The sequence below is a fragment of the Notothenia rossii genome (assembly GCF_949606895.1).
Source record: "Notothenia rossii genome assembly, chromosome: 2".
Lineage (NCBI taxonomy): Eukaryota > Metazoa > Chordata > Actinopteri > Perciformes > Nototheniidae > Notothenia > Notothenia rossii.
The window spans coordinates 49,024,435-49,096,523 of NC_136904.1; the positions used below are offsets into that span (position 1 = coordinate 49,024,435).

The following is a 72,089-nucleotide window of genomic DNA, read 5'->3' on the forward strand; positions in this document are numbered from 1 at the left end:
ACCAGTAGCATGTTTTACTCATCATGTCAGTTTAACTTTGGTAACATCTAAAGATAAGTAGCTAAGCTATGTAAAAAAGTACTTATATTGGTTTCTGGTTAAAAAATAAACAAAGAAAGAGCATGACAGAGATACACTTTTTAAACTCTCAACACCACACCTTATATAGCGTTCTCCCACCCCCAACACTCACACAATACATACGGATGCTGTTGTGTAAATTCTATATATATTTCCATCCTTATTGAGAGTATGTATGTGTCCCTGTGCCCTGATGTGTCCCTTGTATGTGAATAGTTGTGTGTGTGTGTGTGTGTGTGTGTGTGTGTGTGTGTGTGTGTGTGTGTGTGTGTGTGTGTGTGTGTGTGTGTGTGTGTGTGTGTGTGTGTGTGTGTGTGTGTGTGTGTCACAGCCATTGATGGCCTCTAGAGTTTCATGCTTCCACAATCATTTGCCTGTTGGAAGGTGCAGCCACTCTGCAGGCATCTGAAACCTGCAGGTAACAATCAAAGAGCTGTAGGAGTATAGGACAGACCTATCTGGTTACAGAGGGAGAGCGAGTGAATGAGAGACAAAGAGTGACAGTGCGAGAATGAGAGAGAGAGAGTGGAGAAAGAGAAAGCGTGTAATAAAGATAAAAAGAGAAAAACATTATGGGCTTGTTATTTTCATCCATCTTTCCATCCTCCAGCTCTTTCAGCATTTGTCTGCTCACTCGGATGTCCTCTGTTCTGCATGAGAATCGATTGATAGCACAATGAATCCATGAGACACAGACCAGCCCGCTGTTTGTCTGTCCTCATAAAGGGACTCCTTTCACTTTGATGTTCCAAGTGCATGTGACAGAAAGTCAATGTCTGCTGCTCATTCTAACGCTACTGTTAACTCCGATATCAATGACACATGGTCGGGATTTGATTAAATCATTTATTTGCATGCTTACATACTATTACCCCAACGCTGACCCATGAGGGCTATTAAGTAGCCGCCCAGTGCTCCTCACACAAGGATGGGTTAAATCCAGACACTACATCTCTAAATGTGTATGACGATTAAAAGCAGATTCGATTTGAATGCTCCATTTCCATTTCCTCTATTTTCCACACACAACTCAAATTAAATATGAAACAAATGCATAAACTGATGACTCCAACACTGAGCGCTATTTCTCTTATATACCATACTACTCTGAGACTGTAGTTCCGAGAGACGGGAGTCGGAGGCGGGGTATCGAAGGTACAAGCTAGACTTTTATTTAGCATCTGAAAACACATGTAAACAACTTCATGCCCGGGAAGCGAAGACCGACGGAAACAGGAAGTCCGGTTCACTAAAATGTCCGTGCAGAACAATACCCCAACCCATAGATCCGTGGGTGAATAATGTTAATCACCACACAAGCCCCTCCAGTATTCACCCATAGTCAAAATCCACGTGCCTGGGAGGAAGTACCACCCGACCCCGGCGCGTACGGACCACAGGAGCCAAGGAAGGAGGGTCCGCAGGCGAGGGCAGGGGCACCAACGAGGGCGAGGGCATCCCCACAGGGGGCGGGGGGCAGGCCATGGGAGGGTGGCCCCGACGTGGGGGCAGAGCCAACTCCAACGGACTGGAAACGTCCACGTGAGCAGGCTTAATCCGATCAACGGACACAGTCTCAGGCCTGCCACCAACGTCCACCACCAGGCTCTTTTCCCCGTGACGTATGACCCTGAACGGACCGTCGTAAGGGGGCCGCGGTGGGCGTAGTGGCGAATAAAAACGAAATCCGCCGACCGTAATCCGGGGGACACCCGGAAAGCTGGGTTGCTGTGATGCGACGTGGGGACGGGCGTGAATGTCCCGGCGGTCTCCAGCAGGGAGGAGCGCTGCCCGGCCGCAGACCAGGGCACAGTGGCAGTGGGAATGAATTCCCCGGGGACCCGTAGCGCCTCAAAAACAGGTCGGCGCCAGTCCGCAGGGACCAGCGGTCGAGGCTGGCCCGTGGAGACGTCACAACATAGCTTTGCGCCAGAGTCACCGACCGTGACCTCCTCCACGCGTAATCCCGTGACCGAGGCCTTGAGGGTCTGGACCCCGTGGTCAGAGGCCTGGTCAGCGCCCATGCGGAGGTAATCGAGGCCCAGCTGCACAGCTCCCATGACCGCTCTCGAGAGGCAGTCCGCGACCACGTTAGCCTTACCAGCGATGTGTCGTATGTCCGTGGTGTATTCGGAGATGTACGAAAGCTGGCATTGCTGTTGGGCGGACCACGGCTCGGCCACCTTGGACATGCAGAAGCTCAGTGGCTTGTGATCCACAAACGCTGCAAACTCCCGGCCTTCCAGCAGGAAACGGAAGTGGCGAACCGCCAAATAGAGACCAAGGAGTTTTCTGTCGAAAGCACTGTACTTGCGCTCCCTGGGAGTCAACTGGCGGCTGAAAAAGGCGAGCGGTTGCCAGGCGCCGTCGACCCATTGTTCATGCACCGCGCACACTGCGTAGTCTGACGCGTCGGTGATGATAGCGATGGGGGCCCTGTGTGACGGGTGAGCCAACATGGCGGCTTTGCTCAGGGCAGCTTTGGTGGCATTGAAAGCGACCTCCCTTTCAGCCGTCCAGTCTATGGCCTGGCCAGGGGACTTGTCCTTGAGGGCCTCGTACAGCGGGCGCATGGTGTGGGCCGCCCGGCGGATGAATCGGTGATAAAACGTCACCATCCCGAGGAACTCTCGGAGCGCCCAAGCTGTAGGCGGTCGTGGAAAGGCAGACACGGCCTCCACTTTCGACGGGAGGGGGGCGGCCCCATCCTTGCTGATGAGGTGCCCGAGGAGATGGATGAAGGACAACCCGAACTGACACTTCGCCGGGTTGATAATCAGGCCGTGTTGGTTGAGCCTCGCCAAAAAGGACCTGAAGATGTGCCTGGTGCTCTTCGGTGGAGGAGCTGGCGACCAGGATGTTGTCTAAATAGACGAAGATGAATGGCATGTCTCTGAGCGCTGAATACATCAGCCGCTGAAAGGACTGAGCTGCGTTCTTAAGTCCAAACGGCATATGCAGGAACTCGAAAAGCCCAAACGGCATAATTACCGCAGTTTTGGGGACGTCCGAGGGGTGCACCGGCACCTGGTGGTAGCCCCGCACCAGATCCACCCTGGAGAAAACCAGCTTGCCCGCAAGGTGTGCAGAGAAGTCCTGGATGTGAGGGACCGGATAGCGGTCTGGCGTAGTGGCGTCGTTAAGGCGGCGGTAGTCACCACACGGTCGCCAGCCACCGGCTGATTTAGGGACCATGTTAAGCGGCGAAGCCCAAGGTCTGTCTGAGTGGCGGATGATGCCCAGACGCTCCATGTTGACGAACTCCGACTTGGCGACTGCCAGCATGTCAGGGTTGAGCCGCCGGGCCCTAGCGTAGACAGGGGGGCCTTCAGTGTCAATGTGTCGGGAAACTCACTGAGAAGGTGCTGGAACTTGTCGCCCTGTGAGAGTGAGCTGGAGAGCCCGCTGAATGAGGCCTCGCCGCGGGTAGACGTGAACGAGGCAAGCGTCAGCGTGTCCAGCAGGCGGCTGTTCTTGACGTCCACCAGCAGTCCGTGAGCGCACAGGAAGTCTGCGCCGAGGAGGGCGAAGGAGATGTCAGCCTTAACGAAATCCCACTTAAACCGCTGACCCTCGAAGCACAGGTCCACTGTCTTTGTGCCATAGGTGCGAATAGGGGTGTCGTTAGCTGACGTTAAAGGTGGGCCGTGGCCTCCACCAGCGGCGTCCTCCACGGTAGCCGGCAGGACGCTCCGCTGGGCTCCTGTGTCACAAAGGAATCTGCGACCAGAGAGGGTGTCCCTGATGAACAGGAGCCGGTTGGATGTGCCCATGCTCGCGGCCAATACCGAGCGCAGGCCTTGGCGTTTCCCGTTACCTTGTAGGTGCAGGGGGGACGGCACATCTTCGCTTTCGCCCCGTAGCGTGCATGGTAATAACACAGGCAAGGGCTGGAGTTGCTGACGTCGGCCCGGGAGCTTCTGCCAGGTGGCATGCCTGTACCAGGGAAGGTGCCGCTGCGTGTCGGGGCCAGCACCTCCGGGGCAAAACGCTGTGTTGCCAGGAAGAACTGGTCAGCTTCTTCGGCAAAAGCGCGGGGCTCAGTAATAGCCGTATTAGCGAGCGCTGTCTGTGCGGCGGCATGTGCCGAAGAAACAGTTCTATGAACAAAAGATGTGTTTCTTCCGTACCCAGCAGGCTGAGCATCATCTCCATGTGGTCAGATGGCTTGTTGTCCCCCAGGCTATGAATAGCGAGCAGGCGTTGGGCCCATTCCGACCGTGACAGCACGAAAGTCTTTAGCAGGAAAGCCTTGAACGCTGCATATTTATCCTGGGCAGGAAGAGATGTAATAAAGCCCACCGTCCGGGTCTAAGTGGAGCTCCCCAGCGCCGAAACGACGCGAAAATTGCGTGCTGTGTCGTCAGTCACTCCGCGGAGGGCAAACTGAGCCTCCGCCTGAGCGAACGATGCAGCCGCAGATGTCTCCCAAAACTCTGGCAGTTTGAAAAAAACGGCGTTACTTGCCATGCTCGGTTCAGTCTCGGATCCTTCAACGAGACTTATGTCGGGGTCACCAATGTAGTGCCGAGAGACGGGAGTCGGAGGCGGGGTATCGAAGGTACAAGCTAGACTTTTATTTAGCATCTGAAAACACATGTAAACAACTTCATGCCCGGGAAGCGAAGACCGGCGGAAACAGGAAGTCCGGTTCACTAAAATGTCCGTGCAGAACAATACACCAACCCATAGATCCGTGGGTGAATAATGTCAATCACCACAAGACTCTATTTTACTCAACACGTTTTTTCTGTTAGCAAAAGCTAGAGATGGTACATGGTACTTTTTTTGGGACCACACCGGTCCAATACTAAGTAATGCTTGGAGTTAAAACACTGCAGACCACATTACAATTCATTTAGCTGAAGCTTTTTTCTCCGAAGCGACTGATTGGTCAGAGATAATCATCCCAAACAGGACATTCTGCACAAACCCAGTTTTTATAAAAAGATTTCTGCTAAAGTACGGAGTATACCAGTATACTTCATGATCTAAGGACATTACGAAGAACACTATAACACTATAGACACGAGCGACAGAGCCTCACCTGCCATACTCCAGTGTAACGGAAAGAAAACTAAAGAAAAACTAAAGGATAATGATGATAAAATGTCTCCACTGATCTGTGTTGTAAATGTGATTTCTGTATGATTCCAATCGCTTTTTATAGTCAAAATCGGCTAATTGCAGAGCTCCGCTACAACTACATGGGAGCAATGAGAAGTAACTGGCTGGAGCGCGGGCACTGAGCACATGCCTGTTACCATCTCACTGTAGGTCACCAATGTAATGTTTGTAGATCCCTTTATTACATGTGTCCTCGCCATCCATAGTCTCTAAATAACTTATTTCACGTATATATGATATTTAGGCTCGCTGGTCTCATCATACAACGGCACTGAAAAAAGCACCAGGGGAGGCAGCCATAACCTCTGCCGCACTGAAGGGGGTGCACGTGAGCCCACGGGTTCTTGTTGCTACTGTTATTCTACGCAGAGACGGTAGACGCAAACAACAAGCTAGACTTTTGAAACTAGAGGAAGATAAGGAGGACTTTTACAAAAAAGTAATAGAGATTGTTGTCCAGAAGGATAGCATGGACTTCATCTTCAAGTCAAGGTAAGACCACAATTGTAATGAAAATGGGATCTTTCTAAGAAAGAACAATCCAATATTTAGATTTTGGGTATCCTTTTGTTGAACGGTCTGTTTAAAATGAATCGAAACATCAAACTAAAAAAGCTTTTGAAAATAACAGAATATTTTGATTACGGTCAAAATGGTGTAGCGACCCTGATAGGATGCTGAGGGTGTCACTCAGGCATCCCCCGTCTCTCTGCCAATCACAGAGCTGCACAGTGATGCTGGTCTAGGTGCGGGCCTGTGGTTGGGGGAGCAGACGGGGGAGGGCGGGGAAGTTGTGATGTAGTCACTGTTATAAATAGGTGTGTGTGTGTGAGTTGGGTGTGTGTGAGGTTGAAACCACAAGCTGTACATGAACCTGTGATCATCTGAGAATAAGGAGAGTTATTAAAGCCTAATAACTTGAAGCCTGTTTCCGACTCCCTTTGTGAACGTTACAATATAATATTTGTAAATCTGACTCTGAAAGAATCAGTGCCTCAACAGCCATGAACCTCAACGCACGTCACTGATAGACACACTGCAGACCCATTGATGTATAATAAGAACTGGATACAGCGTGGGAGGCGGGGCCTCGTTCATTCCTATGAGAGTTGCTCATTGGCGCATGGATGACAAAATGGCCCAACTATTGAGAAAGCGAAACGTCACGAAAGTATTCATATAATCATATAATACGTTCTTATTGTGCATCCATGGGTAAAGGTAAATCTCATGTAGTACTGAACACGTCACATGAACGTGCCGGGCGGCACGGTCCCGTGGGTTAGATCCGCATTCATAATGCCGAGGGAAATAACTCTCAGTATAACGTTATTAGCACATTTTACAACTTGAGGACCGAATTTTTTTAATAAGGGCTATACAAATGTTCATACAGGGTAGTTTATTTAGTTAAAAAAAAAAAATCCAACGATTTACAGACGTCTCTTTCCCGATGTTAGTCAATGGGAAAAAGTGTTTCCAGGCCCAGCAACCTAACGGAAGTGTAGTACCGCCGTTTGGCCACAACGAATATTTTCCTCAGAGTCCGGTGCACTTCCTGGGGGCTTGTGCAGACCCCACAGACAGATTCCCCCCCGGACCCTCTACTTCATTACTGAGCTGCCCCTGTTGTCTAGTCAGTCATCCAGTTGACTTGCCTCAAATTCAGCAAAATAAAAACAATTATTGTTTCAAACTCAAAATTAATATAATTTTACCTCTTTTACATTTTTGGAAATTTAAGGGAAAATATCTTTAAAAAGGGAAGGGAAAAAATGGTGTATAATTGTCTCCATAAAGGAATACAAACAATGTAAAGGCCTGAGATTTTGGAGGAGTAGTGTGTCATAACGTAGGTTCTTTTGTAAACGAAATGGGATTCATTTTCACATTTTGCAGCCATGCTGTGTTTTTTTTAGTTGTGACTGAAGTGTATTGCTGAACAACCTTAATGTGAGCAGATTATATTTGAATACAAAATATTAAATGAATTATGTTGTTAAATTGTTTGATTAAATTCCACTGTTGTTGTATTATTCCATCAACATTTATAACTTTGAACAGCCAAAAGCGTACTTCGGATCTCACCCATTGACTTGTAACAGTCCACAGACCTGATTCTGACATCTGCAGACTTTGGTCCTAAACCAAAGTATTGGAGTGATTGAAATGCCCACCTGATGATGGCGCTAGATCAAAAGTCACCATGATACACTTTGAGGAAGGGGTATCAAACATACGGCCCACGGTCCAAAACCAGCACGCAAAGGGTCCAATCCGGATGAGACATTAACTGCAATTTTCACAACTTTAATATATTTTGTATGTATACATTTATACATTTACAAAGACAGGGGATTACTGAACCTACTTCCTTAATAGTTCCCACTTTAATGTGTATGGAGGTGTGGAGATCAATGTCAAATAATTAGATCTGTAAAAAGAGAGTTCATCAAATGTGAACATTGTCAGTGTTCTTTTTTTGCACAAAAACCAAGGGAACAATTAGGAGTTAGCGTTATTTATAGGTTATTATGCTATGATTTTGTATTGGTCCCGCCCACTTGTGATGAAATTTGGCTGCATGTGGCCCCTGAATGGAAATTATTTAAGACACCCCTGCTCTAGGCGAACATGATGAAGGTGATCCGGGGTGACATTTTAAATGTTATTTAAAAAAAGCACTTTAGGACATGTATAGAGTTCAATGACCTGTGTGGTTGCTAAAGTTGCACAAGAGAGGGAGGAAGAGGGAGGCTGAATAAAATAGTTGCCAATTTGTTTGCTGTGTGCTGGAACTGTACTAGACTTCTTTCTGAAGCGCCTGACAAGCAGGTGAGATCAAAGTCATGAGGACAAAAGAGGCTCAGCAGCGATTTGTCAGGAAACGAGAGGCAGCGGCTGGTTCAGCCCTCTGATCACCGCCTCACCAAAGAAATCTGTCCCTGAGAAAAAGTACAGCAGAAAGGGTTCAAAGGTCATTTTGATTTACTCTGGATTACTGGTACCTCCTTTTCCCTCCGCTAAAGGGGAGCCAAGAAAAGGAACTGGCTAATAACCTTTGTATTATTGCAGAAAAGAAACCCTTTTGTGCCAAGAGGGTATTTGGGGTGGAGGTGGGGGGAGAATTTTGGGGAGGTCAATTAAAAAAGGAGCACTGAAATTCTTACTTTTATTCATGTCTGGGGGAGAGAAAATGGGAAAGTTAAAATGTATGCTTTTGGATTTTGTCTGAAAGCCCTTCATGTGGCTGGGCTTGGATTCATTTGTCAAGTGGATGATGGCAAGAGGAATGGTTTAAAATATTTTAGTTGGGTAAATAAACCAGAATTGACCGTGCTTTTTGCTTGAAGGAGAGGCATTTGTCATTATCTTGTTTCTTATAAACACAGGTGTGAATATATTTCCAAAATGCATTGAGTGGGACCCGATCACTCCAGCCACAGTGGGAGGCGGTCAGGAATGCAAGTGTGCAGTGTAATGTGAACTCAAATGGCTCCCTGGCCACATTGAAGCACCAATTAGTCAACTTTGTATTGTGTAGATAGCAGAACAAAGCTCCCAAACAGTTGATTTGCCTCTGCCAAATATCTGGGACGGGTTCTGAAGTCTGTACCCGGGCCGGGCATCAAACAGCTGCTCACAGCCCTCTCTTCACTCCATGGCTGAGCATAAACGTGTTTTTTTCCTGTTAAACTGAGGTTGAAGTTTCTTTACATGCAAAAGGGAGCAGGGAAGTCCAATCCAAGTGATCTGTCAAGATGCATTTGAGATGCCCTCTGGTGCTCTAACCCCAACCCGGCCCCATTAGAGGTCTTAGAGGGTCCACTTGGTTGTCAGTAATCTAGACCCAATGTGACTCTGGTTGGTCCAATTGGCTTTTGAAGGTTCTAGGTTCTCTGCCAGGTTTCAGGCCTGAGTCAACATGTTTAATCCTCAGGTGGATCCCAACAGAACATGCTCAGCTTTGACAACATGTACATCAATGCAAATATGTTTTAAATCAGTTTTATTCAAAGGTATTATATCGTTGAAAGACAAAATATCTAATTGCTTCCATTTGTATCTATTGTAATTTTTCGGGCACCCAATAGGATAGTGCGACTTTTAGCTGTTACTATAAATGTCTTTAAGGTAGACATTATTTAGTTTACAGCTGGTACCACCCAGGCCCGCATTTTGTGTCTCCAGCGAAAAGTAGACATCTAAAAGCATAAAAACACATGCTGGAGATGCCACTCACTGCTGAAACAATACAGATTGGACTTTTCCACTCATATTTGCTCAAATGCATCTGCTTATAAGATCTTGCAAAGGCGTAAATCTCAGATGTATCTCTGTCTCATAACTGACATCTTAACCTTGAAAATTACAATCAACAACTATCTTATCCTAGTGTGTGTGTGTGTGTGTGTGTGTGTGTGTGTGTGTGTGTGTGTGTGTGTGTGTGTGTGTGTGTGCGTGTGCGTGTGCGTGTGCGTGTGCGTGCGTGCGTGCGTGCGTGCGTGTTTGTTTGTGTGTGTGTGCATGTGTATCACACATTGAGAGCGTTGGCCCTGCTTATTGCTGGGATGCTTTGTGGGCGGCGTGGAGGGAGCGTAATTAAAATAGTTTCTGAGAGAAACAGCAAGCCACATCTGAGGTTCCTCCCTCTTCCAGCCTTTAACCACATCAAGAGCGTCTCACTTAGAAACGGCCACCAGAAGAACCGCTGATACACACGGCCTGGACTCATGTTCTGGTGTGTTGTCTGACGAGGGTCTTGCATGCATAATGTGCACACATTTGTAATTAAAAGAGAGCTGCTTTTTCTGATCATCGGGGTAAATAAAGTGACAGAGGCAGCTCGCTGGGTGATGTATGGGAGGGGAAGACAAATGAACAGTGGACTCTCTGGGGGATTCTCAGCCTTGCCTTCACAGCAGCAGTGGAGCAGCGCCAAAGGGCAGAGAGATTTGTAGATGATGGTGCTAATTACCAGAATGCAAACCATAATGTGACCAAGATGGAAGCAATTTAGGCAGTAGTCATTTAGCCTGCTGCTCTTCCGCCCACCGGCTGCTGCCTAGCCAGAGCCGGGGCATTAGGATGGGAAGAGTCTGGGACAAGCTATTGCTCGGCTGGAGGGTAACCAATGAACTCACAGAGAGGCGCTCTGTGGAGCTAGGAGGAACTCTGTGACAGGCCATTCATTTGTCTTTCCTTCTTAATCGAACTTCAACAGAAATGACTCTAACCATTAGAGGGAAATGCTTACAGGTCAGGAGGAGGAAGGAGCATCGTAACACTTAGGACAAAGAAGGCTGTGAACTGTTAACTGCTGAGAGAAGAGCTTGGGTTCGATTCTTAAGTCAACCAGCATTGGAAGTGTGTGTCACCTTTGAAGAACATTCTGAACCAGGGAGCTCTTATTCAAGGCAGAAATATTATAGACATTGGCTTTTCCTGAAGGGCTTGCTGCTATAAGACAAGCCCTTTGTGATAGCTGTGTACTAGTTAGAAAGTGGACAGATGAATGTGTGTCAGGAGAGGCCTCAGATTCTCGAGTCTGAATTAAAAAAGAAACAGTTCAGTTGAAAAAGTTGTAATGTGTAGGGTTATTTTTAAATGTTTGAGTTAATTAATAACTGATCAGGACACCCAGGAACACGCATTGCTCACCTGTCGCAGGGCCTGCAGCTCGTGTAAGTGCTCTTTCAGGAGTTTTCAGAAGAGGAGTTCAGAGAGAGCTGTTCCGCACTCAGTCACTGTGTAATTTTATCCACGCCGCAGTCTCTCACTTCACACAGGGCTGATACCTTTTGCCTCCCCCTTTCCTTTGTATCAATTGGTCGGAGTTCAGCCTATTGTCGCCACAAGCTTCTTTTATATCTGCGCTCAGTCTGCGCTCCGGCTCTCAGTCAGACCCGCAGGAGGTTCCAGCAGCAGAGGAGGGCGGTGCTGTCAACGGTGTGTCTCGGGCTTGGATGTGCGCAAGGCTGGAGCTCTGAAGCGTTGGGGCCCCGACACTTTAATGGGACCCCGAGAGCCGGATTGGAGTTCTACATGTTCCCCCCACAATCGTCGCTCCCCGGCCATGCCACAATGCTGATGATTTATCTGCTGGTGTTGCTGAGCCTGTTGGATCCCGTTACTCCCCGGGCCCGCTGCGCCCCGGGCCAGGCGTGCGACCCCCGGCCGCGGAGGGACGCCGGGGGACGCGGAGGAGTGTACGAACACCTCGGAGGAGCCCCGAGGCGCAGAAAGCTCTACTGCGCGACCAAATATCATTTACAGATCAATTCCAACGGGAAGATAGACGGGTCACTGGAGGAAAACAACCCGTTGAGTGAGTATGCTCTGCTTTACGCACAGGGATCTGCACTACCACACTTAATATACACTTATAAGAAATATATTGTATCAGTGCTTTAATGAACATTATTCTTACAAATGTGAGGTCAAGTTGTTAAATGACAGTTGTTTTTTAAATGTAAAACTTGTGAAATGACACTTAGCCTTTATTATTAAGGTATGGCTACAATAAATATTTACGCAAAAAGCCTATTATTCATTTGATTTCTATACATTTGTTTGTCAGTCTTTTTTTCGTAGTTTATTAAATGATTGATTTATCTAGGATATATCAGTCCTCAGTGTAGCGCCTAAGTTTTTTTGTGTGTGTGTGTGTGTGTGTGTGTGTGTGTGTGTGTGTGTGTGTGTGTGTGTGTGTGTGTGTGTGTGTGTGTGTGTGTGCCTGCGTGTGTGTGTGTGTGTGTGTGTGTGTGTGTGTGTGTGTGTGTGTGTGTGTGTGTGTGTGTGTGTGTGTGTGTGTGTGTGTGTGTGTGTGTGTGTGTGTGTGTGCGTGTGTGTGTGTGTGTGTGTGTGAGAAATGTTATTGTAAAGCTGCCGACATGAAGGTTAATTACAAGTATCAGGCAAAGTATTAACATCCCGGCGGGACAAAGGCGCTGTCCTAACGGATGTATTTATCTCATCAGCGCCCATTAGAGCTTTCCACAGGCTGAATAGGTCATTGACTAATCAAGCACTGATTAAAAAAGACAATAAACAAACTGAATGGGTCGGCACAAGGTGGCAAACACAACGGAAATTAATTCCTTTATTGGAAATGACAACAGTTTTGTGTTGGTTTGTTTTGGCTTCATTTACTCTTTATAATTGATTTCCACCTTTCAAGACTTATCAGTGGGTAATCATTAAAGCTACAGAGATGAATTTACATACAGCATCCTGACTGTTTTCTGTGTGTTACAGGCATCATGGAAATCACAGCAGTGGATGTGGGAGTCGTGGCCATAAAGGGCCTGTTCTCTGGCAGATATCTGGCCATGAATGATAACGGGCGGCTGTATGCCTCGGTGAGTATAGAAGTCATCCCATCATCTAACCGGTCACCTTCTGTTCAAACAGCAACCCAGGTTAGGGTCTCAGATATGAAAGAGAGAGTTGGTTACCTGTTGCACTGAAGAAAAGTACCATTGACTTTCATTACAAGTAGCCTATCAGTTCAACAGATTTCACATAACTGTATTAGGTTAGTTGGAAGCAATAATATTAAGTTTAACCTAATATTTGTATTATAACGCAACAGTATTGCTTTCAACTAAAACAGTTATTAAAGTCAACTGTCAGGTTTTTTAAGTGTGATGTTGACCTGCTGCAGCGCTGCATCTTGATCTGGCTTAGGATGATATCATACTGCTGCTTTCAGAACCAGCAGAAGTTCTTCAACCTAACAACTTCACATTGTTACAGCAAAACTGGCATGGAAGGTCAAAAAAGGCAAGCAAGGATAAAGACTAAGCTAACTTATGAAATATGGGGAAGAAAAGCACATATAAGTCAAACAAAAAAGAGACATTATAAAACAAATTATACAAATGTTTGGACATTTAGAAAGAATGTATGTTTTTCACATAAGTGATAATTGCAATGATTATTATTATTATTTGTGTCCGACAGTAGCTGCAGATCATTGTGAGGGTAACACGTTGAGCTGAAAACACTCGCTGTGTGAACTATGTTTCAGATTTCACATAACTGTAGGTTATATAGTTGAAAGCAATAATATGACGTTTAATTAAAAAATATTAGGTTGACTTAATATAATTGCTTTCAACCAACCTAATAAGTTATGTGAGATCTGTTGACATCATATTTGTAATAAAGTCAAGGTTTAAGTGTTTTCAGTTTGTTGGAGAGGTCGACCTGAAACACACAGCAGGTCACATGACGCATGTTGCTCACTGCTTCCTTTCTTTCTCCTCTACCCAGGAAGTGTTCAACCAAGAGTGTGAGTTTGTGGAGCGGATCCATGAGTTGGGGTACAACACCTACGCCTCCCGCCACCACTCCACGGAGCAGCCTCTGGCCCCAGGGGGGGGCAGTCGGCGGCGGGCCAGTGCCAAGCGGCAGTGGTATGTCTCCATCAACGGCAAGGGCCGGCCCCGGAGAGGCTTCAAGACCCGGAGCACGGACAAGGCCTCGCTCTTCCTGCCTCGGGTGCTAGGCAACAAGGACCATGAGATGGTGAGGCGTTTGAGGGAAAGTCAGAGCGCACAGCATCACATGCATCACAATGGGCGCCGAGGGGAACGCCGGAGACGCAGACACCGGGCCAGGAAGGGCCGGGGCCGAGGGCCAGGGGACTGAGGGGCCCTCAGAGGGGCTGACTCATCAACATGGACCCTGATGAGCACAGACTTTCGCAGAGGAGGGAACGCGTTGGGATCCTGCCTGGATTAAAAGATCTGTTGATGCACAGAGACAATGAAATAAGAGAAGAAGGATAGATAGTGTTGGGGCACACACTGAAAAAACTGAAACCGTGACTTTAATTAAATCATGTCAACAGAATACACATAACTGAATTAGGTTAGTTGAAAGTATTATATTAAGTTGAACCTAATGTTTTTTATTTAAACTTACTATTAATGCTTTCATCTAATCTAATGCAATAATGGGACATTTGTTGACATTATACATTTAATGAATTCGTTTTTTCACTGCACATATATCAAATCTTCCACTTCCAGGAGCCTGTGGCTCACACAGCGGTATAATCTCCTGTTCCCTGACAGCGCTACTGTCAGCCTGTAAACACGTGTTTATGTAAAATAATCGTATTACACCATCACACGGAGAGAAATCCTTATAGAAGGGGTTCTATTGTAAATACAGTATGCACTATGCATGTACAGTGACTTATAGCTTTTCATTTGTCAAAAGCTGTGATGACAAACACGGTATATAAAACAATATTTTGCTCATTTGAAGTGCTAACAGATATGACGGATATTTAAGAGAGGACTTTAATCAGCAAAGCACTTTTGATCAGATTCACATTAAGAAGCGGAGTAAACTCAGTCTGCTGTATTTTTTGTAATAATGTGATAGTCTACTGTCTGTAAAAGGAGAGATGTACTCTGTATATTTTTACTAATGATATGAGTATTTATTTGGTGCCTGTGTTGTAAGTTATTGATAATACTATTTCTGCATTTCACCAATGTTGCTGTTTGTTCATAGTTTTCATCCCCCACCTGTTCCAACATAAAACACAATGGTACTGACCCGAGGAAACTACTGGTGCATTTGTTCTGACGTTTCTTTGATTTGTTCAGAAAGGTTTCCCAGCCAGAGTTAGTCTTCACAGACCTCAAACAGAATGACGTTTTGTGATTGTGTTTAAGTATGGAGATAAACGCAGCTCATAAATCAGCTGTTGCATGTACCGGCTCTAGACAATTTGCAGCCCTAGGCGAGATTTTAGCTGGCGCCCCCCCCCCATAGAATATATAAAGAATAAATTAAAAATCTCTACAAAAGACGGATACACTACAAAAACAGAAACTTATTGACATAGGCAAAAAGGCTTCAAATGTATTCAGTATTGTATGAACATGTTTGAATTGGGGGATGGACGTCACATCATCTAGGGGGATCCGGGGGCACCCCCAGGAAGAAATCTTTGAACATTTTAAAGTAAAATGCTTCAATCTGGTGCACTTTGAGCACACAATTACTACTAGATCTAGGGGGTACAACTCTAAAACACCCATATGAAAAAGATCAGTTAACATTTTAATAATCAAATGAGTATGTGAACATAACCAATAACCTACCATAGCCAATAAATGTAACTTATTTTATTTTTGTTGTTCATTCATATCTTATTTGACCTAGTTAACATTCATTTATGTATTCATATTTTTATCTCTCCAGTTTTTAAACGATGTTTTTGGTTTACTGTCCTATAGTATAAATTGAAAACACCAACCCCCCCACCCTACACATAAATACAAAAACCACACTTGCTTTAGTTATAATTCAACAAAAATCTTTCAATAAACAAGTAGCTTCCACAGAAGGAGTTAGAACTATTTTTAAAGAACACTTAAGAACACACGTATTGTAATAATAAATAAATAAAATAAAATAAATGAAAAAATATTAACAAATACATAAAAACGATTTATACAAAAAAAGAACAATTACATTTCTGTTTTTGAACACACATATTGTAATAATAAATAAATACCTTACTGACTTGTTTGACTTAAACACTCAGAATTGCACTCGTCTTGACTTCTTTGCTGCAAAGTCATCGATAACATCCTCATATGACAGCTGACGAGAAACATCACTGTTAATGCTGATGATGGCAAGTCCACTGAGGCATTCTTGGACCATTGTAGACCTCAGGTAGGTTTTAATTAACTTCAGCTTTGAGAAGCTTCTTTCTGCTGAAGCCACTGTCACTGGCATAGTGACTGCGATCCTGAGGGCCACCCACATATTGGGATAAACCTCCCTCAGGTTCTTCCTTTCCAAGAACAGTTCCAGGGTGGTCATTGTGGGTGAGGGGAGAGTTGGAAAGTTCATCAGCTCCAGTGCCAACTCTTTTCCATCTATGTCTGACTGTCCGCCAGAGCTCAGGGTGTTGCTCAGTGTTTGACACTGCTTTCTCAGCTCGTTTCTGGGCAGTTCGGGGAAGTTGACAAGCACCCCAAACTTTGCCTGAACTTCTTCCAGGTGTTCAAAACGCTCATTGAGGGAAGTGATGCAAACATCAACCACCCTGTTGAAAAATGTAACTTCCATCTTTTTTAGGGCATTGGCCATTGGCTCATCAGGTGCTTCATAAGAGAACTGCCTCTTGGTTGACCTCAGCCTCTTCTCCTTGAGGACAGCATCCACATCCATGTCCTCACACATGTCTTTAGCTCTGATCTGAGCAGAGGCAAATCCAGTGGCTCTGTAGTCTTCCAGGGTGGCCTTTGTCTTTCTCAGGAGGTCAACTGTGATGTCAAGTTGCATTGACACAGACTGCATGACCTTACTGACCTGTTTGACTTTACTGAGGATGTCGTACCACACCACAGTGCAAATGGAGAAGCGGTAGGAGCCCACTTCCTCAGCCAAAGGCTGTGCCTCTATTTTGATCATCATGTCAGTGGCCTTGTCCCTCACCTCCAAAAGTGCATCTCGAACATGTTGAGCCTGATATCGCACAGCTTCCACACTGTTGACCCGGCTCTCCCACCTGGTTTCAGACCATGATTTCAAGGTAGTGGTGACATGGCTCTTCAAAATGTCCCAGCGCTTTGTGGATGCTGAAAACAATGTAAAAAGCTTTTGGAGGTAGCCAAAGTATCCAGTGGCATCTAGGGAGCTTTTCGCTGCATCAGCTAACACCAGATTGAGAGTGTGTGCGTCACATGGCACGAATAGTGCCCTCGGGTTTAGTTCAAGTAACCTGGCCTGAACTCCTTTGTTTTTCCCTCGCATATTGGCACCATTGTCAAGACTGTCCCCGACAGTCCTCAAAGGGGATGTTCAGTTCTTGGAGCCTGTCCAGGATGAGGGATGACAAACTCTCGCCAGTTGATTCCTCAGCGACAAGGAACCCCATGAAGTGTTCCTTAACTTGTGGCATCTCCTCCATTGTAACAATCCTTAAGATGACTGATAACTGCTCTGTGTGGCTAATGTCAGGTGTGCAGTCCAGAAGGATGGAATAATATTTAGCCTTCTTAATTTCTTCAATAATATGGGCACTGATTCTCTCACCGATACATTCAATGAGTTCATTTTGAATATTTTTTCCGAGATATGTGGTATGGCTTGCACCCCTTTTGACTTTAGCAACATGTTCTTTCATTACAGGGTGAAACATTGCCATCAGCTCCACTTCTTTAAGGAAGTTGCCATTGTTGGGTTTGTTGAGTGTGTCACATGTTCCCCTGAGGCCCATGTTTCTCTCAGCTAATGATTGAATGATGGCGACCAACCTTGTTACCACCTCACGCGATCTCTTCCTTTCTGTGTCTTTAATCGTCATCTCAATCCTATCAATAGTTTGCCCCTTTTGTAATCGAAACTCTAATTCTTTCCATGATTCCATGTGTTTAGTATGTTCTGGAGTGTTCTCGTGTGTTTTCAGTAATTGGTGGCAATATTTCCAGTCATTTAGTCCTGCACTGATTAATTTGTATTCCTTCTGGGAGAACAGCTTGCAGCAAAAACAGTAAAGGCTGTCGTTTTTCTGTGAGTACAATAGCCAGCTTCTCTTGATTCTTTCCCCATTTACCAGTTTTCTATAAAAGTTGTGGTGGTGGCAGCTTCTCCCATCCTGTCTTTTTGGAAAAATGAAGTGTGGTTTTGCCTGATAGGGTCCTCTGCTCACAAACTCTGTTCTGATCTTATCAGACATGGATGGCCAGTCGGCAGGGTCAACAGCTGCTGCCTTTGTGGCGTCACGTGCTTCAGACAGTGTTGTGGTACTCGGGATCAATGTTTCCCCTGCAGATTGTGTAGCAGCAGGTTCACTTGGGACAGGTAGTGATACGTTTTCACCTGCAGACAGTCAAACATGCATGGATACAGTCATACACCCACTGTGTGTGTGTGTGTGTGTGTGTGTGTGTGTGTGTGTGTGTGTGTGTGTGTGTGTGTGTGTGTGTGTGTGTGTGTGTGTGTGTGTGTGTGTGTGTGTGTGTGTGTGTGTGTGTGTGTGTGTGTGTGTGTTACATTAACATGTACATTATTAGTAATATAGGTGCTATTGTAATGTGCAATAATAAAATAGAAAACTGTGGTACTGTGCTGGGAAGCTTCCAGGTGTGAACATGTGTATGAACTACCCACAACCCTAATAAACTCAACAGGCAATATCACAAAAGACTTGACTGAACTCACCTGCTACAGACAGTGATGCAGTAGACTCAGGTTGTGCAGTGGTGGGAGTGGGATTACACAGATATTTTAACAATGCACCTGGAAATTACACATAGAATAATGTAGTAGGTATCTATCTGCAATAATACTGAGCAGTTCAGACTAGCTGATATAATTTCCTGTGCCCAAATATGCAAAATATATTTTTTAAGTGATAACCTAGCTAGTTAATGATTTAGCAGACTTATTTTGTGTCCATTATCATTTGTAAGCTACAGATGGAACAACAATAGATAGCTTTAATAATAATAAATATATATAATGAATACAAGAAAAACCACACAGTGCAGTTGGTGTAAAAAGAGCAATCAAGCTAGATCGTAAAGCAGCTCATCTGCTAGCTTCTATCATACTATATATCAGCTGCTATCATTAGCTAACGTTAGCTAGCTAGCTTTATACCGTTGCTTGAAAAATGCCAAGAAACACAAACAGTCATCAGACATATGTTAACTGTGTTCGTTATTCTCCCGTCCAGGAGAGAAGCTTTAAAAGGAGACTAAATGGAGTCTCTGTGAAAGTTCAATTGGGTACTTTAATTAAAAAAGGCGCGGGTTGGTCACAAGCATGATATTGTTCAGTCAGACAAACAGCTGTGATCCGCTCCTCGTTAGGGAAGAGAAGAGCCTGGATCTCTCCTCCGGTGCTGTTATACTGTATATCCTCTGCTGGCTCCTCCCCGCCAGCCGGCTCGCCTCGTCTCCAATGTCCGTTATTGCATTTAAACAGAGGATAGGTTCTTTTCACATTCAATATATGCTTAACACGCCGTTTCTCCTCATATTCTCTTTCATCACTTTTCATTTAACACATTCTAAACGCTGTAATCAATACTCTAAAAAATACTTCTCGGCTCGTTTGGTTTCCGGTCATTCCGGATGTTGTCTCATGCTACTCTCGTCTGTAAACAATAATGTATTCAAATAAACTGTACCTTCATTTAATATTCAGCATGGTAGTATCTCGACATCTATAGTTGTAGTGTTAAATCAGTAGGCTTCGGTTTGCACCACTCCATATCATTTCGCTACTAAATTCACCTCTTCAGGAAATCGTATATTAGCCACATGCTAAATGCTAACCGTAGATGAAGGATTTTCAGAATAAAAGCTTAACTGCTTGTGCACAAGAATTTCTGGTTTTTCAGTATAAAAGAGCATTAAAACTGACGGCATGTTTAAACTACATTTCCCCATTAAAACATTGATTTTAATTTCTAACACATACCTCTGTTTTCCTGGTGTTTTTCCTCCTCTCTCTTTCTTCGCCTTTTCCAATGCGTCCCAGACGGCTTTTTGTTGGGGTTGCCCCGCTTCATGTTGTGACAGTGAAGTTTTAATTCTCGTTCAAGACGCGAGCGCGCTCGACACAAATGGACAGAACCAAAGAAAACATAGAGAGGGGTGGTGCAGTGTTGGGGCGCCCCTACGTTTTATTTTTCATATTCTCAAAAAAACAAATGAATCCTGATCTGAGCGGCGCCTAAAAAAAAGGAATCTGGGGGGCGCCTACAAAAATAAAAAAAATATACATAGGCCTATTAAAAAGTTAAAATAAATAAAAATCTGGACTGCACCCCTGCGCTCCCTCTACAGTTCAGCGCCCTAGGCGAAAATGTATAACGCCAGTGCGGCGGGTCAGCCCTGAGGTAATGTATGTCACAATGTCTTCTTTCAGAACGACTCCCTCACGTCTCATTGAATTATGAGCTACCACGATGAATAGGATGCTGTGACATCACTTACACAGAGTAACCTAACCTCAAAATTATTCAAACCTAACTTTACAATATTTCAATGCATCCATAATCCTTATTTTTTACTTTGAAACAATTCCCAAATTACGGTGGTATTTATTTCCCTTTCTTTTTAGGTGTGGGAAATATTGTGTGTTGATCATTTCTCGGTTACAGTTCATGTTTCTTTAGTTCTTTCAGCCGCAGCTCTTTGAATGCAGCACTGCCTCAAACACACAGTGGCACATTTTGTTATTTTACAAAAAGTGCCAAACAGCAGGTCTCTAACCCAGACCCTCTCATACCTCATTCACACCAACGGTGTTTCAGTTCGGAGCTGGAGCTTGAAAAGCACAGAGTTTTCCTCTTCACACCGCAGCGGAGCAGCCTCTTAGCTCCGGAATCCAGTTCGTTCAAGCACCAACATTTTTTCCGGCTAGAGCGAAAGCGCCACATACTGTACGTCACGCTTACGTTGAGGCGGGGGCAGGGGCGGGATCAACTCCTGAACAACAACAAAAAGCTGGCGTTTTATCCAGTTTGTACACAACGATGGAGAAACTTAACAAGCAGCAGTGGTCCACTGAAGAGACCAGCTACCTGCTGGGAATCTGGTCTTCTGAAGAGGTACAGAGCAAGCTGGAGCACAATCGGCCATTGTTGTTGTCGTCGGTGTGAGCTGTGAGGGGTTTCCACCCGGTTTGGTTTTATGAAGCAGGCACGCTAACGGTTACGTCATGACGCAAACGATGACGTAATAACACAGCATCAGTCGGACTCTGGGCAGTGTGAAAAGAGCCGGAGCTAAAACGAAGAACCGGTTCTGAACCTGAAAAGCTCTAGCACGGAGCTTGAACCGGAGTTGCGTTGGTGTGAATGAGGTATCATTCACCCACTGCACCCCGCCTGCTTCAAATGATGAGGCCAGATTTCCTTTCCATTTCAATTGAAAATCAAATCAATGCTACTGTCAGTACGTTATGATTGATCAAACCGTGGGATTATTTGATAGCATCTTAAAAAGCATCCATGTAGTGTAGTAATGACTTGTAGGACATGTTTCCTCTAACTAAAACCGCATGGTTAGCTGCTTTATTGCGACTCAGGTTGGCTCTGCGAGTTGTCCCTCTGTTTTTATTTATGATAGTATCCTTTGCCTGCTGTAACTCATTTGTTTAGTTGCTGCACCTGTTGCTGCCTCACAGCCGAACACACACGACAAAGACAACCATCGATGCAAAATTCATCATAAGCAGCGTTGTGACTCTTTTAGATGTTCAGGTTTAGCTTTGCCTCGCTCCCATCTATAGGTAGCTGCATATAAAGCCCTGTCATTCTATACCTGCGGGCTGGGGAGGCTTCCTGGCCGGGACAATGGCTCCTCCCAGGGGGGGCCTGGGAAGCTCTGCCGCCTGAGACTTTTGGGCTTTTTTTTCAGCACCGACCAAAGGCCACAGAGTGGATAAACAAGGCAGGCCCTCCTGAAAGCAGAAACTGTACAAAGTATAACACCTTGCTATGGTTTGTTATGAATGCCAAACTCTAATATTACTCTCCAGGAATGCAGGACCTCAGAGAGGTTAGGGCCTTTGTGGCCCCTCTCCCTGCATGCCTGTTACACTTAGAAACAATTCTCTTCTGAATCTCATTGTCCCGGGGTTAGGGTTTTATCCATCACATATTGCTAATCATATTGTTCCGCCTGGCAGGACAACAACATTCATCTGCATATCTGCTGGACTGATGAGGGGAGGGATACGGATTCCTGAAAGAGCATATTGATGTGAATCACATAATAGTTCAATCACAGTCATTCTATCAGCCTATCAGCACGCTGGGAATGAATGGGACACACTTCTGTCGTGTTCTTTAGTCAAACCATGTGTCGATTTTGACTTTGCCTTTATAGAAATATTATGAACCATTAATAAGATCACATTTTGGGATGCCAGGTTTGAAAAAAAGCATTTTGACTGCTAAGACTAAAGAGGAGTCTTGCCACCATATGTTCTTTAATGTATTAAGCATTTTTAGTTTTGTTGAAACTTAATAAATATTAAAAATCCAAATCGCAATGTTCCTATTTTTGTATAAGTTCTATAACTGCTCTAATAGTAATTCATTATAAACCATTATGAACCTGTTATTTACAACTTATTAACCCTTTGAAAATAGTGCTTTAAAAAGTATTACTTTTCTTCAGAGATGGCAAAAGTACACACATCCTTTACTCAAGTAGAAGTACAGATACTCGTTTTTAAGAAGTACTGATTAAACTTCCTCACTCAAGTAAAAGTAAAGAAATATGGGCTTCGAAATGTACTTGAGTAAAAATGGTTTTGTGTCCTCCGGGAAGACACTTCACCCTCATGTTCTATATTCACTGTTGCATGTCTGATATGTGTAATATGGAATGGAAAGCGCTTTGAGCATTCGGAAAAGTTCTCTAATATATGTAATGAAAAGCAGATCCAAACTAAAGTAACGAACCTGTTTCGAAAATGTAAGAATTAGAAAGTACAGGCATTTGTGTTCAACATGTAAGAAGTAGAAAGTACAGGTATTTGTGTTCAAAGTGTAAGAAGTAGAAAGTACAGGTATTTGTGTTCAAAGTGTAAGAAGTAAAAAGTAAGTATTTGTGTTCAAAATGTAAGAAGTAGAAAGTACAGGTATTTGGGTTCAACATGTAAGAAGTAGAAAGTACAGGTATTTGTGTTCAACATGTAAGAAGTAGAAAGTACAGGTATTTGTGTTCAAAATGATAAAAGTAGAAAGTACAGGTATTTGTGTTCAAAATGTAAGAAGTAGAAAGTACAGGTATTTGGGTTCAACATGTAAGAAGTAGAAAGTACAGGTATTTGTGTTCAACATGTAAGAAGTAGAAAGTACAGGTATTTGTGTTCAAAATGATAGAAGTAGAAAGTACAGGTATTTGTGTTCAAAATGTAAGAAGTAGAAAGTACAGGTATTCGTGTTCAAAATGTAAAAAGTAGAAAGTACAGGTATTTGTGTTCAAAATGTAAGAAGTAGAAAGTACAGGTATTTGGGTTCAAAATGTAAGAAGTAGAAAGTACAGGTATTTGTGTTCAAAATGTAAGAAGTAGAAAGTACAGGTATTGTGTTCAAAATGTAAGAAGTCAAAGTAAAGAGTCTTCAGAAAAATAAGTAGTGGAGTAAAATACTGATACCGGAAAAATGTACTTAAGTACAGTAACAAAGTATTTGTACTTCACTACTTCCCACCTCTGCTTTTCTTTCTCTGTTTGCACACATTTGAAACACAAATGACTGAAGGAGGATCGGTATGCTACCATCATGTTACGTGTGTATATGGACTGGAGAGAATCATGTTCCCTGCTGATGTTGCAAATATGTCACAATTGGATGTTAGATTTGACTCTCACCAGCACATACATGAGGTTCATTCAGTTATAGTTAGGATTACACAAACACGGTTTCAGAGCTCATAGAACAGGAGGGTCACTTTGTGAACAGGGACCTCTAGAGGCAGACAGCGTGCCTCGTGCTCCTCTCATCAGCTCGATGCCCTCTGCAGGCAGGACACACACAGCAAACACACATCCAATACCCAGTCACTTCAGACTCTTTCATAGGGGAAAAACAAAAGGAAAAACAAAAGTATGACCAAAGTGATGTTTCAACAACCCTTCAAATGTTAATCTTTTCACCAACAGAATGAAAATGTTCAGAAGCTCAGCTAAAGGACATCACTTCAAACCATATCCTGTTAACTAAAGTTGAACATAGCTACACATAATGTTGCCTGATGCCCCGATGATCTGAATATTCAAAACCACTTGATTGGTTTTGCCTTGTCACTTTACAGAAAAGGCAGTAAAGGCAATAACAGCTAATCAATAGAAACTCTGCCCATTCTGAACAAAGAAATACATAGAGTAGACAAAATGCATGTGTAGGCTACAAGTCACTTGGTGGATTCAGTCTGGCAGCAGTTCAATGACAGCTGTCTCGCTGGCCAGCATCCAACGCACTGTGCCAACAATATCAGAGGAAATACCACGGCTCCTCTATTTGGATATTTATTAACCTTACTCTGATTTACATCCACTAACAGGTAACACGCCATTTACATCCTTACCGACATGTGTGACACGAACAGTTCAATGTTAACTGTCTGATACTCTCTGTTTGACTTTTGGTTGGTAGTAGTAGATTATTGATACACAGTTTATATGCAAGGAACAAAAAAGGGATTTAGGGAAATAAATAGTGGATTTAATTCTGTTTCAATCATGACTAAATTAAGTTTTCACACACAAAATGGATGCTCGTGGCGAATGTTGAGACATTTTAAGATCTGAATTGCAGCTGTCACCCAGTGAAATCTAAAACCTCTTTCCCTCAGCATAATTCATTGCGTACATGAAACCTAAAACCACAATGACTTCAGTACTACATTAACAAAAAATAAAGCAGCACATAACTGGCCAATGTGAATTGCTGGGTAGAAACATCTAAAACTCTTTTTTTTTTTTTTAAGTAATAGTAGGAGGTTACAGAACCATGGACAGTGACAGCACAGGACTTCCTGGTGCACTTGGAAAACAAACATCTTCATTTCCAGCAGCACTCTGAAGAGGCCAGCTCAGATGAAAGCTCCAGTGTTCCCTCAGCCATCCTGGAGATCCATGGAGATCCGTCTCTAAGTCCAGAGCTCACGAGCCACCCACACAGTGCAGTGATACGAAAGAAACGACTTGTAGGATTTACTTGATTAAATCTTAGCAAGTATTTGCACTTACTTTTTTAAAGTATATTTTAGTGCTGTAATATCAAGTAGAACTTACTTTCCAGTATCAAGTAAGATGTACTTGTCACCAGACGTAACATTTGTGAAAATATTAAGTAAATCTTACTTAATAATGTTTAAGTTACACGTTATATTTATTTGAACTAATTAAGTAAAGTCTAATTATTTTCTTCATCGACAGGAACATCACTGTTATCAAATTATTAAGTAAATATTATATATCTGTAATAGTTACTGTTATGAGGTAAATAAGTCGATTTTATTATATTTGTTCTGTTTAAAATGTTGAATTACTCATTTGTTTCAAGTTATATTACTCACTTTAATTATGTAATTGTTACTCATTACTTGAAAAATGTTACCTAATAAATGTAATCTATGCATTTAATAAACATTGAGCACAAATCACACAACTAAAATACAATACAATCAAACTTTATTTTGTCAACAATTCAATCACTATTAACATTATAATAACATAAACTTATCAAAAAATCTATAAAATAAAAATATCACTGCCACAAGACAAATCTACTCCAAATGAATTTGGAGTGTTGCTTTTTAAACATTCAATACAAACGTTTCTTTACCTAAGGAGGGGGAAAAAACATGTAACAGAATATGAATAGACGGCAACAACTGTAATCCGTGTGAGAGAGAGAAAGAGGGAGAAATGTTAATACGGAGAAAGAAAAAAATGGCAGAGGGGGGAGACAGAGATTGATACAGCTCCCTGAAACTGAGCAATTGCAACATGGACAGTGGAAGGTACATATGAAGAAGTCAGTTGGGATGTACGATCCAAGATGGTTTTTTGCCGTGTCTTTAAGACAGCAGGTTCACCTTCAAAGCTTGTACTTTTGGGGTCAGCTTAATCCCATCCAGTCCGAGAAAAAGTTTCTGGAACACCTCAAAAGTGTAGCGCAGTGTTGGGGGGTATGCCAGGTTTAAGGCAGAAATCAGCCCCATAAGCAGCGTGCATGCCTCGGCAGTACTGCCGCATCCTGGCCTCATCTCTCTGCCTTCAAGCAGGAGGGCTGCATCCACTGGATCCTCTCCATTGGCACCATGGACAACCAGGGTCTTCAGGATGTGTTCAGTTGCATCACTGCGGCTGTCCTCCTGCATACCATTTACAAGACAAATGAAGTGAGAAACATAGAATGCTTGAGTCATTCAAAGTGACTTCATTATCAGGGCAGAATGAACACATGTGCTAAAGACCATCATTAACTCTGAGTCCCTAGGGCCCTAATCCAGGCCGGCCAATTGTACTGTCTTTCAGAGGCTCTAGAGGGCTCAGTTCTGAAGCTAGATGATATCATATGAAACTAGGATCTGAGGAACCCATTGGTGCCTTGTCCAACCATGTCATGCTGGTCAGCAAAGAGGCTGAATAACGTTGCAAAGATAGGCAACATTTTGGCGAGGGGAAAATGACATGACCATATTCAAAGGGGTCATCCCCTCAAGATATCTGAATGCAAATGTGTTCTCTGGATACCCACGAGTCTCCTCTTTGGACACTTCATGCTGATCACATGCAGTTTGGGACGAAAAACATGCAGTTCTGTGCATGCAGTATAAATGTGTTGTTTTCGCCTTTCTTAAAACGTATTTTAATATTTGAATATGTTTGCATGCTGGGGTCTTGGAATTGCATGAATTGGATATGTGGATCCAATGAGCCCAATTATATTCATGTGTGTTGATGTTAGGCCCCATAGGAGCCATTCCATTGGAGTGAAACCATTTTTTGAAGATTGACTTCACAGTATAAAATTAGCTGTTGTGGCTTCTAGGATAGTCACAGCCATAAACTAGAGACGGAGGGCTTTCAGAGGATGTATGGCGTTCCGAGGTTTATTTACAAAAAGGGGGTTCCTGAGCAGTTTCCAGAACAGAAGTTCTCACCATCCAATCGCGGAAATATGCAATTCTTGCAAACATTTTAAAATAATTCAGATTTTTTTTATTCCAAATCACAGCATAGATTATGCTATGTCTTGATGTCCTAATGTGATACTTTGAAGGAATTTTTTGACCATATTTGGCAATTCTCGAGTGGTTAATATGCTTACATTTAGCAGAAAATCTGTGTATTAAATGGTATCAACACAAAAATTGCTGCAACAAATTATGGGACATAATAGAGCCGGATAGCATCCCTCAAATACTTGGACCAATGTTCTGAGCCGTAATACACTGAAAACATTACAATTTAATTAATTGAAATTAATAAACTATGTTTATAATAGATTTGTGACTAGAACAATTTGACCCGGCTTTCAGATGATGTAAACCACTTCTATATGACATAAACTGTTGAGCTGCTATCTCCCTCTAAAGACCTCCTGCTTTAACATTAAAATGTTACAACAGTGTCATTAAAAAGAAAAAAATCATGCTTTACCAGGCAATCTTCAAAAAGATCCTGTTGTTTTTCGCCAAGGTGGAGTATGAGGCTGCGGATGACAGAGTCACACCTCATGTCAATGCTTCGGTTCTGTAAAGCGATTCATATTGTGTCAATACTTAACTAATATTCATACACAATACACTTTCAAGGAAGAAAACAAGAGCATACATGTGTGAGGAGGAGTGATTGGATCAAACTGAGTAAGAGCCATGGAAAGATGGACCATGCAGGGGCATTTAAAAAACCGAGTGTGAGGATGTGTGCTGTATGTGTGTAAGCATTGGGCATTGGGTGATGTGTGTGTGAGGTCTGTCTTCCTTCAAAAAAATGTGATCATGCACAATTTCGAACAAGCATACCTGACTCAGTTTTTCCAGGAACGGCCTCAGCTTGGTCCCAAGGACTCCTCCCATGGCCTTCATCAGGGCAATAGTTTTTGGTGTGTAGTGGTCGAGTTTGTACATGAAGCTCTGCTCCAGCTAAATTGTAGTTATTCGCCCGAATTCCGCCTTTATCTGAAGTGACAAAGTAATCACAAGCATAACATGAGGAACTGGGCCAATAAGTCTGATACAAAATGAAGGAAGGGTCAATTCTGTATAGGGTGTTATAAATCGTGCAGATATTAATGGTGGAATGAATATCCATCCATCCATCCATCTTCTCCCGCTTATCCGTGGTCAGGTCGCGGGGGTAGCAGTTCCAGCTGCTACCTCTGGAATGAATATATAGCTATTTATAGAATTGTAAATTTGAGAGAATAGTTTTTCAAGTTAATTTATGTTCATGTGTATCTATCTTTTTTTAATTTGTTCCTGTACAATGGAGCATGTATAGATTCACCTACCTCAGCTTCACAAAACAAAGCAGGCTCTCTTTGAAGTCACCAGCAGCAGGACTACCAGTCACAACCTCGAGCCTTCGATAAGAGAACGTTTTGGTCATTTTTTCTTGAATCCAGTGTGAGAAAAAGTTTTTAGAGAGTACTTGTCCATGGACAAGTGAGTTTGGCAATTTACTTCTTTTTTTTTGTGACTATTTACATTTTTCACTTGTCCAGAATGGACACAAATTGGCGCCACTGGAATCTTCTTCTTTGCCACCGTATTTTACATTTTCCCACGGTTTTTACGACACCGCTAACGTAAGTGAGCGGTAAGATTTTACTGCATCACACATAGTGTTGGGTATGGTTTGGATTTTAACGATTCCGGTTCTGATTTTCGATTCCAGTTATTTTCGGTTCTCGATTCCGGTTCTTTGAGAGGGTAAAAATAAGTCCCATGACAAACTGGGAGAAAAATATATTTATGAAAACATTAAGTCAAATCTGTATTCCTATTTACAAATCACTTCATACTGTTTAATTTCTTACGGTTATTGAATACAATTATATAAAACTAATCTCTGCATTGTTTAGTTAGTTCTAAGTGGTGCAGTTTGAGAATGTACAATTGGCCCAGTCTCCTCTGATGTTACACTACAACCTGCCTGTGAGACAGAGTCCAACCACACATGTCCAACACATAGGCCTAATAATAATAATAATACATTATATTCATAGCCTATAGGCCAGGGTTTCCGCTAGGATCTTTTCTTGCCGGTCAAATCTCCGGGCAGAATTAATTTTACCGGACAAATTCTAAACTTACCGGTCATGTTTCAATAATAGGAATTGTGTAGCAGAGTTTCCGTTAGCAGGTAATTACCGGACTATGACCCGATATACTGATGTTTAAAACTCAGTTAATGGGAGTCATTTTTATATTGCTTCAGTTTATAATCGTAACAGATCAAAAAGTTCAGATTCATTTTTCAATAAATTATGCGCTTCCACAAGCAACAAACAACATAATTATTACATTCAAACAAACTACTTATAGTAGATAAAGTACATAATTCAAAAGTTTACATTCACTTTGAATAATAACACGGAAGAAACTGATCCTCTCTCCCTCTCTGACAGCCCGTCAGTGTCTCATGCAGCGCGCTAAACAATGGGCGGGGCTTCAGGTGATCATGCAGAAGCTGATCTGATCTCTCTCTCGCGTCCATACTTCACTCGCGTTTATGTCCATATTGATCAGATCCAGCTTTCCTGATCGGCCTTTATAGAGAAAACCGATCAAACTATTAAGAGTGAATATCGGCCGATAATGACCGGCGGCAATCGATTGCAGCATCCCTAATTATTACCAGACATTTTGACCGGCAGGTTTTGAATTTACCGGTTTAAAAAAAAAAAATACCAGCTAAAAACCGGTAATTACCGGCTAACGGAAACCCTGCTATAGGCCAAGCGCTTTTCTAAAACTCAAAGACGCTTACACATGTTCTACAATACACATGCTGCAGCTGCCCAGCTGCTCACTGTTAAAAGTAAATAAATAGTATTTTCATTTCAATAATGTACTTTTTATACCCTGCTTCATAAACAATACTGACATCCCTGTGCTCCTCCGAGTCTGGGGGTCCAGGGATGTGAGGACAGCCCGAGGACACAGGGAGGCTGCTTCACTTCATAAAGGAAATGGCGGTCAATATTAACAACACATGAGCTAAAACGCTTAATAACCTTCATTACTGTACATGTTAGAGAAAGAACATAAGAAAGTTTGACAAAGATGAGGCTGTTAAACGGGCAGCGGATCCGCTGTGCGTAGAGAGAGAGAGAGAGAGAGACGCTGAGCTGCACCATGCAGCGATCAGCTGATACGGAGCATAGAGAGAGAGCTGCGGTCCGCGGGGCTCGGCCTCGCCTCCTGTCCTCACAACTCTTATCAATCCCGGGACCGGAAAATTGTTATTTGTTCCTACTCGGAAACGAGTTTTGCTTCCCAACCCTGCCACTGTGCTACACTTCCCGCCCCGCCCCCGTCTAACTGTACAGAAAGCGGCGAGATGCATTTCCTTAGGAATCGACAAGCAGAACCGAAACTAACATTTCTAAACGAACAATGGCGGACACGTACAATTTGCGAATGAGTTCTGCCATTTGTAAACTGAATTTATCAATAATTTGACAATAAATCAGGGCGAAAAAAGTCACTTGTCCGCCTGAAAAGTCAATTGAAAGATCTACTTGTCCGATATTGTAAATAACACGTCCCGGACGGTGGGACGTGTACTTTTTCGCACACTGGAATCACCTTGTGGTTGTTTTTCTTCTTCACCTCGTTGAGAAGCTCCTCCCTCTCCATCTCCAGACTGTCGCTAGTTTCCCCACTTGGAAAAATTACATTAAACTCCAATTAGAATCCACTGGCTCACTGCTGTACTGCTCTGCTTCCTGTTGATAGACAGATATGTAAATAAGACAGATGAACTTCGTGAATATAACATTTCCACTTAATTTGACAAAAATCTTCTTAATTGAAGAATTTTTTTTTAACAGTTGGTGGAAACAGTATGTGGATATTTTACGAAAGTAAAAGTAGCAATACCACAGTCTATATGTTATTGAGTATTTTTTACTAAGTCAAAGTGATGCATTCACAACCTTACTTAAGTAAACATTCAAAAGTATTAGTATCAAAATAAAGTTAAAGTAAAAAGTACTCATTATACAGAATGACTCATTTGACAATAATGTGTATTATATCACTGGATTATAATTAGTGATGCACTAACTCACAGGTCTCAAACATAGACTGTATATATAAATGGACGTAGGGTTCGTGACGTCACCCATAGGATTCTGCAGAGTTGCTGAGAAGCCGGCGGAGTCGGCCACCAACGGCTCGACAGCGACGTCAGAGTTCAACTCCCGCCTTCTCCAGCCTGCTCCAAATAAGGGCAAAGAGGCGGAGCCGAGGCGGGACCTGCTGCCACGGAGCTGAAAGTTCCAGAGCTCGCTGAAGCTACCAAGCTAAGCTAACATGCTCCCCATCTACACACTGCCGTGGCATTTTACGCTTCTAAGGTAAGCGGACATGAAACTATTCAGCAAAACTATTAATAATAATCTAAGTTATTGAGTTTTTAGCATAATACTTCAGAATCTTAAAATCCCTTAACGTTTGTATGCAATTGTGCTAAATTCAACACTGGAATTAAGCAAATATTAATATGTTTGCATGAAATTAGTTATTTATATTTTGATATCACTTAATTATACGTTTAATACATTTAAGTCAAGCTAAGGTACATGTGATGGTAGCTAGTTAGTGCTCTTACCTATGAGTAGGGTTGCCAACTCCCAGAGTTTCAAATAAGGGACACATCTTGGCAGCGCGGCAAAACCCCCCATTTTTGGGTTAAACCCCTCAATTCCAGTCTAAATTTTGTGTCAAACACCCAAAGTGTGAGGTTATAGTTAGGTTATAGACATGAGACATGAGAAACAGATTATCGTTCAATCATTTATTTTTTCAAATGTGCAAAACAGTTGTCTTTAAATAACTAAATAAATCAGTGCAAAACACACCTTCTGAACAAAAACATAAATATACACCTTCTGAACAAAACACATAAATATAAACCTTCTGAACAAAAAACTGTGTGTTTGAGATGTAGTGCAAACATATTTGGCCTCTTTGAAAGAAAAAATAGATTAGTGCAAAACACACCTTCTGAATAAAAAACATAAATATACACCTTCTGAACAAAAAACAGTGTGTTTGAGATGTAGTGCAAACATATTTGGCCTCTTTGAAAGAAAAAAGTAGATTAGTGCAAAATCGTAAACTAAAGAAAAACACACCACCTGTGTGTGTGTGTGTGTGTGTGTGTGTGTGTGTGTGTGTGTGTGTGTGTGTGTGTGTGTGTGTGTGTGTGTGTGTGTGTGTGCACGTGCACATTAAAGCAGAAAAAAAATACTATTGGCAAACCCCAAAACTGCCTATGGAACAACCAGAGACGATGTCACACAACCCTATTTCTTCCACTTGTATTTTTGTTGGCCTTTTGCAGCAGCAAGGAGTTGTCTATCCACCAGAGATGCAGTGTAAAACTCTGAGCAAGACTCTTCATAATTGAGAGTGACAATCAGCTCACTCTTAATTAGTTCAACAGAGCATCTGTTCCGCACATCTGACCATTTATTTTTCATCAAAGAAAAGACCCTCTCCACGTACCCAGTAGAGGAAGGGATGCTGAGGACAAAGGACACCACAGCCAGAATGTTTGGAAGGTCAGCTGCCCGGCCCCTGAGAACTGCTACCCACCTCTCAGCTGTTCCCTTCAGCTCCCAATCATCCTTTGACTTTGTGAGGTGATCGAGGAGGCTGTTTGCCGTAACACACTCATCAAAGAGCTCATCCATGGAGAGGTTGAGCCTGCGAATAGAGATGAAACTGGAATTCAGTTCAGTAGCATTATTAAAAACTACTGAGACACTTGTTGAATTCATTTGATAAAATGTTATATTAAAAACAACACATAAAAGCCCCGTGCATTTGTTTGCATTTAAATAAGACATGATTTGTATGATGAGAAGTATTTATGTATAATTTTGTTTTTTATTAATACAAGACAAAAGTGGTGTGCATAATATGCCAGTATAAAGGGAATAAGTACAAAGTGGTACAGTGTGTGAGTTACATACCTGGCAACTAGGTGTAGCTTCTCAATGATCTTTTCCATGTCTTCATATGAGATGTTCCCAGATGTCAGACAGAGTGGCTGCAGGTAAAAGAGCCAGTTTTCCTGAGAGAATGTGAACCACTTCTGCAGATAAGTGATGGCAGTGTTTAAGAAGGCTGTAAACTCTTCCCTGGCAAGGTTAGCTTCAGATGGAATGAGACGCCGAAGCTTTTGTTTGGTGAGGTAGCCATAGAACTGATCATCTCTTCTCTTGATTAGTTTTCTCAGAAAAGAGTCCATGATGGCATATAGGTCAGCAGATGTGGTGGCATCCCTCTCCAGTTTTTTGACCGACTCTTCAAAAAGCATCAGGACATTGTTGCAGAAGAGGAGATACACCTCTGCAAGATCAGCCTCCTCTTCAACCCCAGCTGCATCTTCAGGCAACCTCAGCAACTCTCGCAGCCGCCTTGGACATTCATCACCGAGGCTGATGAAATATGACTTCAGCGCAGTCCAGTTCTCCAACAAGCGGCTGATTGCAGGGTTGAGTGACAGCCATCTGGTCACCACATGGCGCAGAATGTCATGGAACTCTACATCCAGAAACTCACAGAACTCCTTCAGGGTCTCTCTCCTTTTGGCAGAGATGGAAAAGTGACCGTACACCTTCAGGACAATATTTTCCACATCAATTGACAGCTTATCCAAGGCATGTTTCACGGTGTTATGGACCACATGTGCATGGCAGTTGCCACGGAGGATCTCGCTGTTGGACTCCTTCAATTTTGTGAAGACAGAGTTATGGATGCCATAATTGACATTTGCATTGTCTGCACTGAATGCAGACACATGATCCAAAGTTAGACCCATTTTGTCCAGAGAACTTTGGATTGAACTGGCTATCCCTGCAGCAGACTCATCTGCATTTTCAACAAAGTCGATCAGCCTTTTAACAATGCCCTTCTCTGGAGTGAAAAACTGCACAGCCAAGGGAAACATCTTACGATTGCCTCTATTTGAGGCATCAGTTTGTAGAGAAAACTGGAGCGGCTTCACTTCACTCTTCAAATGGCTGAGTACCTCTTCAACTGCCTTTGGTGCCAGGACATCAGTGACCACTGCCTCAGCTTTTGTCTTCCCACACGACATCTTTTTTGCGATTGAGGAGTCACTTAGTGTTTGCAGGGTCAATTTGAATGCACAATCAGATGAGTTATAGCTCAAATTATGTTTGACCGTGTGATAAACATGGGCTACCTCAGCAGCAGTTACCTGTAAAAGAAAAAGAAAATATCACTATACATATAATCATTGTAATATAATATTATATATAATATCAAATACTACCTGATATGTATTACACATGTATATACTAGCTGTTTGAGTGTGTATAGGTTGTATATAGTATGCATTATTTTTTATTATGAACAGAGGTGGGTAGTAATGAGTTACATTTACTTGAGTAGCTTTTTGGATAAATTGTACTTTGAAGAGTAGTTTTAATGAAAAATACTTTTTACTTTTACTTAAGTAATATTGTTCTAAAATAAGAATACGGTTGGCTGCTCTACCCACCTCTTGAATACAATATATATATATATATATATATATATATATATATATATATTCCTTCCCTCCCTCCTTGCTTCTTTCCTTTCTTAAATCTGTACTTCATTCATTCCTTCTTTACTTCCATCCTTCCCCCTCTTTCCTTCTTTCCCTCCTTACTTCTTTCCATCTTCCACTCCTTCCTTCCTACCTTACTTGCTTATTTCCTTCCTTCAATCTTTCCTCCTTCCTTCCTTCTTTCCCTAGCTCCTTCTGACCTCCCTTCACTCCTCCCTCCATCCTTCAGTCCTTCCTTTCCCTTGGTGTCCTCTATAGTGGACACAATTAATTTCTGGGTCTCCGGAGGTGAATAGTAGTTTTAATGAAAAATACTTCTTACTTTTACTTGAGTAATATTGTTTTAAAACAACAATACTCTTACTTGAGTACACTTTTGGCTACTCTACCACCTCTGATTATGAATAAATATTAGTCATTACATCTACTTGCATCATTATATGATTAAGTTGATCATATATTGTTTAAAAAATATCACAGTGTATCAGTGTTGGGGTACTTAATTACATTGAACATTTAGCAGTATGAAATTGACCACACAAAATGTTTGTAAATGTAGGTTTAATTTAAATTCATATACAAAATTAACATCCTTATTTGACATACCAAGTTAGCCTCTGGAGTTGCTGGACGAACGAGGAACTGTGTCAAGGCTCCCTGGCTTCTCCTTTGCTTCTCTGTTTTCATGTGGTTTTCACCTGCAGCATGTTGTTTAACGTCAGTTAGTCCTCCGTGACTAACTGAAAATTGTCGGCGGCAGACAGTACAATTTGCCTTGTGCACATCGTCCCTTACGCTTTCTAGCCACACGTATTCTTTTTCCCACTCAGTTCTGTAGTAACTCTTTCTTTTCGTCTTTTTCTTCGGCGGAGGAGGAGGAGAAAAGTTGTTTTTTGCATCACTTTCGGACTCTGAGGAGGTAGTTTTGTTTGTGCTTGTCGTCGGCAGCATCTTCCATGTTGGGCAGGACGAGCAGCATGGAGGTGAAACGGTTGCTAAGATACGATACGTTATAGTGATTGGCTCCTCTGCTGCATGACTATGAGTATTGACCAATGAGCTGAGCGTGCATGCTGCTGCTCCCACAGCTCAAGATAGCCCCCCCTGCTTGTGTGTGTGTGGCTCTGAGAGGTGCGCACGCAGTCCTCAAGAGAGCGAATGACTGAGAATCACCATAACGAGCGGTCATTCTTCCACCACCCCAAAATACGGGACAAGGTGCGTCCCGTATCAGTTCATTACGGGACAGGTACTTACGTTTCCAAAAACGGGACAATCCCGTATTTTACGGGACAGTTGGCAACCCTACCTATGAGGCCTCCTCCAAACAGCATAATAACCAGACTGTATCATTAAAACTAAGTACCAGTTCTAGATCCTTGACTTTAGACAAACAATTCAAAAGACAACATGTATTTAAAGACCAATCTTTATTTGAATGTTCCTCTTAACCTGATATATTAATTATACAGTAATAGTATTGACAATCTAAAAAAGACTGAGCAACTCAACAGTCAACTTTATGTTTTTTATTTTCTAAAGCATTTGTTATTTTCATTTTCCCCCTCTCATATTCAGTGTGGAAGGATTGAGACAGCGTGGTGTCCAGAGAGCTGCAGAGACTTCAGGGAGAAACCTCCGTGTGATGGACGTCCTGTCTGTTGGTTTGGCCCGGAGAGGACTGAGGGTCTTTCCCATAGCCGTGGGAACATGTTTCAAATGGGGGGTGCTGTGGGGATGACACCAGGACTGGTTCTGACCAATGTGCTGCCCTATAAGGCAAGATTTTAGCTGGCAATGAAAAACCTCTGCAAAAGACCAATACACTACCAAAAGAGAAACATATTGACATGGTGGACAGCTTATATAACAAGGCTTCAAAGTTATTTAGTATTATAACATGTTTTAATTGGAGGGGTGGACTTCACATCCTCTAGGGGGGTCCGGGGGGCCCTCTCGGGAAGATTTATTTTAACATTTTAAAGTCAAATGCTTCAATCTGGTGCACTTTGAGCGCCCAATTACTCGACTGATCTAGAGGGTACAACAGATCGGTTTGCATTTTATTAATCAAATAAGTATGTGAACATTTCCAATAACCTACCATAGCCAATAACAAATAAATGTAACTTATTTTATTTGTGTTGTTCATTCATATCTTATTTTACCAGTTAACATTTATTTATTTATGCATATTTTTAAATCTCCAGTTTTAAACGATATTTTTGGTTTACTGTCCTATAGTAGGCTATACATTGGAATGATTTCAAACCTGTTTTTATTTATCCTAATAATTATAAAGGTGTGCCTTGGAAATATTTGTTTACATAAATTGTGATCAAAACGTTTGAGACCCACTGAGATAACGTATCCCCACGGTATCCCCTCTCTCTATCTCTCTCACTTTGGCTGTGAGTTGCGGGCGCCTGCTAAGCCAACATCCCTCACTTTCATCCCTACAGCGCCCATCATACAGGGCAAATGGAAAATGTAACTGGGTTGAAAAAAGGGTGTTATCTTTACTTAATTATGAATGTTGTTACATCAAGGCTGAAAATTCGTTTTTTTTTGTATTATATCTTGTGGAAGTGCAGATCCCCTGTCCTTCACCAGGGGGTGCTGCAGCACCCTCAGCACCCCTACTTCCCACGGCCCTGGTCTTTCCTCTGCAAGGAGGACCTGGTCTGATGGAGGAGCCCATGCTGGGCAAAGCTGATACCAACTGCACAGGCCTAGTCTGTCACTTTATTTGACTAAATGTGTTTACTTTAATAGTTTTACACCTTCTGTCCATATGTGCTTTTTATTTAAAACATGTTTGATTAAGTTTTGGTTCACATTTCAATAAATTGTATTTGTATTTGCACTCCTTTTGTCCATTATTCTTACTGAAGATTGGCCCCATTTATTTGTGACGTTGCAAACTCTGCGGTACAAGGCATAAGTGATGTGAAGCTCATAAAGCGAGGCAAATAGAAATAATCAGCTGATGGAGTGTAGATGTGGAAATAGGTGCATTCGATCAGCTGACTGTTTTTACAATAAAAGTAGTTTCTTAGTGTACTGGTCTTAAAATCTCATAGCATCAGCTTTTAATGTTCCTCTTGGATGTTCTTCTTGACCCTCAGAGATGGAGAAAATGTTGTGTCTTTCAGGCATGTCCTTTCCTAACAAATATTACAGGAAACATAAAACATTATTGCAGAACAAGTGTGTTATTTATGAAAGCGGTGTGTTTGTGTGTTTAGGGGCTGTAGATATAATTATTATGTAATTGTAATGGTTTTTTTTTATTTCAACAGTGAGCTACAAAGACAATCAGATTATGAGTGAAAAGTATGAAGTTCATCAACATTGAAATATATGTTATTATCAAAATAATATTTAACTGTTATCAAAACGTGCTCTGTTGTCTCACTGAAAGAATAACTTTTACCACGTTTTTTACAGACAATATTGAGAGATAAATAGTAGCAGTTCTCACTATGTGTTAAATATCTTTGCCTTTAATACATTCAATTAGAAAGCTGACAAAATCATATTGCTTGTTAACATCTAAATGTAACTTTTTGCACAGAAAAACCCCTCAACTTCACTGGTGTGTAGGTGATCTAGTATTGTTTAATGGAATGTATATCAGTGTATTAAAGTCAATACTTTCTTGATTCTTTGTACAGTAGGAAAAAAATAGTATTTGTACCTGTGCTGAAGTTCACTGCTGTGAGGAGTCCAGTTCTGTCTCTCACTCTCTGGTCCAGCCTGTCTACATCACCTGGACACCTAAAACAAACAGATATATTTGTAAAGTACCATGTGTACAAACAATATAACTGATTCTCTTCTGATGAACATGTTGGATTGTGTATTGTCCGAGTCCTTTTTATTTGACTGTAACTTTGGAAGTTGTGTTACCAATGCTTACTTTTTATTTGATACCAATTTGGTAATGCAATTCATAAAAACAACAAGGTTTGGGTTTGTTCTTCAGATGACTGTGATGTTAACGTGTAAGCTCAATAATGAACTCCAGCTCAACCAACCATATTGTAATATCTATATAATCATCTTGAAATATGACATTAATAATTGTAATACACACATCTTGTTGTGAGGTTGATTTCACATACACTACTTCGACATTAGCTTGTCTACATACTTGAGCATAGCCAATTAAATTAATCTTAGTAATGCATACAGTTCCTACCTACATAATAATCATCTCTCTAAGTTACAAGGATGAACTTATTTTATCAACCTCAAACAGAAGCCATTTGTTGTACAGTATTATCCCACTTAACGCTTAACACTTGTCTATTTCGTTTGAACCTTTATAAATATAGTCTATGATTTTAACTTGGAGGCTACTATTGGCATTGTAAGCACCGATGTAGCTACCACTCGCTTACACGCTAACCCAAGCCGTAACATTAATTACGTAGCTGATTAAAATCATTAACACATAAATAAGTACTCGAATTTCACTTACCGCAAAAAACGGATTCATGCACCGTCTGTTTCAACCGCAGAGCGAGTCACAATAGTCCGATATATAAGCATGAAGAACAAACAAACACGGCCGGGGGCAAGTTGTGTTCCCTGGATGAGCTGAACAGTCAGAGTGCCTGTAGCTTCATGGAGCAGCTAGCAGAGAGACAAGAAGCTAACAGCAGCAGTCACTTCACAGAGCCGTCACTCAATGTGACCACGCCCTAATTTATGCAAAAACTTTAAGACCTAATATAAATAAAAGGGTCGTGTTAGAAAACAATTCACTCACAGATCCATAATCATGAAAGTGGAATCTAACTATACTCATAATAATATGTATTGCATCCATGGGTAGAAACATGTTTTTTTCTGCTGTAAAGTTGGGCATTTTAACATGGGGGTCTATGGAAATTGCTCCTTTCTGCAGTCAGTCCCTATCGGCCAATATATGAACTGCAGTGTGTGCCACTTCCGTATTGGCGTCCCAGCTCTTCCACAGAGTTTGCCGCTTGGTCTCAAACTGTAGAAAAAATACTTTCACTTACTGTAAAAAAAACAACAACAATATAATAAGACATTTTAAGCCATGTGTGTGTTTACTGTGAATTAGCTTCATTTGGGATTGCTTGGTCCGTGTACGCTTCGTTCATTTATTGATGGCAGAAACAAGAAAACCGCTGTGGCGCTGGGTCTAACCCTGTAACGGCAGCAACATGTGTGCTGGTCCGGCCGCCTGGCTCCGTCTCCCGGCGGTGGGGAGGAAGAGCCAAGGGTGCGAGTCGTTTTCTCGCGTCTGCCACTAACGTTAATACATTAAACTACTTTCAAAACGCACAGGACAAGCCCTCTAGCCAACTCGACTTCTTTGTCCTCTCATGTTGGGGCAGACTGGCGCTACAGTGACTCGCTATCGCCTCTCGAGTAAGAAGTGGTACTACAAAGCAGGACATGCCAGGGCTAGTCAGTTAGCATGCTAATTTCAGTTGCTAATATGTGACCTGCTCAATTGAAATCAGTCGCATTGACCCGAAGACACATTTTGAGTTGTATACACTGCTGGAAAGAGGATATTCCTAGCTTTCTAATGATATTAGGATGGTTTTTGTACTCCAAATATTAAGCGAAATATGTCACATTATATAATGACTGTCACCGAGTCATCATTTTGAGAAAAAGGCCTTCAAAGTTTTCCCTTCTCTGGAATCCATCGACCTGATTGGTTATTAGCAAATGATCAAAATACTACGGAGGGAAGATATTTTCGTTTGGATTACTGGTCTTGGGGAAGCTCGCGAGTGTGTGTGTGTGTGTGTGTGTGTGTGTGTGTGTGTGTGTGTGTGTGTGTGTGTATACGTGTGTGTGTGTTTGTGTATTTTTGCGTTTGTGTGTATTGTGTTTGTTTCCCGGGGAAAACCCTCACGAGAAACACCGGCTGTTGTTATGCCTGCTGTGACGTCACGTTACTCCGTTCTCCGCTTGTAATTATGTCGTTACAAGCCTCAAAGTTGTATTTATCATCTGAATTTGCCGAAACAAGTTTAATATTCTGAGAGGCCAAGACTTTGTTTAATTGAAATCAGATGAAAACAAACTGTAACGGACCCTGCCGTGTTATTTATGATTACTCTACGCTTACATTCATAATGTCAGCCGGAGGGAGGGGGGGCGGCGCTGCGGAAGAGCAGATTGCCTGTCATCTTCCCTTTACAAGCTTAAAGAATGTATTCATCGTGTGAGTTTGGAAATAAAAGTTTCATATTCTGAAAGCCAAGACTTTGTCTGTTTAAAATCAAACAAAACACCCGAACCCCGGAAAAAAGATTTTTACGCAAATCCACGTTTATTTTGAAATGAGCCGTTGCGACTTCCGACTGATTTCGATAGAGCGGGTCACATATATCTATACAACCAGTGCATGACATTAAGGATTTTGGGAGATGGCCCTGTGGGCCATCTAAGCTAATTTACAGATGGCCCTGAGCCCAACAGAGATTGCCCTGAAAAATGCGCGCCTGACGAAATGACGCACGAAGGGTTTGGGGGGCCTCCCCCCTAGAAGATTTAGATTTTTGCAGGTCTTAGATGCTGTCTGGTGCATTCTATAGACTGAATTATAAGATGAACAGCCACAATATTACAATTTCAATTGTATTCTTCATTTCACTTGTTTGTGTTTGCTCGCTTGCATGCCCTGCATAGCTATAAGAAATACTTAAGTTGTTGGTCATGACACTTTCCATCTGTTGAAGGCAAATGCCTTCCCAGATGTAAAAAAGTAGAAAACATTACATGCAGTTATAACTGCCAAAACAAACATTATTTACGCTATTATGGCCCCTGTTAAAAATGTTTGTAATGTTATCAACTGTAAATTGGTCGAAATTATGCCTCCTTATCCAGAAGCTGACCGAGCAGACCCGAGCAGCCGAGTGCATCCGCGAAGCACACACAATGGCGACGTCAGAGTTCCCATTAGCAAGCAAATCTAAATCTCTTTGGTCAAAATGTCCGGTCAAAATAATTTCCCTTTAGCGCAATACCGCTTCAGTTGCGCCACTTATGTGACAGACAAGAAGAGTATGTGACAGACAAGAGTAGTCAATTCTAATGTGTAACACTTAATGTGGAGAAAGAGATGTGCTGTATGGGTTGATTGTGCGTTGATCTGTTGCTAATGCCTCGGGGTTCCGGTGGGCATGTAAACAAATGCATAATGCTGCGCTATACTTTTTGGCCTCACCCAGTTGCATAGCGACACTTATTGATTAGGTCACGGTGTCTTTTAATAAGCAGGTAGTCATATCATTAGCTAAAACTAGCTGAATCTGATCGATATGGACATAAACGCGAGTGAAGTCTAATCTGACGGGAGAGAGAGATCAGCTGCTGCTGACGAGTCGACACGCAGCTCTGCATGATCACATGCAGCGGTGAGCGGAACAAAACACACACTTCAGGTTAGAATATCACACGTAGCTATTTGAATTACCTCTCAAACTACCTAAACTAGTTATAGATATGTTTAGTTTTACTGTCGGGTCACTCATTACTGGATCCGCGAGCTGCATGATACTAGCATAATAGATTGCCCGATTGGGCAACCAGCAGGTGAGGCTTCATGGCCCGAGCTAAATACTAGATGGCCCCGGCCCGGGCCATCGGGCAGTCCTTAATGTCGAGCCCTGACAACACAATAGATTGGCGTCTTTGACATAATGCAAACACTGTCACCTCTTCGGTTTCTGTACATATTTTTTTTAATGTTTAAAAAAATCCATCGTAACCATAACCTGACAGGATGACAAAAGCTAATTTTGGAAAACTGCGGCTAACGCTAACTCAGCTAACATTACTTTTCCTCTCCTCTGCTTTTGACAATGCTATTCCAACTGTTATGCCCTTAATTTTATAGACGTGAAATAAAACGTGGAACCTTCTTGAGATGCATGTGAGTGTTCTTTTTCAATTATCTGGTAAATTACAGTTATTGTGTGGACGCTCCGTAAGGTTAGCTAGCTAACAGCACGTAACATATCTAAAACATAATCTCTCAACTTTGTGAACTAATGCACAGAAACATTAACATGGTTCAAGCAAACAAGAATCAGGCTATTATGCACAAAGACACATATATTATCATAAGTCTTAAACAGAGAGACAATAACTTACCAACACTTATTTTTCCAGCCATGCAGCTCCTCCGACAGCCTTCAAAGTGCAAACCCAACTGAACCGTCGTCCAAAATTGCGGGTATCTTGTCTTGTAAAGACGCATGCGCGGATTCAAACAGCTACTATGGTTTTAGATAAACATTTACTTAGTATTTTAAGGTTTATGAGCAGTGACTATAAATCATTTAAATAGTATGGGTAAATATATAATAAAACTTACTCCTCCCACACTGTAAATGTATTACATGAATAAAAGGTGTGTACATTTAAAATGTTACTTAAGAAATTCTAGTTCTTTGTGAATCTTGATATTACCATGTAAAAAGTACGAAAGTTAATTAAATATATTTTACTACACCAAAATGTCACTTTTTTGAGTACTCTGCTGCAGAGATCAAGATGCATTACTTTTAATCACACTGTTTTCCTGAAGGCCCTCATCCATTCAAGTATTTTTCTAAGGGGTCTGACAACCCGTCATTTTCTCTGAAGGTCTAATGGTATGTCAGCCATGCTGTTTCTTGCATGTGTCCTCACGCTGAGCTGCACCTAAGACATCCATCAGCAGTCCATCAGCCCATGATTAGTGGTGCTTTATCAAAACGCATGAACTCTGACACACTATTTATCCGCTGTGTGACCTTTGGGGATTCCTCCGACACCCACTTTAATAAAATGCACCATCTAGTAGAGAGGAGGATTTTGATGAGTTTGAATGTTGAGGTATGATGGAGAGATGTTTATTGTTTTACCAATAATGTTATTAATTTCTTTGAGAACCTGTTTCTAAAATGTCTGATGTCCAGCAGTTCTTAAGTTCTCCTGGAGATCCAGAGGTCAATAAGTTCTCTTGGAGATCCAGAGGTCAATAAAATTGTTTTGGAGTTTTAGGAGTTCATCAGTTGACCTAGATGTCGAGCAGAGTCGGCCTCCAGCTTGATGGGTTTTTAATGATGGCCGTTACTCTGGCCCTTTCAGTCATTCTAGAATTTTTTATAAACTACTGGCATTATTTTGGAAGATGCCTCCTCAGGCCCACCGGACAGCCCGATGGGTCCTGTTGATTGGCTGGTAAGTCAGCCATGTTTGGGGCTTGGTAGAAATCAACCAGGCGCCTCAACACCACAGGATTGTCTCTAAGATCTGACTGCATTCATGGAGCCACTTTGCAGCACACAAAGAAACAATGTTGTTGTACATTGAGGATCAGCCGAATGTGAACGTGAGAAAACGTTTCATGCGTGGTCAATGAGGAGCAGGATGGTGCCTCCGCAGAGATCAAAGGAGCCGGCTGACAGAGGGGAAGACCTTCAGCGCTCCAACATCCACACACATAATAGGACACTCAGAGAGAGGATAGATTGTAGTGCTCAACGTATATATAGCAGGAATAATAGCAGTGATGAAATAGTGAAATAAAGGGAGGGCAGGCCATTTGTTTGGTTCATTTCAAAAGACATCAAAAGCAACACACCAGTGCATCTGAATGACAGTCAAGGAAGACACATCAAAGACAGGCTGCCATGACACCAGTTGGTTCATATAATCCAAACAAATCATTCAAACACAAATCTATTATTTCAGAGAAGCATTTGACTTTAACTGATACTATTACTCATTCTATAGGCCTACACAAGTCCAAAGGTGGAGATTGCAAATGAACACTGACTATCCCTGTGTTGGGCATCATCATTTAATTTAACAATTCTGAATTTACGACGGAAAGGCAGGCTCTCATTACTGAAATGACACATGCAATGCAATACATATTATACAGAAACTCAAGTAATGTACGTAAGTATGAAATTAGGTACTTTACTTGAGTATTTTCGCATTAAACCACTTTATACTTTTATTCCACTACATTTTCTGGGTAAATGTTGTGCTTTTTACTACACTGCATTTAAGTAATTAACACAACAAATGATTTGACACACATTATAATATATTAATATAGCTTAATCTACTTGAACTAAAGTAGTTCAAATGAACCACACCTTTACCATGATCAACATAAAGTGATAAACAAATGAATGCACCATTCATCTTATAAAATACATTTTTAGAAATACAGTGCTTAAAATGGCTGTTTTGCATAATGTGTAACCTGACTTTTGGTACTTAAAGTATTTGTTGATGCTAATACTTTTCTACTTTTACTTTCAAAATTGTACTTGATTATATTTTACTGTTGTATTGCTACTTGCTTAATCATTTGAGCACTTCCTCCACATATGACAGTTCACAGACCTGACATGTGATGCCTGTAACGTCAGAGTTGGGTACAGTTGGGGCCAACAATGACAGCCTACTTATCATGCTGCAAACTCTCTATTTAGTCTTACCATTGTTTCTACAAGGGCCCGGGACATGATTTCCCTTCTTAAGTTAGCGCTTTTTCATTCGGTTGAATTGGACCTGTGTTTTTTCCTGTTATTGTTCATTTATAGAACTGTCTCCTGTCTGGACACCACGGTCTGTTAACTTGGCCGTTTCCTATTTTACATCCTCCCATACATAAATAATGATATTCTGCAGCTGATAATGAAAGCCTCGCACAAAGAAGTTTTTTGTATCATAATAAGGCCTTTATTCATGTATTTCTACAAACTCCTGACTTTGCTCTCTGATAAGGCAGCTATTATTTGATTTCCATAAAGCCTCCAGCTCTGTTGATGTCAAATTGTAGTTTGTAGATTTCTTCTAAGTGTGGAGCTGTGATGTAATGTGTCTGCAGGTATAAATATAGAGGCATGGCTGCGCAGCGTCCATGCAGATCAATGTCGCTCCGGCGCTGAAATCAGTGCGCCTGTCGGTCTGGGAATGAGTGCAACTTCCACCCGCCGCCGCTTCCTATTCTCGCTTCAGTGGAAAGGCAAACGCCGGGAGGCTGCTTTCAGAGCCACCCCCGGGATGGGCTCTCTGGCGGCCCTGCAGACGGTGCTGGTGCTGGGCCTGGTGACCGGGCTGGCAGGTTGCGTCCCAGGGCTGAACGGCACGGCTGACCGCTGGGAGGCTCTGTACTCCCGCTCCCTGGCGCGGATCCCGGGCGAGAAGCGGGAGGATGTCAGTCGGAACGGAGACTATCTGCTGGGCATTAAAAGGCTGCGGAGACTCTATTGCAACGTTGGGATCGGCTTTCATATCCAGGTGTTACCGGACGGTAGAATAACGGGTGTACACAGCGAAAACCGCCACAGTAAGTTGTGTCATTTATTAATTATTAAATTCAAAATTATTTCTAACACGTGTATTGTAACTTACGGTTTCTTACAGAAAGCTGTATGCTGGTTTTAAACAACAGTATCAAGAAAATCAGCGTTTCAGTTGAGAAATTGATTTTATTATAGCAGGCCTATGAAATAAACTCGATGACTAACAATATGAGTCTGAGCCTCAGCGTCTGACTCCTGATGCTGTCAATCAGAGAACAATTTACACCTATTGAGCCAACATCTGCATGCACCCAGGGTCGGTTCTAGACTATGATCTAGATTATGATTTGGTGCACCCCCCCCCCTCTCCCTTCCAATGAATACACAATAGAATATATAAAGAATAGATGACAAATCTCTACAAAAGACAAATAAACTACAAAAACTGAAACGTATTAACATGTTGGTTGTATACATATAGAAGGTTTCAAATGTATTCAGTATTGTATGAACATGTTTTAATTGGGGGGTGGACGTCACATCTTCTAGGGGGGTCCGGGGGTATGCCCCCCCGGAAAAAAAGGGTCGTAACATTTTAAAGTAAAATGCTTCAATCTGGTGTACTTTGAGCAGAATTACTAGAGACTAGATCTAGGGGGTAATAATCAAATAAGTATGTGAACATAACCAATAACCTACCATAGCCAATAACAAATAAATGTAACTTATTTTATTTGTGTTTGTTCAGTTCTTATTTTACCTAGTTATTCATGCATTTTTTTGAGATATTTTTGGTTTACTGTCCTATAGTATACATTTCAATGATTTCAAACCTGTTGTTATTTATCCTAATAATTATAAAGGTGTGCCTTGGAAATATTTGTTTACGTAAATTGTGACCAAACCGTTTGAGACCCACTGAGATAACTTAGACTAAAGCACTCTAAACACTCAGAGTCCTTTACCTCACTGAGCTGTAGTTATCAGCCTCAATCCAACAACAATCCGCGGTACCGGTGCGCGCCCTCTCTCTCTTGCTCGCTCGGAGTCTCACTCACACTTTGGCTGTGAGCTGCGGGCGCCTGATAAGCCAACATCCCCCACTTTCATCACTTACAGCGCCCATCGTACAGGGAAAATGAAAAGTGTAACCGGGGTGAAAAGGGTGTTACATTTACTTAATTATGAATGTTGTTACATCAATACCACAGTATCAATAAGTGGCAGGAGTCCTGCCGTAGTGCCGCTGTGCACCCTTTAGTGCCGGTGCGTTCCGCCCGTGGTAACCAGAGCTCTCTGTGATGCAGCCCAGCCAGCCCCTAAAGTTAGGAGAAGCAGAGACCCTGTGTGGGGACAGACGGACCCCAGCAGTCCCCTCCCTCGGACACAAAGAATAACACATGTTGATTTACCTATCAGGTCACATCTAATCCCTGTCAGGCTGTGTTTGTGAAGTGTGGGCTTTTTGTCAAATGTGAGCTGAGGAATTGACAGAATGCCTCTGAGAACTCATAGCATGCTGGGGGGTTTCTCCTGCCTCTGTACTATTTCCAGACAATGCAAAACAATTGAGGGAGATACATTACAGGAGATCTCTGCGAGGAATTCAAGCGATTGTAAAGCATTTTAAAATGATAGCAGGGACAAAGGACAAACACACACACACACACACACACACACACACACACACACACACACACACACACACACACACACACACACACACACACACACACACACACACATTGGGCGGCCAATTTGTGCAAAAGTTCTTATAGTGTATTGTTGTTGCTGCCTTATGACAGCAGGCAGCTGGATGGGAGGTCTCGCGGCTCGTACACATGGTTCCGTCTCATTGAAGCCATGCAGGGCCATGGGAAGTAGGGGTGCTGAGGGTGCTGCAGCACACCCTGGTGGAGGACAGGGGATCTGCACTTCCACAATACAAAAAAAACGAATTTTCAGCCTTGATGTAACAACATTCATAATTAAGTAAAGATAACACCCTTTTCACCCCGGTTACATTTTCCATTTGCCCTGTACAGTACGATGGGCGCTGTAAGTGATGAAAGTGGAGGATGTTGGCTTAGCAGGCGCCCACAGCCAAAGTGAGAGAGATAGAGAGAGGGGATACCGCGGTACCGGCGGGGATTGTTGTTAGCTTCTGCTGCGCTAACGGATATAAGAAGCTGTTTCTACAATAATGTGGAGGGAGAGTTCTTTCCTGTCAGACTGAGAGGCTCAGTGAAGTAAAGGACACTGAGGGTTTAGATAGTTCACTTTAGTCTAAGTTATCTCAGTGGGTCTCAAACGTTTTGATCACAATTTATGTAAACAAATATTTCCAAGGCACACCTTTATAATTATTAGGATAAATAAAAACAGGTTTGAAATCATTCCAATGTATACTATAGGAGAGTAAACCAAAAATATCGTTTAAAACTGGAGAGATATAAAAATATAAATAAATGTTAACTGGTAAAATAAGATATGAGTGAACAACACAAATAAAATAAGTTACATGTATTTGTTATTGGCTATGGTAGGTTATTGGAAATGTTCACATACCTACTTATTTGATTAATAAAATGCAAACCGATCTTTTTCATATGGGTGTTTAGAGTTGTACCCCCTAGATCACTCTCTAATTGGGCGCTCAAAGTGCACCAAATTGAAGCATTTTACTTTAAAATGCTAAAAAAATCTTCCCGAGGGGGTACCCCCGGAGCCCCTAGAGGATGTGAAGTCCACCCCCCCAATTAAAACATGTTATAATACTAAATAAATTTGAAGCCTTGTTATATAAGCTGTCCACCATGTCAATATATTTATCTTTTTGTAGTGTATTGATGTTTTGTAGAGGTTTTTCATTACCAGCTAAAATCTTGCCTATAGGGCAGCACATTGGTCAGAACCAGCCCTGGTGTCATCCCCACAGCACCCCCCATTTGAAACATGTTCCCACGGCTATGAAGCCATGGATGTATAATATGAACTAGATAGAGCGTCGGGGTCTCGTTCTTTCCTATGAGAGCTGCTCACTGGCGCATGAGGATAAAATGGCCTGAGATTTTCGAGAGCAATACGTCACAAATTAGCCGTCATGCCTGGCTGTCAGAGCAGAAGTACCTGTATGTGCGCTCATGGAGCATGCACAGTTGAGTTCCCCCTTAAGCCCCGCCCCCCGAGCTCCCGCTCTCGGCTCAGTAGAATGAATGGAGAGAGAAAATAAATCTGGGAAAAGTATTTCTGGGCCCAGTGACGTCACGGACTGATACGGAAATTGTAGTACCGCCGTTTGGCCACAACAAACATTTTACTCACATTAATGTCCCGCCCCGGACACACAAGCACGCAGTTTGATTGGCTAGCGCTTGTACTGGCATATGGCTGGCGTTTACGTCGACGCTTGAAAAGTTGAAGTTTTCTCAACTTTCACCGCGAGCAAAGCGAAGCGAAGCAAAGCGAAGTAGAGCGAAGCAACGGAACCACAATTCAGTTCGGCAAAGCGTGACGTCACTCCATTCAAAGTGAATGGGAAGTGTCTCTGTTGAAGCACGCAACGGAACCGTGTGTACGGTGCGTCACACTCAAAGAAGGGCGGGGGTGATCTCAGGTCGTCTCACTATGGGGGACCCAGAGGCGGGCGGCGGGTAAACTATCTCTATCAAATAAACACTTTTGATGTTTATAAAGTAGTACTGCATACTGGGTTGTATGAAACAATGAAGAATTATTTAAAAATTAACTTCGGCAAATTGGTACAGTCTTGACATGTAGTTGACAGTGTTGGGGGAGGGGTACGCTATGCATTGATTCTCGGGTCGAACATTAATACCTACGGTGGCACAAGACAAAAGGCATCAGGGGCCCAGTTTAGAAAGAAAAGGAAAGAAGAAGAAATGAAACGCTCAAAAGATAAAGGTATATGCACCTGTAACATCTCATTTATATTAAGCATGTCATTAAATGATGCCGATAACCTTAACTCCATTGCTGCTTGTTAGCTGCCTGTGTTTCGTCGTCAGTTCAGCAACTACATTGAAATCATTTAAAACCGTCTTAGTTCAGAACGATAATGTGTAGCCCTGCAATAAAAACGTTATAAACAACCACTATAACCGTTATTGATTTAGTCACCTCAAAAGTAATTGTACTGACAAGTCCTTAGTGTAATTTTTAATACTGGAGGCTTAATTAAAAGACGTCTGTAATATAGGCCTACAGTACTGATATGTTGTAGCCCATCTTTTGTGAGATATGTTATGCCAAGAAAGAATTAGTGTGGCAAGTTGTGTTATTGTTCTAACAGTTCCTATTCTGAAAAAGTAATAGACCTACATTGTGCATACTGAAATGAAAGCTTTATTTAACTGCATCAAAGAAGGCAAGGAAGGTCAGATTTTTGGGAGTTGAATTCAGAGATGCCTAATTCTGTAAATACGTTATTTAACGTGTGTTCTGTTCGATTTGTGTGTTGAAAGATTTGTGCAATTTAGTCTTTTCATTCTGTAGCTTATATGTCTTTTTATGTATTAATGTATGTTTCCTACTACTTTTTATATTCATGTTTATTTTTGTGATATTGTGATTTAATTTTTTGTAGTTATTTTGATTACACACATTGTTCTATTTGTGTGTTGGAGAAATGTGTGCAATATAGTTATTTAATTCTGAATTGGATGCGTGTTTTTATTTATTCATATAACCTATAGTTTTTTATATTCATGCCAGGGGGGGCGCCGACAAAAGGTGCACCGCCCTGGGCGCCATATCAGCTAGAACCGCCACTTGTTACCGCTCTGAATTGTTGTATGAATCTACGTAGAGATGAGGCTTGCACAATGTCACACCTTGCCAAAACCAACCAATTTACACAGAGTGTACTCGTACAGCATCATGAAGTTAACTCACTGTAAAATGTTGAAAGATGTCGCAGTTCATTACAGAATAAATCTCAGATAAAAAACACAAACACGTCTCAGTGTGTTCCATGTTCTAGTGTGTGTGTTTCAGTGTGTGTCTTTGTTTCCACTGAAGGTGTCCTGCAGATCTCCCCGGTGGAGCGGGGGGTGGTGACCCTGCTGGGGGTCCGCAGCAGATTCTTTGTGGCCATGAACCGGCGGGGGAAGCTGTACGGATCTGTGAGTGTTCCCACCTTTATTTATGTGTTTGCTTTCATTCGGTCTTAACATACTCGAATCTGCATATAAAATACAAATTCAGAAATGTACCCAGAATAATGCAGAGGACATGACCTTGGGTAGGTCCCTGTTAGCTGTCAGTGGCTGACAGAATATTCCTTAAATCTAGGAGCACGTCCACCAACCCTTCTTATATTTAGCCTTGTTAAGGCTCAAGTGTACATTTTGAAATCAGCACAGCACTAAACTAATTCAAGCAATTCAACTAAGCAATTCATTCAAATTAAAAAACAAGTTGCACCCAAGAGACTAGTTGTAGATGTTTCTGAATATGTGCACCAGTGACTGCCAGGGGCAACTGTTCGCTATCAATGGAGAAAACTTGGCATGCTAATATGAGGTCTGTTTAGAATGAAGAGAAGAAGAAATCACAAAGTCTTTTACTGGCGCTTGATCAACATTTTTGATTTAATAATGTTGTAAACTTTAATGAAATGCAGTTGACTATTTGCTCTAGAAAGATGTAGTGGAGTAATGTGTACCTGAGCTGGCCCAGTTCAGACAGCATTATGTGTTTTTAGTGATCCTAATTGAATCTGTGAATGCACACATTGAGAGCGGATGCTTACGGGGGGTCTACGGCCACAATCATTCAGCAGAGGGTCTGCTAACATGTCTGGGCCACATTGAAGCACACTCAACTGATGTCCTCTGCGTAAGATAAACTCTGGCTTTGTCCACAGTGTGCTTCAGGTAGCTCTGTGAAGCTTCTGTATTTTCAATCATTAGTATTTTGAAAGTATTTCTCATTTTACAGAAATCACAGAGATGTTATTATCATACTGTCAGTGATGTGTCATGTCTATGTTCCGGTGCCCAGGTCTGACCTTCACCCCACTGCCTGCTCTTATTCTAGGCTCTCTAGAGCTCTACATAATAACTTTATATTTTAAGGTTTATAAAATGCACCCAAAAATTAAACATAATAGGCAGTTTAACAGATCCCCTGTAGGGTGCAGACTCACAAAGACTGTAGGCTGCGCTTCTTTATTAATCATCTGTCGTTTCTGTAATAATGTACAGTATGATCTATCTTACAGTCACAACTGAAATGTACACACACATACCAATCAAATAGAGATATGGTTTTCATTAAATGTGTTTCATGTATATGCAAACACAGACATGTTGGTCATTATTTATGTGCCGGTGATTGGATCACGGGTGGGCCCTGGAGCTGATGATAGTGCCATAACAGAGTATCAGCACGTGATGCTAAAGTCCACTGTGACGTGCTGCAGATGTTTCTAGCCAAGTTTAGCCATGTCTCAGGCATAAATGGAAGAATACAACACTATACAACAACAAAGGAACAATCTGAGATGAGTTCATAACTATATTTAATCTCAAAGAGCCTTATGATTCCAGCTCACAGCTATATTCCCCTCACAATCAGTCCGTCCCGCCTCACTCCCATCATTCATCATTTGACAATCACGTTTTATGTGGAAACCCAGGACTGTAACATCTATTGTACTTTAGCTTTGTAGTCAGAAATAAAGCAATTGTTTGATAGTAATCACATGGAACAATACAAACTTCAACAAGAATGCAACTTTGTTTTGTCTCTGACTTCAATAATTAGCATTTTCCAATAATCCTCATGTGTGCATCTTTTCTCCTTCAGTTACACTACAATAACGAGTGTAAGTTCAGAGAGAAGCTCCTCGCCAACAACTACAACGCCTACGAGTCCATTGCCTACCCGAGGATGTTCATCGGACTGAGTAAGAACGGCAAAACAAAAAGAGGAAACCGAGTGTCACCCGCCATGACCGTGACACATTTCTTGCCAAGAATCTAGTGGCCGGATAAATAGACTCACCTCAATACGGAGACATGGGAGGGAACCATGATGCACTTTCACTCCAAGCTTTATGCAAGTGTATCATATTTGATCTTTTGCTTTGTATATATTCATTTTTTTATTTATATTTAACCAGTTTTGTATTTTTTTTAGGCTAGGTCACTGGGGAGTAAGATGAAAGATGCTCAACACATTATTTATGCTTTCTTTTTCTAATTTATCACATATTTGCTGCTACTGAAGGAAATCCTGTCTTTGGATGTTGGTTGTATTTGCACTGATGGGATATTATGCAGAAGTGCACAGCAGAGGTTTATGGTCTAAATATGTTTTTTTTTATTGATTTTTACACAACACGCCCGTTTTGAGTCTTAGTTTAAAAAGTAAATGAGGCGGGACTGTCTTCGGTGTTCGAAGTGACACTGATTGCCAAATGCTCCAACTCCTTTGTGTGGCACTGGAGCCTAATTGAAACAGTATCATCTTATTGCCTGAGAGAGAGAAATGGGGGGGTTTATAGCTCTGCCAGGGGGGTGCACTCTGAATTTTTCTGCTGTCAATCTCAGTCAGACCTAGAAGACTGCAGATAGAGAGCGGGATCCTCTTTGATATTATATAAGTGGGGAATTTGGGAGTTAAAATGCAAGGTCAAAGTGCTGAAATGCAACAGAGAAACTGTAGCTCTGTGGAAGAGGACTGTTCTCATGCCCAGCTGTTTCAGATTGTCAGGTAGCCGGACAGGTCTGGAAGAAACGCCCGGGAACTTTGGGCCTGTTGGACAAAATTGGTCTAGAAAATGTTGTTTACCTCGTCATCTTAGATGTACTTAAAGTTATATTATGTACTTTTAACATAGTTGAATTTGAAAGCACAAAAGCACCCAAACTTACTCCAATAGACTTAGCCATGTTCAGCAAACGTTACATACGTTGCAAGGGGGCAACAACTACATCAAAATGAACATATTTTACTATGATTTAATTGTAATACACGTTTCAAAATGATGCCGAAGTAACAACATACTGATAGTGGTTAGTAAAAAAATGCATGTGTGGAGATCGGATCGATCAGGCTAAGCTAATGTTGTATATGTTCCGCCCACACTCACAACAACGGCCTACAGACACAAATAAAGCAGCGACTGTATTCGTCATGACACAGACAGTCTGTGGTTTGTACTTGTTTAACTTTTGTCCAGTTTCTTGAACAGATATGAGGAGCTGTGATCTCTGAGTGCTAACAGCTAACGGCTGATGTTTAGGTTTTGTGGTTCGCATTGAAGTTGACGTCATAGCAGTTTTACGCAGCGTCGCTCCGCCCGCCGAACAGCCGATCGCCCCGCCTACACTGCGTTACTATAGTTACTACCCCTGTTACTAAACTGTAATGGAAACGCAGCATAAAGTGAGCCTGGCCTACCAAGGCCTAACCATACCGTACTAAGCCGTGCTAGGTCCTGCAGTGGAAAAGCGCCATACTGTAAGTGTCAGAGCAAGTCTTGTTCTGAAGCTTTGTTGTCACTGTGAGGAAGTAGCATATTTCTCAAAATGTCCAACTATTCCTTCAGTGATCTTATTGTCTTAAAGCCAAATCTTTTCTCAGGCTATACATCAGTGTCATTTACTAAGTGTATTTCCCCTCCAGTCATTTCCTTATGCGGTGATGAACAACAACACACTCAGGTTAAAATAAGCTCACAAATACATTTTGTTGAGGATACAAACTGGGCCGCAGTTCCTGTACGAGCAGTTTCCAATTCCCTTTGGAGTATCCTCTCTTTTATTAAACCAACACCCATTTTCATGTTTTACTTTCACATTTCCCAGACTCCTGTTGTCCTGTGTGTCTGCAGACAGCAGCCCAGCTCGGGGGCCATGTTGTCCTCGTTGCGTCTTGTCACGTTCCGGCTATCTTTACCCTGTGATTTACTTTTAGAAATGATAATCATGGGAGAAATATTTACAGACAGCTGTTGGACTGTACTATATGCTAGGGCCAGTAACCCTATATTTTTCTTTATATATTTTGCAAATATAACCCCCTAGTAACTGAAGGTGCTGGTATTCCTTTCGGGGGGAGGACAGTTTTAAACCAACAGAGCTGGGTGGCTGTCTAAAGGTGTGAGCTGCTTTTGATTGGCTCACGTTGGTGCATTCAGGGGCGCTGTTTGCCGACAGGCAAAGCAGGCAACTGCTCGGGGCCCCGGACCAGAAGGGGGCCTCCAAAGAAAGGAAGATTAAGAAGGTCCACAGCAACGACAACATGAAACACCCTTTAATATGCTGCGAATGTCGGGAAACCCCCTTTTAAAGCCTTATAAAAGCTGCTTCATAATTTCCGTTTCGCTGCTCCGCTCCGGGGGGGGGGGGAGAGGTCCTGTCGGAGGTGCCATGTCCCTTCTGCTTGGGGCCCCCAGAGTGTCTTGGGGCGCCACTGGGTGCATTGACGACTAAGTCCACCAATCATCAACAACCCATGCTAGAAAGAGGACTATTGACTTTTTATCTGTTTTCTGTTGTATTCTTACCCTCCTGTTTACTTCATCAGCCTTATATTCAAGAGGTTTTAAATCTCAAGTTCAACATTCCTCTAACAATAGCATATATTGTATATATTTTGTAAGCAGTCCTGTTTGATTTTTCTGTTTTTTTTCTGTGGGTGAGGGTGCTTTCCGTAGAAGCGATGATGCATTAACACAGAATCCAGCCACAGTGAACACAAGCTAGGAATTAAGTTGCAAATAGCTCAAGCAAATATCATGCAAACTGTCGCTGCAGTGGCTTTAGGCTCTGAGTCTTTCAAACCAGCTAGGATGTAAAGACTGATCCACGCTCAGTTGGTTCACTACTGTCAGATAGTTGTGAAATTGTAAGAATAAGTGGAAAACACTGCCTGCTGGTCCTGAAACACGCCTGGTTAAATCTCCTCTCCAACACCTCCTGATGCATCAATCAATCAATCAATCAATGTTTATTTATATAGCCCAATATCACAAATGTTACATTTGTCTCAGTGGACTTCACAGTTTGTACAGAATATCAGTATGACAATACGACACCCTCTGTCCTTAGACCCTCACATCGTACAAGGCATCCTGCTGTGTGAGATCTCTGGTAACACTGCTTTGCATGGCGGGCATCATGTTTACAGTAAAATACCTTTCTGCCCTCAGCCACTGACCCAGGGCCAGTCCTCTACTCAGGCTGCTCATTTGGTTATTCAGCTTTAGTCCGATCAAGACCAATGGAGTTCTTAAAGTCAGACTGTGGCAAACCTTCTCTCAGACGCTGCTAATGTTTCACATTCACGTGCTGACCATGTGGACTTGTACAGAAAAGGCTGCTGAACACTGACGGCAGACACACAACCAGCACCACAAATTCCTATAATGTCCTCTAATGTTAAAAGGTCAATTGAACCAATATTACCGTATTTTCCGGACTATAAGTCGCACCAACATGTCGTTAAGAGAAAAAAAACATATATAAGTCGCTTCGGTGTATAAGTCGCATTTATCCACTGAAGTCTTCATCCTCTGTGTTGATGAAGCAGCATGTCCTGCTCCGGGTTGTCCTCAGACTCTCCATCAGAATCAGCTCCGATTAGACCTTTCTGAATCCCGACAGGATGGTGTCGGTCGTCACTTAAGCCCATGCTGTGTACATCCATCCCACAACATCCTGGAAAGTTACGTGACGCATCCTCCCAGTTCTTATTATGCATCCATGAACCTCCCGGTTGCCGTGACTTTTTTCTTCTTCGGTGGTACAGCAGTTTTCAGTTGTCATGATTGAATAAATTGCCATCTATTGGCCGGAGTTTGAACGCAGTCAGACAAAATTCAATATATAAGTTGCTTCGGAGTATAAGACGCAGGACCAGCCAGACAGGTAAAAAAACGTGACTTATAGTCCGGTACCTAAACCAGCGTTAACCTAACATGCAGATTTAGTTTTAAATGCTGGACATTAGTTAGCATTTAAGAACTTCTGGATCCCTCGTTTATGGTTAGATGCCTAAAATAAGGTCTGTGGTTAACACAAGCTGGAGAGATTTTCTGAAGTTTTAATCTATGACAAGAAATGTGTCAGTAAAACCACCACTGGTGAATGTTTAAAGCTTTTATGTGTCATCAAAATGGCTAACAAGCGACTAAATGAGACTACTAAACGACATCAACGACGGGAGCCCTTGTGATGCTAGCTTCCAGGTTGGCCTACAAAATATGTTATCACCAATCTTTATCCATGAAGCATTACAAGAGACGAAGGCGAAGAAGGTTTCATTTCTAAATTGGTTGGGACTCATCTATGAAGTGTAAACTGTTGATAACCCTGCTGCCTGGATATCTGCTTTCAGGGAAAGGATTTTATTTTGTCAGTGATGATATGATACTGTACTATCTATAATTCTGAGTCCTGTGGTCTTATGACAATTTTATACCAACTACTGTTATCAGTAGTCCTGCAGTTTTATACAGGGCCTAATAAATGTCACACTGTATGCACTGTGTGCACATGGCTGAAGTCTAACTAAAGGCAAGTTGAAAATAAAAGGATGATCCTTTAAATGTAAGGTGTGTTTTGAACTGTCTTTTTGTAAAAACATTGTCTTTTATCCTTCACTAATACTTTTTCAATTAAAAAATATGTATGACTGACATTGAGTGAATTCATGGCATAATGCAAATTAAAAGTAACATTATCTATACGTGATAGAGAGCTAGTTAAACTATCTCAGCATTGTTTACATCCCATAGGAAAAATCAGTGTAATACATGCAGCATGTGAAGTTGCTCATCCAGACACCAACATCCGCTCAGGGTCAGCTTAACTGAGACTCTCGTCCTCAGCTTTACTCTTTGAACATGTTCCTTCAATAAGAAGTTATCTTATATGAGTGTGTTTCTTAGGGGACCTTTAAAACAATCCCAACTTGGGATTTCTGGTGAACATTAGATAAAAGCACTATCAAGTCAAGATGTGGTCATAGTCTCAGCCAGTCTCTGTTCAAATTTCCCATACTGCAACTTTTGTATTGGACCCTTTGCATGCTAACCCTCAAATCTTTCATATCCCACTGCCCACAGTTTGTGACACTGGCTTTATGGTATTAATGTAATGTTTCAAGCCGAAACTGTGATGCCAAGGACCTTTCGGAAAATTTTTGGTGTGTTCTTTTAAATAAATAACATTTCCATACTCACAAGGGGCTGACAGTCCCTGAGGTCCACCAAACACACTGATAGATCATTAAAACTCACTGTATAGTCAAACATTTACACGGAATGTTTTTTATGCTCTGAGATCCAAAGTTTACAGAGATACTACATTTGATGGCTCAATTTTTTGTTTAATTGTCTAAAAGATAGGAACCGAACACGTAGAATTCCTTTTCATATCGGGGTGCAGCAATTGAAAAAACATTGATTTCATTCATCATAAACCTGAAATAGGTTTAACATAGAGCTTGAACAAGATGATACAGAATGTAAGGGGAATATATGACTCACCCACCTGGCAATTGCTGTTTGCTTAGTGAGAAAACAGACCAAAGTCAGTGTTGGGTTGATGGCTCTGAGCAACAAAATACACAACACAGATTTTTTTGTAAGCTTCCATGTTGTTTCCACATTATGACTTAAAGCTTATGAACACACCAAAGTTGTGAAAAAACTTCCCAGCTTGGAAGATAGCCAATCTGAGTAGCTTGTGAATGCACCACTGGCCTTGTTTGAGGTGTGCACTCTTCAAGTGTGATTCTAGTATTACATCCTCTAAGGAATCACTTAAAGACATTCAAAATAATTGTGTGATTAACCAAAATAAAATGCACGTTTATTTTTTTTAGAATCAATAGAAAACACCATGTCTTAAAATACCTTTAGAGCAATTCATGTGGACCTCAGGATTCTGCCATCATCTAAGCTCTGACGGAACGGTTTTATTTTCTACATCTTTGCTCCAGTCTCTGAGGCTTGCCTGGCACTTTGATGGTGTATCTGTTGCACTGTGGCCTTGCTCAGAGCAGGACAGGTGTCCATAGCTGCTCCACATATCTCTGGAGCTCCATTCAGCTTCAGCCGGGGCTAAAACAGGACTTGTCACAGCCTGAAAGAAGGACAGAATGACAGCTTTCTGCTGGCTGGGTTAAAGATAGAGCCTCCTGCATCCTCTTCCTATTGTCTATAAGTCGCACACACTCTATGCATCGAACTCACACACACACAGTGTGAGGAGACGCCTGATCCTTTAGAGTTCAGCAGCATGTGAGGAGAGAACATCACAGAGAGGGGGCCAACTTTTACTGCTGTCTGAGTCTACAGACTGTAAGGTGAGGAGGATCCCGGTCAAATACCTTCACAAACACACACAAACTGACACACACACTTGTTGTGTATCTGTGTATAATTGCACATTGTTCTTATATGTGATATAATAATAATAATAATACATGCAATTTATATAGCGCTTCTCATCTGCCAAGACAAATCTCGAAGCGCTTACATTGAATATACATTGTTTGATTTTCATTGCCATATCTACACTGTAGCTACCCGGCATACGACAATAACGCCTTTTAATTTCTAATTGAGTTTATTCGATTATATGAACAGAAGACACTACATTGCATTTCATTTCGATGATGCTCTTATCCAAGCCTTTTACAATAAGTGTAGCGGAGTAGCTAAACCTTTTTTTAGTACTAAACCTTTTTTTAGTACTAAACCTTTTTTTTCCGTTGTATTAGTTTTAAGTGGTGTATAAAGATGAGTTTTCAGTTGCGAAATGATATGGCCTATTTGGATTTCTCTTTCCTATTGTTTGTTTGATTGTTTGCATTTGCCTTCGGGATAAACAGTATGAATCCCGACATTAAGATAGACGTTAACAAATGGAACCAATGCCCTCCAGTCCTGTCGCTAACAAAGTTATTAATCCATCAATTAGCAGAGCAAGCAAGACACACTGCTGCCTCTGCACAGCCCAGAGGCAAATCAGTTGCTCACTGCATTCAAATGTCCTCACAGGACACCTGTTGCACAGCTGTGCAACACACACACACACACACACACACACACACACACACACACACACCACCAACCGCCTCACGCAGTTCAACACATCTCCTTCACATACTGTAGGGTTGATCAGGTTGTTGGCTGTGGTCTGTGGAATGTTGGTCCACTCTTCAATGGCTGTGCGAGGTCGCTGAATATTGGCAGGAACTGGAACAGGCCGTCGTCCCTAATGCACCTTTGTTTGTTGTCCATAATATAGCCTGCCCAAACTATCACCCCACCGCCGCCATGGGCCACTCCATTCACAACGTTGACATCAGCAAGCCGCTCAGCCTCATGACGCCATACGTCTGTCATCTGCCCAGCACAGTGAAAACAGTGATTCATTTGAGAAGAGAACACCTCTCCAAAGTGCCAGACGTCATCAAGGATGAGCATTTGTCCATCAAGTCGGTTACCACAACGGACTGCAGTCAGGTCGAAACCCCGGTGAGGACAACAAGCTCGCAGATGGGCTCCCCTGAAACTGTTTCTGATAATTTGTGCAGAAACTCTTTGGTTATGCATCCGATTGTTGCATCAGCTGACGGGTGGCTGGTCTCAGACGATCTTGCAGGGGAAGATGCTGGATCCTGGGCTGGTGTGGTTTCACGTGGTCTGTGGTTGTGAGGCTAGTTGGATGTACTTCTCGGAAATGCCTTTAGAGGCGGCCTATGGTAGAGAAATTAACATTCAATTCACAGGAGACAGCTCTGGTGGACATTCCTGCAGTCCGCATGCCAATTGCATGCTGCCTCAAAGCTGTGGCATTGTGCTATGTGATAAAAGTGCACATTTTAGATTGGCCTTTTATTGTGACCAGTAGGGGTGTAACGGTATACGTATTCGTACCGAAAATATTTGGTATGGGCCCTTCGGTTCGGTACACGTGTGTACCGAAGTGTACCGAACGAATATAAAGTTAAACGTAAAAAATTGAGAACGTGAACAACTTTTTGGGAGTAATCTCAGGTGCTGCGTCGTAGCATTCAGTGTAATTTTCTCACATTGGGTTCAAGGCGTCATAGAGCGACCAAGTCATTTCATTGGACGAGAGGCATACTATGAGAGCTGGTCACAGGGATGCGTTCAAATGTAGTCAGTAATTTGAGGAACTGTCGAAATGGCGAACGCAGATAAAGTTGAGCTCGAAAATCCTCCAGATTCATTGAAGTCTCCGGTTTGGTTTCGCAGTTACGTACAAGGATGACAAAGATGACAAAGACAGGTGCACTGAACCAAAGCTGTTTGTCGGCATTGTTCAACTAAAATTGGTTACGCGGTAGGGATGGGAATTTGAAATCAAATGTATATTCGAATATTCGACCCCCCAAAAAATGGTTAACCGGTTAACCGAAATGTACATATCCTATAAAACAAAAAATTGGTAAAAAAAAATTCAAACATTTTTTTTACATACATTCAAATAAGTATAGAAACCAAGTCGAATTTGTCAAATGTATTGAACTGGTGATCACAGTTTGACAGCTATTGGCCTACAGCTTTCATGTGCGGAGGCAATTCACAAGCAGGCCAGCTGTAGAGTAGAGATGGCAAATCCGGATCCTTTTATGGACTCGGAGTCTTATGAGTCAGTCATTGAAGAGATCCGGATCATACAAGTCATTTGAGTCATATGAGTCAGCATCACCAAGACAGTAGAAATCCTACCAGTGAAACCGAAAAGTTGTTGCATTTCACGAGCATATTAAACTGATGTTATATTAACCTCCGCTACACAGTGCCTTTTGCTTTAATAAAAAATGTTAATCACAAAAAAAAAGGGTCGTTTTGCGATTTGGCGAATCTGAGTCTGCTGTTGACTCGTGCATGAGGACGAGTCTGCTGGATCTCTGGATCTGCTGCTATACGGTTACGGCTCTGAGTCCGCACGATTCTGCTATGTTTTGCACAGTGAGTCAAGATTTGCGAATCTCTGAGTCTGCTGTTGAGTCGTGCATAATATAGCTCTGAGTCCCCACGAGTCTGCAGAAAGTTTCACTGATCCGCGTCCCGTCCCCTGACCCAAACGATAACTTCTGGAAGCTATCCTACTTGCTAAAGGGTAGGCAGATGGACTGGGGTACGTTGTAATGTTATTTTACATGTTATAAAGAGAGTGGCGAGTGACGCAATTGATAGTTTTAATTTGTACGTCACACCAGACTCAAAGGAATCGGGTTAATGGAGAGGGGAGACTCGTCAGGACCAGCTCATTTCTAGGATTCGGGTTAATGATCCGGATGAATCAGGACTCGCCCATCTCTACTATAGAGAAGACCCTCTCGGCTGGAACGGAGGTTGCGGGTATAGCAAGGTATAGTATGTATATAAGTTTAATTTGGCATAGTTTGCACCGCACTCACTAACCTGGTCAAAATATTTCCAAACATTTCTCCTTTCTGACGCCATGTCTGTTGTGTAGGACTCTTCTTAGATTGTAAATAATTACCGGACCATGACTGGTAAAATATGTTGAATACCGGCAAAACAAAATCTCTCCTGTCAAAATGTCTATGTACTTTGCCGCCACACACGGTTGCCAAGCAGCGCTTATTGTTGTTTAGGCTGGCCACTCATGTGTCGCGAGTGTTGACAGGGGGCGGGGGATCACGCTCATGAACTTTTTAGCGCCGGAACCTCGCAACGGCTGCGGAGCGCATTTGCGCCGCATTTGGGCATAAGATGAGGTTTGAGTCTGCGTGATCTGTGTAGGGAGGGGCAGCAGCCATATCATTAGCTAGAACTAGCTAGATCTGATGGATTAATCGTTCCCATCCCTATTACGCGGCTGGCAATAAATCAAACTTGCACACTCATTTGAAAAGGCATCACCCGAACGTGAATATCACCGGTACCAAAAGAAAAAAGACTGAAGAGCAAGCCCAACTCCCACTAGCATTTAAGCCTCCACCACTCGCAAAAAGTTTAGACCGAGCCAAAGCTATTACAAACGCCAAATATCCTTATGTTGCCATGTTAGCAAAGCGCTACCTGGCTGTATCTGCTACCTCTGTCCCTAGCGAGAGGGTGTTCTCCACAGCAGGAGACATTTTTAGTGCCAGCAGATCTGCCCTTTCGGCAAGCAATGTTGACAAGTTCATTTTTCTTTAAAAAAACATGAAAATACAATGACAAGCAAGTCATAATGTCAAGCTGGCTGCTTAGGTACTAGTACAGTACAGTTCAAATACAGATTATTTCAGTTCATCGAAATGCTGCACCTTAATGTTTATTTTATTATATTTTGTATTTATTTGAGTGAATATTCACAGTTTAATAATAATTAAAAACCCAAAACTAATAATTTATGTTTTGTGAGTAGTAGTACAGTAAAGTTCAAATACAGATTATTTCAGTTCATCGAAATGCTGCACTTTAATGTTCATTTGATTATATTTTGTATTTATTTGAGTGAATACATTATTCGCAGTTTAATAATAATTAAAAACACCCCAAAAATATTTTGCGTTTTGTGATAATTTTTTTCTGCTGTACCGAAAACGTACCGAACCGTGACCTAAAAACCGAGGTACGTACAGAACCGAAATGTTTGAGAACCGTTACAACCCTAGTGACCAGCCTAATGCACACCTGTGCACTAATCATGCTGTCTGATCAGCATCTTTATATGCCACACCTGTGAGGTGGATGGATTATCCTGGCTGAGGAAAAGTGCTCACGAACACAGATTTAGACACATTTGTGAAGAATATTTGAGAGAAACAGGCCTTTTGTGTAAATAGAAGAAGTCTTAGATCTTAGATTTCAGCTCAGGTAAAATGGGAGCAAAAACAAAAGTGCTGTATTTAGGCTTTCGTTCAGGTTATTAAAGTTTTTTCAATTGCTAAAACACATTTTTTTTGAGTACAGGGTTAATTCTGTCAAAACACTTAACACAATTCACAAAACCACACATCCAAAGTGCAGAACACCTCATATATCTTGCAAAATGAAGCACAGCCAAACGTTTGCATCAAATGGCACACACTTCACTTATAGTACAAGACACTTTGTCCAACCAACTGCACACTGTGGTGCTCAATCTAAAGCATATTTTATGGCGTTCTGTCTGTAGAAAATTCTGTATAATAAGATTGTTCAAGCCTACAAAGATATGTGCAGAGACACACATACAGTTGTTATACTTTAGTTTTTCTCCAAAACAAATTTGTGCAACTTTCCTGCACAACACATAGTTACAGTTGTGTAAAGACAAATGATGCCTTTGTCAAATACAGTAAAGTGAAAGGAAAACTTTGAGGAAAGAAAAATACAAAACATGTTTTTAGAAAAAACAGAGGAGAGAAAAAGTACTTAGGCAGCATTTGACCACCTCGCTGGGTCTGACCACAGCCGGGGTGGACCCGTTCAAATCCAGTTTTGGACAGTCTGCCGTGGTTCCATCCCATTTCAAGTGCTGTTCGACGCTCGGCGTAACCCTCGGAGCACAGTCTCCAATCACAGAGCTTGAGGACTATCACAGGGTTTGTCAAGCGAAGCGGAGAGAATAGGCTACTTACTTCCAGGTGTAATATTCTCTAAAGCAAATTAGCTGCTCCGACCCTCGGTCCTGACGGACACCAACTTGTGTTTATTAATCAAACAAATAAATAAACACAAGGATAATTATGTGTTATTGTTGAGTAGATGGAGAATTGCACAGGGGAAAATAACGTATCTATGCCACAATTTTAGATGCGGATTTTGTTAAACTAATACATTTGCGCTGTGGACCAACACTATAAATTGACGGGGAAGGGGGTAGCAATAAAGATAACACCATTAAACAGTTACACGCCTCGGGGACCCTGACCAAGCGTCGCTCCTGGACGTTTATGGAGTGAGAGTGTGTTGGCCTCACCCACGGAGGCAGAGCAGCCGCAGCCGTCTCCGTTGCCCCAAACAACGCCACCCCTCGGCGGCCCGCAAGTGCCAGAGGACCTCGGCAAAACAGAGCCTGCACAGGTATATTAAAAAAAAGTACCCAACTCGCCTGTACAGTGGGGTAAGGCGCTCATTTTGCAGCTCATGGTTTCAAAACAGAGATTGGCTGGAATATTCATGTGAAAAAGATGCCATCTACTGCTATGCATGTCGACATTTCGGTCTTAAAAGGGGAGTGATTTGTAAAATATCCATAAAGAAAAAGTTAATCTGTTTACAGTTCTGTTTCATATGGGTGTTGAGAGATTTATATAGCTCTTCATTTTGCTCTCAAAGTGCACCAGATTGATGCTTTAACTTCAATATTTAAAAAAAAAATCTTCCCGGAGGAGCATGCCCCCCCTAGACTCCTAGAGGGTGTTAGGTCCACACATAAGTTAGCATCAGGCTGACTTATAAAAATAGCTGCACCCTCTCTAATCTCAGATGCACCCTGAGTCATTTTGTCCTGGAACCGGGACTGTGGCGGGGGTTGAGATCCCATTACGACCTCAGCCCCAGTCAACATGTGGAAGTGTCCTCGAGCAACAAACGTAACCCCAGAACATATTTTATAACACAAAGTGAGTTAAAAGTGTTTTTATGCTGTTATTCAAATGCTCCTGAACGCAATATGACTTCATTGAGTCAGGCTGAGGGTGCAGGATTATTCTTACAGTTACAGGACATTTATGTGACTACTAACAGCATGTCACCCTGTAGGTGGGTGGCTTGCACAGTTTTGTGGCCTGACATCATCTTTCTAAGTCCTAAAGTTTCTTTCAGTTTACAAACACGTCAGTGAGCTCTCTCTGGTTACATCATGGGGGGCTCTGAGGGAACAGCATCATCAACATTACCCTGCAGACTGCTGCTCAAATGTCAGCAGGTCATGTGCCTGTAAGCATGTATACAAATCTGTAACATTACATCTATTGAAATTACATTCTAAATAAAATATCTCTGAAGTGAAAGAACTGTTTGTAAGTACGGTGATACGCTGTAGATAGGTTGTTCCTCTAATGCCTGAGAACATTATTATCTTTACCCTCCATTTGCACTGCTATAAAAAAAAAAAGTGTAACTATTATAATTTTTTATATAAATAATTGAATTTTTACTTAATGAGTAGGGGTTTAATTCCTTACAAAGTTTCAACATGGCATAACTAATTTAATTGCTGCTAATGCCAATCTGTTTATACCTGCATCACTTGATTCAACTTCTAATTTGTGGAAGGAGAAAGGATTTTTTCATATCAAACAACTCTTTATGGACAAAGTGTTTGCATCTGTGGGGTCTATTTTTAATATAACATTACAAGACTGATTCTTAATATTACATTATATGCTTTTTCTGCTCATTAAATGTTGCTAGGACTTTGGAATAAATAGACAAAATCACCAATCCCAAGTTTTGATGGGTTGGATAGAAAACGAAGGGGAAAGTCACAGAAGAAAGTTTTAGCTTGCAATATTAATGTAGCAAGGTCAGGTTCACAATGTAGGAAGACAATGAGTTAGTCAGAACAGAACATCGCTCCGGCCTTGAGATATGGGTGATCTTCGCTCCCATGCGTAGCTGGGAATCAGTAATGAAGGATTCCAATTTTTATGTTGAAACTTTAGCAAAACAAAATTACTAGGATAGCGACAGAGTAGGGAGGAACCTTCACAGGCTGGCCGAATGCTGATTGGAAGATCGTGTTGCCAAGAGACTTTTGTCTAAATCTGTGCACCAACGAGAGAGAGCCAAAGTCTAAACCACGGCCCTCCCCAACTAGTCTCAACCAATCATAAATGTATGGGCAAAGCCCTGTGTAATAAAATGTATTGACCCACGGGGTTCGAGGCTCTTTACGGAAATGGTGGTTACAGAGAACAGCTTTGCTGCCTGTGATTTCTATGACGTGACGAGTCCTTGGCCAAGTGAATATACTGTATATATATTTTGCTCTACTTTAATAAATAGTTGAACTTAGAAGTTCCTTTTTTCCCTGGAATTTTGAACACAACACATCCTTTGAAATGTTAGGACTAATTGTGACCTTCCTCAATCACATTTATTTAGATACTTTAAAATACGAGATTTGATACGCAGAAGCATTCCCAGTTTTCCCATCTACAACCTGATTCCCTAATATTATACAACTCTGTCCCTTCCTGCAGGCATGGATTAATTTCAGTAATGGTGCTGTAAAGCTGATATTGACGTCAGTATCTTCTTTGAAATGTATAAATTACTAGGAAACTAAACTTAGGATGTTGTTTCCATCTGAATGGTGGCTTAATCTCTGGACGAGTAGCATGATATACTAATTTAGTAATCTTGCAGAACGAGTTGGTTACTCTTTGTACACGTTTAGATGTGCACCGGAAAAATAACTCAATTTGTAACACACACACACACACACACACTGTTTCCTTACCTTACACTCTTTATTTCAGCCTGTCCTCCTCCAAAAAACGACCAAATAGGTAAATTGTTCAAGCAGCTTATTACGACCTATAATCACGTTTTAAAGTTTTCGACCTCTATTGGTCGTGTAAGAAACAACAATTTGCGGCATATGGGCCAACCCAGTCTCATGATATTTCGTGTTATAGCCACGAAATGTAATCTATTGATTCGTGTTCACCAACACGGTGTTCCCATTTTTTTCGTGTCACACAGAACGATTTTAAAAGCAATGTATTTCTATTGGTAGTACGTTTCGTGCATGCACCACGTCTTTTTGTCCGGTCGGGTCATGGACGACCGGAAGCTGTGTGGTTCATAACATTTTCTTACTCAATATCAAGCCGCGATTATGGTTTTTATTTTAAATTGTATAATGTCGGACTTTTTTTGCTGTCCGTGGGGTAAATAAATCGGGCTCAGAATACTGAAATCTGTATTTTATTTTCAAAAAATGTCCTTCTTATTTATTATTTTCTAAATAACACACTATTATTTACTCAACAATAACATACAATTGTCCTTGTTTTTATTTATTTGTTTAATTCTATAGTGTCGGGCATTTTCGGAGCGTATCAGGACACCGAAAACTGAATTTCAAAGTAAAGTCATTAATAATATTATGTATTAAATTATTGCTATTAACTAGAGTGCCGCGTCATGTTATGACCGTCTTTTCTATGTTGCTGTGGGGTTTTTCCATCGATTTGGGGTTTAAAATATCAAAACAGTAATAATAAGCCAATAAATAATAAGCCTTATCAGCCATAATTATCAACAGAATTGCGTTGCCAGGCAACAGCTTGGGTTCATGTTCATTTACAAACTAGAACCCTAGTTATAATATATATATATATATATAATATATATAGCTTACTTCCGGGTAAATACGTCATCATTGCACCACTCTATTGCGATACACCCATGGATGTATAATAAGAACTGGATACAGCGTCGGAGGCGGAGTCTCGTTCTTTCCTATGTAAGCTGCTCATTTTTGCTTGACAAAATGGCCTGATATTTTCGAAAGCAAAACGTCATAGATTACCCTTCATACAGTACCTGGCCGTCAGAGCAGAAGTACCCGTATGTGCGCTCATAGAGTGTAACATCCCGTCATGTCTGCTAAATTATTCATGTCATGTTAATCAGGTTCATGTTATTGTTTCACGTTTAGTTCATAGCCCAGGTTAGATAGATAAAGACTTGACTAGTTTAGTCAAGTCTTTTTGTTCACCTGTCTAGTCCTGTCATTGCACTTCCTGTTTTATTTTTACCTCTTGTCTCTCATTTCAGGCCCCCTTATTTCCTCCCTTTGTGTGTTTTCCCGCCATCGTCAGCGTCTGCCCCGCCCCTGATTTTTTCCACCTGTTCCCACTTACCTCATGTATAAATAGTCCTGTCTCCCTTTGTCCTGTGCCAGTTCGTCTTGTGCCTTGTGCCATTAAGAGAGCCAGCTTGTCTCGCCAAGAGATTTTTGTACTTTGTGATCATAGTCAAGTTCATTTAGTTTGTAGTTTGCTTTGCTACGTTTTGCCTCTCAGGAGGGATTTTTTGTTTGAACCTTATAATTATCAAAAGTAAAGACCTTTTGAACAACAAACGTTCTTTTGAGACGTGCGTTTGAGTCCAAGTGTCTGTCAAGGTTCCTAACATACAGCATGCGCAATTGAAGCCCGCCCCCCGAGCTCCCGCTCTCGGCTCAGTGAAATGAATGGAGAGAGAAAATAAATCTGGATTCGGTTTTTAGTGCATTTTACAACTTTAAGGACATTATGAATCTAACAAGGGCTATAAAAGTGTTCATACTGGGTATTTTATTTAGTTTTTAAAAAATGTATTATCTGTTGATTTACAGACGTCTCTTTCCCAATGTTAGTCAATGGGAAAAAGTATTTCTGGGCCCAGTGACGTCATAGACTGATACGGAAATTGTAGTATCACCGTTTGGCCACAACTAATATTTTCCTGAGTCCGGTAGTGTTATAGTACTCGAGACCGGTCTCAAGACCACTTTTTAACGGTGTTGGTCTTGCACCGGCATAAACGTTCAAAATGCGAGTGCACCAGTTGAAAGAGTGCACATCGGCTACAGATTGGGTTGAACTCGCGATGCATCGATTGTAACGTCTTTGCATTTGGGGGGCGCCAAAAATTGGGGGGCAGAAAAAAAAATTATAATTACAAAATAAGTTTTAAAAATAATTGTATTTAATTGTCATAACAAAACAATTTCCCGATCCCCCCACCACAAATCAGGTAAGTTGAAGTGCCCCAGGGAGGGGGGGCGGGGTCAAGTGTCACTGACTGACACTTGACCTGCCGTGACTCTGGGGAAGAAAAAAAAGACTGCAACTACCTGACGGTAATTAGCAATGTCGAGTTATCTGGTGCCCAGGGAAGAAAGAAAAAAAAAGAGGATGAGGACAACCGGGACAAAGGTACAGTAACGTTAATGTGCTGATTAATCAAAGTCAATTGAATTGTAGTTACCGTTTATGGAACAGTGTTAACTTGCTAGCTTACTAAGACGATAGCAAGGTTGTTTGTTTGCTAATCAATAGTTATATTTAGAGTTGACGTCAATTACCATTACTCCCATCTTAAATTCAGGGAAATTTGGAAAGATTATTCATATATATATATATATATATATATATTTTCATATACATCTGTTGAGGCGAGCCAATGTTTGCCCTGCTTGTAGTAATAGGCTAGTAATAAGGATATTCATTCAAATGCTATTCCTTTTACATCCCCTCCATAATTTATAGTTGTAGGCTTTTATTTTATTGCCTTACAGTTTATATTGTTTAAAGTATGTTCAATAGTGTAAAGTTTACATCAGTGTTCAAATGCTCTTCACTACTGTAAATATTGCATACCTTAGCCTTTATCTTTAATATGCTATATTACACTGTACGTAACTGCTTCTTTGCCATCTGGTAAGTCGCAGAATCTACAGGTCCATCAAAAAGTCCTGCCAACACCGTGTCCTTTCCTGTTGGGGGTTCCGCCGACACTTATTCTGCTGAGGGTCCTGCCAACTCCATGTCCTGTTCCGTTGGGGGTCCCGCCAACACCTGTTCCGCCGGGGGTCTTGCCAACTCCATGTCTTGTTCCGCTGGGGTTCCGGCCGACTAATGTTCTGCCGGGGGTCCTTCCAACCCCATGTCCTGTTCCGTTGGGGGTCCCGCCGACACCTGCTCTGCCGGGGGTCCTGCTAACACCATGCCCTGTCCTGTTGGGGATCCCGCCGACACCTGCTCTGCCGGGGTTCCAGCCAAGAGAGAGTAGGAGCATGCTCGTGAACTGTCAACAGGAGGGGGACGCACGCTTGTGAACTGTAGCACCGTGTTATGCATGCCCACTGCACCTGGCGGGACAGACAGACATTTCAATGATTTGTACCACAAAGTTAGGTTTGGAAACTATATCATTTCCTTTTTGGTGGACGCGGCCGTGCATCACTCGGCATCACACGGCATCACACGGCATCACACGGCATAACACGGCATAACAACGGCGCCTCGCTGCAGGGAAACTTTGGCGCTGTTCTGAGCTTGGGTAATGTCAGGACGTACTGTTCAAAGAGCAGTATTAAGTATTTCCTTTCCTCCTTCAAATTGCAGTTGTTTGGACGCTGAATGTAGTATCATGGTCCGAACTGCGTCATCGTCCAGTATGGCATACGTCTTGAGGGAAAGGTTTCCATACCACAGCCAGATTGGAATTACTTTTAGCAGCACTCTGTCTGAGAAGTTGGCATGTGAAAAGTAGACTCTGCTGGGGGACAGTGTGGTATAATGCAAAAACTTCTTCCTGGCTAAAGCATGCAAAGCATAAAGGTGCAGCGCTCCACATTCGGGGCAGGGTTTCTTTTGAGTACAGCCAGCAGCTAAGTGTGACGTACGGCCGCATTTACAGCAACGGTTTGCCCTTTTTATCCACTCCTGTATTTTCTCCTTAGTTTGGGCTTTGATATTTGAGCACTTTGTAAGATAATGATCACGGCTACGGCAGAAGACACAGTAGACATTTGATTGGTTACGTGTAGTTGTAAAAGGTTTTGCTTGCCGAGTCAACTGGGTGCCCTTGGCATACGATACGATATTACTTTATTTGTCAGATCAAGTCTGTAATTTGACTTGCATTACAGCAGCTCCATGCCCAACATCAACAGACAAGTATCCAGACACAATACATGAAACACAAACAACAAACATTTAACATAACAGCACAATCAGTGAGAGAAAAGCTGCTCAAAGAGCCTTCAGCGTGCATTTGATCTGGGATTCAGCTCTGTATTTACTGTGAGGATTGACTGATGCACAAAGGAGTGCTTCAGTCTGACTTTATTGAATCGTGGGACCCTGTATCTCCGATTAGATGGTAGCAGTTCATATTCACTGTTCAGAACATGGTGTGGGTCAGAGATGATGTTATTGGACAGCCTCACTACGTTTTTATGATAGGCATGAGAAGAGTCAGCAGGATCAGCACCATAGTAGAAAGCTGTATGGCCTTTAGCCTTAGGTAGCCTGCTGCTGTTTGGCTGCTCTTGCCGATAGCGTTGGGCGAGTCGATTGGAGATTCTTTGTTGCTGAACCTTTCATTGTAGCCACCCAGCCAGGACCTTCAAGTTAATAATAATAATAATAATAATTTCAATTTCTATAGCGCCTTTCACGAAACCCAAGGACGCTTTAAAATGGGAAGTAACAAAACAAAAGAAAGTTATAATAATCATAGATACATAGGCTGAAGAAAAC

General features: G+C 42.0%; 4 protein-coding genes and 1 long non-coding RNA gene across 11 annotated transcripts; 3 read left to right on the top strand and 2 right to left on the bottom strand.

Moving 5' to 3' along the window:
• Positions 1–11,292: 11,292 nt before the first annotated feature.
• Positions 11,293–14,791, top strand: fgf3 (fibroblast growth factor 3; the record flags this gene model as incomplete). Its single annotated transcript, XM_079666665.1, has 3 exons — positions 11,293–11,536; positions 12,466–12,569; positions 13,486–14,791. The coding sequence occupies 3 exons, from the start codon at positions 11,293–11,295 to the stop codon at positions 13,861–13,863; spliced, it is 726 nt and encodes a 241-aa protein (XP_079522791.1). The 3' UTR covers positions 13,864–14,791.
• Positions 14,792–25,396: 10,605 nt separating this feature from the next.
• Positions 25,397–42,810, bottom strand: LOC307028895 (uncharacterized protein). Of its 7 annotated transcripts, none has more exons than XM_079664286.1 (6): positions 42,706–42,810; positions 30,570–30,685; positions 28,244–28,315; positions 27,756–27,911; positions 27,391–27,483; positions 25,397–26,099 (listed from the first exon to the last, which is right to left on the bottom strand). In XM_079664286.1, the coding sequence occupies exons 4-6, from the start codon at positions 27,858–27,860 to the stop codon at positions 25,803–25,805; spliced, it is 495 nt and encodes a 164-aa protein (XP_079520412.1). In that variant the 5' UTR covers positions 27,861–27,911; positions 28,244–28,315; positions 30,570–30,685; positions 42,706–42,810; the 3' UTR covers positions 25,397–25,802. The 7 variants fall into 7 exon arrangements, with proteins under 7 accessions (XP_079520412.1, XP_079520411.1, XP_079520414.1 ...); XM_079664285.1 differs by having other exon boundaries at positions 30,546–30,685; XM_079664288.1 differs by having other exon boundaries at positions 30,546–30,621; positions 42,706–42,768.
• Positions 30,700–37,414, top strand: LOC307028896. The gene is made up of 2 exons (XR_013805134.1): positions 30,700–31,318; positions 36,127–37,414. It is a non-coding gene; the product is annotated as an uncharacterized lncRNA (long non-coding RNA).
• LOC307028894 (uncharacterized protein) lies at positions 31,590–35,857 on the bottom strand. Its single transcript, XM_079664282.1, has 3 exons — positions 35,155–35,857; positions 32,942–34,194; positions 31,590–32,672 (listed from the first exon to the last, which is right to left on the bottom strand). The coding sequence occupies exons 1-3, from the start codon at positions 35,497–35,499 to the stop codon at positions 32,270–32,272; spliced, it is 2,001 nt and encodes a 666-aa protein (XP_079520408.1). The 5' UTR covers positions 35,500–35,857; the 3' UTR covers positions 31,590–32,269.
• Positions 42,811–45,531: 2,721 nt separating the features above from the next.
• Positions 45,532–55,141, top strand: fgf4 (fibroblast growth factor 4; the record flags this gene model as incomplete). The annotated part of the gene is made up of 3 exons (XM_079667490.1): positions 45,532–45,907; positions 50,904–51,007; positions 52,695–55,141. The coding sequence occupies 3 exons, from the start codon at positions 45,532–45,534 to the stop codon at positions 52,869–52,871; spliced, it is 657 nt and encodes a 218-aa protein (XP_079523616.1). The 3' UTR covers positions 52,872–55,141.
• Between the last annotated feature and the right edge of the window lie 16,948 nt (positions 55,142–72,089).

What these genes read in the sequence shown, in the direction of transcription:
- LOC307028895 (XM_079664287.1), bottom strand. Translation starts at nt 27,860, where the DNA reads ATGTACAAACTCGACCACTACACACCAAAAACTATTGCCCTGATGAAG. An exon ending in TCCTGGAAAAACTGAGTCAG is followed by an intron (nt 27,484 to 27,755) that starts GTATGCTTGTTC and finishes ATCGCTTTACAG; the next exon opens with AACCGAAGCATTGACATGAG. An exon ending in ATCTTTTTGAAGATTGCCTG is followed by an intron (nt 26,100 to 27,390) that starts GTAAAGCATGAT and finishes AATGGTATGCAG; the next exon opens with GAGGACAGCCGCAGTGATGC.
- LOC307028894 (XM_079664282.1), bottom strand. Translation starts at nt 35,499, where the DNA reads ATGCTGCCGACGACAAGCACAAACAAAACTACCTCCTCAGAGTCCGAA. An exon ending in CAACTCCAGAGGCTAACTTG is followed by an intron (nt 34,195 to 35,154) that starts GTATGTCAAATA and finishes TTTCTTTTACAG; the next exon opens with GTAACTGCTGCTGAGGTAGC. An exon ending in AAGCTACACCTAGTTGCCAG is followed by an intron (nt 32,673 to 32,941) that starts GTATGTAACTCA and finishes CTCTATTCGCAG; the next exon opens with GCTCAACCTCTCCATGGATG.